General features: G+C 31.9%; 1 protein-coding gene across 6 annotated transcripts; it reads left to right on the top strand.

Annotated features, from left to right (window-relative positions):
• Window positions 1-26,446: 26,446 nt before the first annotated feature.
• Window positions 26,447-71,303, top strand: ITPRID2 (ITPR interacting domain containing 2). 6 transcript variants are annotated; one of them, XM_023499323.2, is made up of 18 exons: window positions 26,449-26,810; window positions 27,348-27,393; window positions 30,671-30,720; window positions 31,729-31,785; window positions 33,546-33,585; window positions 33,680-33,775; window positions 35,717-35,925; window positions 36,628-37,319; window positions 47,150-47,222; window positions 48,348-48,439; window positions 54,452-55,648; window positions 56,740-56,820; window positions 56,939-57,066; window positions 57,412-57,562; window positions 60,362-60,427; window positions 61,104-61,565; window positions 68,825-68,948; window positions 70,101-71,303. In XM_023499323.2, exons 1-17 carry the CDS (start codon window positions 26,597-26,599, stop codon window positions 68,927-68,929), a joined length of 3,759 nt encoding a protein of 1,252 aa, XP_023355091.1. In that variant the 5' UTR covers window positions 26,449-26,596; the 3' UTR covers window positions 68,930-68,948; window positions 70,101-71,303. The 6 variants fall into 6 exon arrangements, 4 of the variants coding, with proteins under 4 accessions (XP_023355091.1, XP_012400315.1, XP_012400316.1 ...); XM_012544861.3 differs by having other exon boundaries at window positions 33,677-33,775; window positions 56,951-57,066; XM_012544862.3 differs by having other exon boundaries at window positions 33,677-33,775; window positions 60,362-60,415.
• The last annotated feature ends 786 nt before the right edge of the window (window positions 71,304-72,089 follow it).

The following is a 72,089-nucleotide window of genomic DNA, read 5'->3' as shown; positions in this document are numbered from 1 at the left end:
GAAAAGATATAGCCAGTCATATGCTTCTCCTACAAATTATCATTAATTACTCCTGGAGTTGAAGAGAGAGGTAAAATCTCTCTTTTACCCTTTCCCTGAATAAAGCTCAACTCTGCTGTACTCCAATCTGAAAGTCCAAAGGCAAGAGACATAGAGTCAGACAGACAGCTAAATAGATACACCACACACACACAAACATACACACACACACACACACACACACACACACGAGTGAGAGAGAGAAAGAGAGAGAGAGAGAGAGGGGCAAGAGAGAGAGGAGACAAAAAAAACATAGACAAAGAGGTTCATCTTTGATGGAAAGATGGAAAGAGAAAAAGAGAAACAGAGATAGAGACAGACAGAAAGATAGGAGAAATCAGGACATTGTTGTAGATCACAGGAAAGGGTCAATTCTGATAAAGTATTTCCATTTTATTCTGTCTTCAGTCTTCTTGGAAGAAGCTTCAGACACTAGAAAACAAGTCTCTTGTGCCCATTCAACAAGAGGCCAGAAAGCAAGCCTACTCTGCATGGGGAATTCTTCTTCAAATAAGCTACACTGTAATCTCAATTTTTATTGGGAAGCATAAACCAAGTTGATCAAGGGTTCCTTCCCACATACTTTCATCTCCAGTTAAATATTTACTGTCCTACCAAAACATATGTCTTCTTTGGATTCTAGTGATCCCTAGCCCTCCTAGACCCTCTCAGGATAATGGGGAGGTCTAAGGGTTGCACTATTCCTCACCCTTATTATCTTGCATTGAGTCTCAGCAAAGTTTATACAGCAAAGTTCACAAATACTTCTTAGTCTCAAAATTAATACATTTTTGTGAAGGGCTAAATCTCCTCAAGAGTTCTAGACATTTAACTTGCACACCTCTTGTTAATTTTCCAAATTACTTTGTCAGACTTCAGAAACAAAGTGTTAATTTGAAATGGCATATGGAAATGGATTTAGAGGTTGAAAAGGACACTCGAATTTTCTAGTTGAGTCCTCTTATTTCATATACAGGGAATGTAGGCCCAGAAAAGGTTAGTATTTTACTTTAGGTCACACAGGTATTATACAGTAGAACTGAGATATGATGGCCATTACCCTAGCTATTCCAATAGCTTCCTAATTGGTCTCTACCTTTTCAGACTATCACTTTTTTAATCCATTTTTCACATAGCTGCCAAACTCATAATACTAAAACCTAAGTCTGACTTTGGTCAGAAGCAGTCATGGTTCCTATACTGACTTGTAGGATCAAATACAAAGTTCACTGTATATAAAACCTTTCACTCTCTGGCTTCACAAGCATTCTAGATGAATTTCATATTACTGCCTTTCATCCATTCTACATTACAGGCAGACTGCCGTATTCCCAGTATGTGGTCCTCTCTCTTATTCTTTTATATCTTTGCACATACTTTGTCTTCCATACTAAGAATAACTCCTCTTTCGTTTCAACTCTACTTTTGGGAATGCCTAGCTTCTCTAAAGACTCTCAGCTCAGGTATCTCTTTTTTCCCATAAAAATACTTTTTATTTTCAAAATACATGCAAAAATAGTTTCCAGCATTCACCCTTGCAAAACCTTGTATTCCAAATTTTTCTCCCTCCTTCCTCAACCTTCCCTCTCCTTTAGATAACAAGTAATTCAATACAAGTTAGACATACAATTCTTCAAAAAATATTTCTATCTTTATCAGACTGCACAAGAAAAGTCAAAAAACAAAAGGAAAAAATGAGAAAGAAAAAAAGCAAGCAAACAACAATAAAAAAGGTGAAAATATCATAATGTGATTTACTTTCAGTCCCCTTAGTCCTCTTTCTAGATGCAGATGACTATCACAAGTCTATTGGAATTGGCTTGAATCATCTCCTTATTGAAAAAAGCCAAGTCCATCAGAGTTGATCAGCATATAATCTTGTTGTTGTGTACTATGTTCTACTTACTTCACTTAGTATCAGTTAATACAAATCTCCCTAGGCCTTTCTGAAATCATTCAGGTATCATCTCTTACTCAAAGATTTATCTCTCTCATGCTCCCTTCAGTATTCTTCCTCCTTCCCAAATTACTTTGATTTGTATTGTATTTATCATATCTGTATTGTTGTTGTTGCTGTTATTAATGTTACTCATGATTTTTGGCCTAAAATTTGGCCTATTTTAAATATCTAAATGTTTTTTACATTCAAGATTAGATTATCAACTTCTTAAATTATAAACTCTTTCAAAGTTATTTTAGCAAAGGTAATCAAAGTGGTTTTTAAAATAAGAAAGTAGGAAACTATAGTATCTATTATGTAAAATCCAGAATATTTTTTCCTTAATTCAAATTTGTTAACAGATATTTGATTTAATTTAAAAAGTCATCACTTTAAAAAATTAAAGCAATTTATCCAAGTTTCTTTAATAATTAGTGATATTAGTTATAGCAAATCCCAGACACAAAAAATATAGTTTAGGCCAGTAAATCTGAAGCTAGAGAAAACTATTTTTATGAAGCCTAAATCTTTAAGCATAATTGTAAATTATTATAAATTGGCTCACCCTAAAAGTGAGTCTTTTCTCAGTTTTCATTTTTCTCTACCCACCTGCTGCAGCAGACACCATTTGTCCATTGTTTTCCTCCCTTTGCTTCCATGACACAATGCTCATGATTTTCTCTAATTATAGCTATTTTATTTACTAATTCAACTTCTTTATATTTTTAAATGTGGGTTTAGTCTCTTGTATAACTTCAAGTCTCTTATAGAGTCAAGCCTCTTTTGTAGCTATGTAGCCTCTCTTTCTGAGTTAATTAGGGATCCAGTTTGATATGGCAGGGGTTCTGGACTAAGGGCCAAGAAGCTAAAGTTCAGGTTTTCAATCTTCCGATTACCTCTGTGATCTTTTTCCCCTGTAAGGCAATTGGGGTTAAGTGATTTGCCCAGGGTCACACAGCTAGGAAGTATTAAGTGTCTGAAACCAGATTTGAACTAAGGTCCTCCTGACTTCAAGGCTGGTGGTCTATCCACTACACCAACTAGCTGCCTCCCAGTTCTTAATGGCACTTCTGATCTTTTGTTACTGTACTCAGAGTAGGCTGAAAAGTACTGAACTGACTAATAATTAGGAGAGATGATTCTAGCCCAGAATTTTCCACTAACTAACTGTGTGACCTTAGGCAAATTATTTAATCTCTTTAGTCCTCAGTTCATTCATCTATAAAATGAGTGTTGCAGTAAAATCATTTCTAAGGTCCCTTCCAGTTCTAACATTGTATGATACTATGAGAGCACTTTTGATGAGTGCATATGTTTTTAAATTTTATATCAATGCCTATGGAGAGGTTATTACTGAATCATGTCCAACAATAGTTAAAGCAAACAATACAGCAACTGAAAAGGTTCTTGCGTCACTTGATTTCATTTTATTTTTTAACACTATAAACAATATCTGGCAAGTAAAGAAAGACTTCTGAGTTGTGGTTGGCACGGTGATGTCTGGTCAACTGCACCATGTATTTAAACAAAGTAGGCACATTTTCATAGTGCAGAAGCCAATCTAAGTGCTTATCTTCAGTTACCCACATTCATAAGTACAAACTGGGTATTAGAACGTGACTGTGGGTTGAATATACAAGTTCAAAATGTATATACCACAAGTTCCTTATACATTTGCATACTTATGTTGTTTTGGCATAGATTCTGTCAACTAGAACTCACTGGTTCTTCTACTGTCCTGCCATTAACTCCCATGGCCTTTTCTCATTTTCATTTTTCTTCACCCACCTACTGCATTAGATACCATTTAACCATTGTTTTCTTCCCTTTTTTTCCATGACACAATCCTCATTTTTTCTCTAATTATAGCTATTTCTTTCACTAATTCAATTTCTTAATATTCCTAAATATGGGTTTAGCCTTTTGGATAGCCTCTATACAAGCCTCTTGTATAGCCATGTAGCCTCCCTTACCGAGTAAATTATGCTTGATATGGCAGGGATTCTGGGATTAAAAGGCAGGAAGCTTGAGTTCTGGTTTTCAATCTTCCAGTTCCCTCTGTGATCTTAAGTCTTTCCCCTTCATTGAACCCTAATTCTCTCATGTATAAAATGAAAAAGTTTGGACTAGATCTCAGAATTTTCTTTTAGCTCTGACTCTGATTTATGGTAACAATTCAGAGGCAAAAAGAAAGGTTTCTCATTATCTGTCTTTATGGGGCCATCATTGTACCAGGACCGTTGCTGTCTCAATTTGGGGATTTATCTATACTTATTGTTTAAATGCCTCTCAATTCAAAATCTCTGATTAGCTGTTGCACATTATTGCTTGATTGTTCTGTTATTAAACAAATAAAAATAAAAGACTAAATACTTCATTTCTCCCCAAACTACTTTCCCTCTAGGCTTTCCCTAATTTTTTCAACAATATCATACTTTCCTCAATCTTGTTCAAAATCTGAGTCATGTTTAACTCCTTACTCTTCTTTACCCATTACATGAAGTCATCAAGTTTTGCTGATGTTTCTTTGGTAAAATCTCTTTCCATTACTATTGCCAACAGCCTCATCTAGGCTATAATTGGATCTGGTTATAACAATAGTCTTCTAATTTCTCTCACTTCATACAGAAAATATTAAGTTAGTCTTAGATTAATTAGAATGTCTAAAGAAAGTTTAACAGAGTCAGGTGAATAGCTCCTGAGTGCAGTTTCAAATTTAGAATAAGGAAGAATTAGTAATATGTGTGAATGTATGCATATGCATGTATATACACATTTAAATATATATGTATATACACATATGTTTACAAGTACATAGTTGAGTAAATCTCTTTAACAGACACACACATATTCATACACAGACAGAGATCAGAGACAGAGACAGAGAGAAATAGAGAGAGACAGAGATAGAAAGACAGAGAGACAGAGAGACACACAAAAGAGAGATAATATTTTATATTTCTATTTGGAATCTCACTTTTCTTATTTCTTCCACTCAAATGGAACTGAAAAACTTTAATTCAATAAAAGGGTGAACATTAGCATGCCTAATGAGAATTTAGGCTCACAGAGTTTCAAAAGTGAGAGCTTTGAACTTGTGCTTTGAAAAATAATCTGAACCTACAGCAAGTTAAGAAAACACTTTTCTTTTATTACCTATTTTAGGGGAACCTGTAAAGTTTCCACAATTCACACCATTACACTGAGCGCATTGTAGCAATAGGAAATGAATTGGGTTTCAATCTTTTACCTTGATGCTATCATCACCTACATTGCCCTTTTGTCTGATCCTCTCTTTAAGATAACCACTTCTTCCATTCTTGCTTTTCTCAATGTTAAACCAAATTCATTCCACTTATCAAAGGTCAAATCCACTCATACTGAACTGTCTCTTGCCATTGGATTCAGATGGTTCTGGAGGAGAAAATGAGGCCAGTAACTTTGCACAGCCCTCCCCTACTTGAATCCAATTCATTTTCATATCATGGCATCAACTTCCTGAAACCATGGTTCTCTTCCAGAACAAAGGACAAAAAATATTAAGTGTTAGTTAATTCTGTTTTAGGTTCTTGCTCTTTTGTGTCATTATCTGCAGTGCTCTTCTATTTATCTTTTTTTTTCCCCAGTCCCTGAGTCCTGGTCTTCCTTCTCAAAAAAGTCATCCCAACCACAGGAAAAGAAGGAATAGGCCCAGCCCCTCCCTGAACCAGAATATTCTCTCAGAAAAAAAAAAAAAAAAGTATCTATCTAGTAAAATAGAGCAGACTCCACTACAACAAATCTCACTAAAACCAGAAGCCCTGTAAGTTAAAGGGTCATACGATAAAAACAACACAGTGGTTGAAAGGTTCTTGGTTTAAGAATAAGGATATTGGATTCTAGAATGAATTGGCTAAATGACCATGTAACTTGGAGCAAGACAACATCTCTCTGAGGCTCATTTTCCTCATAGTTGGTTTCCCTTTTCCCTTTCAACTACAAAATCCCATGATGATTAGAAATACAATGATAACTAAAGGTTAAATTAAAGACATTTGAAATAAAGTAGGTACCACTTAATGACTGATATGGAAGTCATTCGATTTATGAATTGTAAAATAATAACAGTTGACATTTCTAACTTCAAGTTTAAGTTTTGCAAAGCACTTTACAAACATTACCTACTTTGATTTTCATGGGCTGTTGTGAGGGTGATATTACAGTCATTATTTTATCACAGAAAAATGAAGCTCAAAGAGGTTTCAAATTATTTGCCTATGATTACACAAAAAATTCTGGGTGGGTCCTAAACTATTTCTCTTGATGTTTACCTGTTAAGTTCTCCTATTATATCACACTGCCTCCTGGAGAAGTAAAGGAAAGCAATATACAGTAAGGAGAACAAGGTAGTTATCCTTCAATATCCTAAATACTGAAAGCAACCACAAAAGACAGAGAATGGAAGGATACATTATATGCTCTTTTACTCACAAAAGGCCAATGCTCTTGATGCATAGGCTAATCTATTTGCTTATATTTTTTGAATATATACTTAAATATAAGCAGTACTCTGAGGTTGTGGAAATCAAGCACTATATTCTTTTGAAGGAAGAATAATCTAAATGTACAATTGAGAGAAACATTTCTTATTTTCCTTTTCCAGGAATTCTTTCCTAAGGAAACTTTGCTTGCACAGTTCTACTGTTGATAAGTTTCTTTGTTTCTCACATTTTGAATACTCCTCACTTTTCATAGGTACAAGTTTTAACTTTTCTAGTTTTTTTAACTTGAATATTTATATATCAGTAAAATTCCATCCACAAAAGTTACTCAAGTCATTGCACAAAAATAGTATGTGTTCATCGAAAGCAGGAATAAATAATCTTACTTGTATCATGTACCTCCAGTATAATATGTAAAAATATAATATATGGTGAAATCTAAATCATTACTTCCCAGAATATTTTTCTGAACACATGGGATTACAAAAGAAACAAATTACATTGAAATACACTTAACAAAATATTTTAAAGCAAAGTTTATGAACTATAGGTTAAGAATCCCTAACTAAAAGACTCCTTTGAAAAATATCAGGAGTCTGATGCTAAACATCTGTCAGTTGTTTTTAAAAATAAGTGAATGTATTATTTTATTAAACATATTTGTAAACAATATGGAACACCATCGGGTGCTAAACAAAACAGTTACAATGCAAATTATTTTTTTTCTTGTAGCTTATACCCCAGGACATTTTTGTATATTTAAAAAATGCTTCCCAATGGACATATAATTTGATTTTATGGAAAATATTTCAAGATGTGACAAATTTTTTTAATTGCATTTGTTCTAATCAAATCAACCCAATATGCTTTTATTAAGTACGTTCTGTATTAAAGACATTGAGCTAAGAATTTGGGATACAAAGATAAAATCTTACAGCCTTCATCCTCCAGGTATTTAACATTCTAATATAATTAATTAAGAATAGGGATATCCTGAGTATAGTGACAGTGAAAGTCAATACATGATAAAATCTTAAACTGATATATATATATATACTAGCAAGCAAGAAGAGAACCTCAAAATTGTGTTTGGAAAAAACCATTGTAACTCATTTACCTTGCTGGAAATGTTAAAGACAACAATTAAATGATCAAGTGTGATTTTCATAAATAACTATGCTGGAGTGAATTCAATGGTATTTAGGTCATGAAATCATTTGATCAGGATTATCTTGTTGAATATTTGATCATAATTCAGTTTAGTGATAACTGTTACTGGAATAGCAGGCTCCTCTTTTGACACACATTTATAAATGGCTTTAAATGCAAATTATACAATATGCATAGTGTCTAACCAGATATGCTTATTTGGCACATAAATTCTATCTCATAAAGAGATTTTGTGAGGATTTTAAAAGTAAAAATCTCTGCAGTAAGAGAGCACAATAAAAAGGAGTAATCATTTTCATGTAAAATTATTTGAATCTCTGGACAATATAAAATAAGTCAATAAAACTGTCAGATTTTTGCTACAGTTCTTTAAAACAGTCACCATTTGATTACTGGACCATGGTTTTTAACTTATGTTTATAAGCTTCTAAAGTGAAAATGCAGTATGAACTCTCTAACTAATGAATACTTCCCCATTTTTCTATACACAGTCTAATCTTAAATTTGAAATGCTTGAAATAACTGAGAATGCCAGTCTTGACTAGGCTTGCTTGTGCTGAATTTCTACCTTCAACAAATGACTTCTAGTCCTCAATATTTTTGGTTGTTTTAATTTTTTTTTTCTAAAATAATGTAGCAAACATTTTCAAAAGTAATTCTCTTGCTTATTCTTTCATATTTCAAAGCACAGAACACTTTTTTCTAGTTTTTTTTTTTTCTGGCTACTTATATCATAGTACTCTCTCATTTCTTCATTTTCCCACTCCCTGAACCTAATTTTTGAAGAGAATGATTTGAATTAGCTATTCATTTTATACAATTTTGAATCAATTGAACTGTAATAGAAATTTCTTAGATTTGCTAAAAAAAAATCAGGAAGGTGAAACTTTTTTTCAGTTTTGGAACCAAATCATGAAGAATGAAAAAAAGTGGAGAAAGCAAATAGTATTAGCTCTACCTTTTTATAACTACAATGAGAAATTAACAAGTTAAAGCCATACAAGACTATTATTTTGAAAACCTGTTGCACATAATTAATAGACATTTTAAAAATCTTTATTATATAAACACATGCCAAATAATATTTTCAGTAGACGTTATTTGAGAGAAACTCATGTTCCATGTAGAACAAGTCTGAAGGTAAGTTCTATTTTGGCATTTATATTATGTTTTAAATATTTTTATGTTTTGTAAAAAGCCTATACATAATGATAATTTTTGATTTAAAATGTTTTTTTTCCTCCAAAGGAAAATTTAAATTCTCTTTTGTTACTTTAGGCTCTATGGAAAATAAATATTGTGTAATATTTTATTTTTTTGTCTAAGAAAATTCATACACTGTACAGTGAAATAGAATGTGTATCACAAACATTAATAATAGTAAATGTTACTTAAAGTTACATAATTAACTTGTGTCTGTGTTGAAAACCAACAAAGATTCAAGGGTAATTTTTGAGAAGATAATAAAATGATGAGTGTAATCAGGGAAACATACAAGATAGAATTTACTTTTAAAATTAAAATAATACAATTAAATTTGGTTTTATCTGGTCTTCCTTAGTCCTCACCCAAAATTCTACCGAAGCCTGGACTAAGTTGAATTCACATCTGTTAACAGAATTTTCTTGCAGATGAGGATATTTATATAGACCTAGCTTCACTTGTAGCCATCTCTATTTCTTTTGGGATTTCCTCTACTAAATTTCTAATGTTGATTTTAACTTGATATTTGCAACCCAGTTGAAGTAGGTATCTGTTGGTTCCTTTAGAAACTTTAAGCAATTGAAGTACAAAGCTCTAAAAACTTGTGATGGAAGATTGTCTTTGTTTTTTCTTCTAGCTAATTCCTTCTGGCAACATAAATAAATTTTCTTCAAAGAAATGCATAATTAGGAAATTATACTCAAGGATTATCCAAATAATAAAAACAACTCATCCTTTTAGCAAGTAGAACATATGCTATAAATTAGCAACGTTGTGATATTGCTTAATTGTAAATGTTCCAGAAACCATCAAGTTGTAAACTATTAGAAACTTATTTACAATTCCTTGCTGTTATACTTCTGAAATAGGAAAAAAACAAATTCTTCTTGTTCTATTATTATCACAGATTTTGAGGAAATAGTGTTGGCTCCAGCTGTTTACAGCTACAACTCAACAAATAATAAGATGGTACATCTTATACAGCATGGTACACTGAATAGTGAGGTTAGTCTTTGGGTTAGAGAGTCTGACACTCAAAGTCTATGTGATACAGTGTATGACTTTGAGTAAGTCATAACACTCTCTCAGTGAGTCATAACATCTGTCTCAGTTCTTCTAAACAAGAGGATTGGATTCAAGGGTCTTTGAGATCCTTTCAGGCTCTAAATATATATTCTTCTGAAAATTGTTCTTTAGACTGAGAAGTTGAGAATTTGTATCATGAAAATAAGCAAAATAAGTCCTTGCTTTTTTTAATTCATAGTTTATAAAACTGCAAAATTATTAGCTGTCACAAAGCTTTCCTTCTGAATCTTTAAGATGCAATTCATCCAAATAAAATAATGGCATTCTTCTATCCTAAAAATCCACAGGATATTTTTTATAAGAACATATTGTTATCCTCAAGGAGACTTTTTCACAGGTTCCTTTTGATGATTATTAACTTCCTTTGCTTAATACTGAATTTTTCTTGTGGGCATTATCTCTACTGATTCATCTTTCCACTAAAGTTACATCCTATACTCACATCAAATTATATATAGTTATTTGTCATGCTTATTAGGTTCTATAAGGAACACAAAAGTAGTATAAAATAAATCCTTCCATCCAGTAGTTTATAATGTAGTTAGGTAGGATGCATTAATTTTAGATAGTGTCTTATGTCTATTGAGCGAGTCTGATATTCACAACTTGGAATGATTTATATTACAATGGTATGGGAAATTTCTTACATTTCCATAGTTGACCTTAGCTTTTATTACCTCACAATCGATAACCAGATTATTTTAATAGTCTGTTGATTTCCTTTCATCTTTTCCTCTCCAAATGATGATGATGATGATAATAATAATAATAATAATCCATCCTGTGTACTATTGCTATTATGTCATATTGAATAATGCTTGCTTATTTAGTGGCTTGGATTCAAGTCTTTATTCTGACTTTTATCACCTAACATTTCTCTTTTCTGAGTCTCAGGTTCTTAATTCCTAAAATGAGGAAGATGATAAAAGCTGCACTGCCAACCTTATAGGGCTGTTGTAGGGAAAATTATTTATAAATTTAAGTACCTTAGATGTGAGATGTCATGATATTACTCAATTGCTCAAAAACCTGTAGTTAACCCATTCTAATTTTCGTCAGTTTTAGTCTGGGAGCTTGAATAATAGAGGGAAGAAAGTAGTCTAAAGTCAGTCTTGTCTCTGTTTTGTCTTGGATAAGGCACTTAGCCAGTTCTCTATAATACCAATTAACATTTATATATCCTTTTAAGGTCTGCAAATTGCTCTACATCTATTATTTCATTAGCAGTTTCCTTAATATTCATTGTTTCCTTAACAGTAATCCCTTTGAGGGGGATGCTTTATTATTCCCACTTTTGCAGCTGTGGAAACTCAGACTGAGACTTACATGATTTGTCCATTTTAGAATGCAACAGTTGATATCTAAACTTTAGATGCTAAAGCAGCATTTGAACTCAGGTCTTTTTGATGTTAAGTCTAGCATTCTATGTATCTGCTATACATCCTTGCTGCCTCTAGGAATATTAAGACACAGAACAATTGCCACTCTGGTTAGAAGGAGTTTCCTCATTCAATTCCTCAAACCAATTAAAATCAAAAGTTTGGACAAAAGTTTTTTCAGCCTAATCATCAAGGCTTTTTATCAATTTGTTTTAACTTCTCTGTGACTCATCCCAAACATATCTTTTCATTGCAGCTAAACTGATTTACTTCATGTTCCTCAAATCTGTCTTATAACTCTATGCCTTTATTCATCTTCTTTTATGCTCTTCTGCAGTACTGGTTCCAAGACCCTCATGGCTCAAACTCCTGGTCCTATGGAGATTATTTCCTGGTCACATGGGGAGTCATCATGAAACCAAGGACAAACACTACAGAACAGAAATAAACATTGCGAGATTCATTACTCAGATCTGAGGTAAAAAAGAGGGAATAGAGAGGATTCTTAACATTTTCTTATCACTGCAGATAGTCCCAGAAAAGAACATAGATGAAAGATGGGTGGAAAAGATGGAGGAAAACTCAGTAAAATGCTCAGTCTTGTCAGTTTTAAAGCCACAGGCAGTCAGTTGAAGGTGACAAACCTATCCATGTAATAGAAGATGCATGAGGCTCCATACTAAATAAGATGGGCATGACTAAAGACCTGTCCAGGCTGGTTCCTAGAACTAGGCATATAAACATATATGCCTGTCTATGTATTTGTATATGTGTGTGTGTATATACATATATATAAAATATACACACACACATATATGTGTGCATTTGACTGATATATTTATATTGTGTGTATTATATGTTTGTCATGAACCAAAAGTAGAAAAAGAAGGATAAAAGTTTAATAGGAAAGTGATCAATGATCTACTTAAATTAAATCTTTTCAAACTCATTAGTATATTTAGTTTTTTTGTTTTTTTGTTTTAGAGAGCAGAAAATTTTTTCTAAAGGTCTTTGGGACCTTTATCACCATTATGTTTATTTGCTTGACACATTTGTCCTCAAACAGACAAATTGATGTGTATAGTAACACTGTGTGTGTGTGCATGTGTATACATGTCCTATCACCCTTCTTCTAAGAAATTTAAAGTTCTAAGATGTTACAGACAGTGTTGTATTATTTATACTCCTTTTAAGTACTTAGAAGGCTTAGGATAAATAGCTGTTGAATAAATAAATAGAACTGTACTACAAAATGAATAATTAGTGTATGCTTCTTTTAATTATATGTAAAAATATCATTATCTTTAAAAAGCTTAAAAATTCTAGTTAACATTTATATAATGTTTTTTATATAATCTGATTTGATCTTTATGACAAACCTGTGAAGTAGGTACTGTTATTATCCCTGTTTTACAATTGAGAAAACTGAGGCTCAGAGAAAGTAAATGATTTGCCTAAGGTTAGGTCACACAGTTAATAAATGCTTGAGACAGGATTTTATTTCAGTTCTTCCTCACTTCACAGTTAACACTTTATCTACCATGTTAAACTACCTTCATCAAGTTAACTTCTTTAGTGTTTAACATTTACCCTAACTTCAAAAATATATTTAATAATGACTTTTCATTTATATAGTGCTTTAAATATTTCATTTGTTTCTTCATAACCAATCTGTGATTTCAGTACTATTATCATTCTTATTTATTCTTAAATTGGTAAATTCACACCCATTTTTATGAAGAAATTCCCAGGTAAATTATGCCCATTTCTGTCTAGCTTCCATTCTTAACTCTTAGGACTTTCATCACTTTCCTTGTCTTGGATACACTTGCCCACAACAGTTTTAGCAACTTTTAGATTTGTTATCTTTCCCCATTGAATTTAAACTTCTGAAGGTCAGGAACTGTATTTTTCTTTTATATTTTCAGCACTTAATATAGTGCCTAGTACATAGTTAAGTATTTAATAAACTCCCTGAATGAGAGGTTCAAATGATATCACATAAAGAGTATATTTCTGAGAAACGTTGAAGGGAAAGAGTATTGAACTTGAAGTAACAGAATCTATGTTCAAATCCATCCTCTACTATTTTTCTACCTGTATGACCTTAGGCAAATTGTTTCTCTCTCAGGACCTTAGTTTCTACATTTGTAAAACCAGGAGGTTATTAAAAACACAAGGGAGGAAACATAAGAAAAGATGATTTTTTTTTTCTTAAAATGATAGGTAGCAGCTATCAAATCAAGAGTAAGTATTATCTGTAATGGGAATAAATGAAGTTTTTCAGGGGTGAAGCAAGGATGTCAATTATCACCATTATTTTAACATTATGCTAGAAATGCTAGCCAAAATAATGACAACAAATAGAAATGAAAAGAATTAGCATTGGCAACAAAAAAATTTATCATTATATGATTGTACTTAGTAAACCCTAGAGAAACTAAAATTCTAAGTGAAACAATCTACTATAGCGAAGTTGTAGGTTATAAAATAAATCCATACAAATCATCTCTATATTTCTATATATTAACAACAAAACACAGTAAAAAGATATAGAAAGAGGTTCCATAAAAAAACCCAAAAATCTGCAGACATTATGAATACTTGGTAATCCATTTCCAAGATATATTATCTTGGAACTATACAACCCCAATAAAAAAGCCCTCTTCATACAAAAGATAGACAGATCTAAAGAACTGAAGAACTATTGTTTGTGAGTAGGTTGAATAAATAAGATAAAAATTAAAATAATTAGTTTACTTATTCAGTGACATAACAAGCAAAAAAGTACTTCATAGAACTAGAAAAATAATAAAATTTACCTGGATCAACAAAAGGTCGACTGTAAAGTAAATCAATGAAAAGATGTAAAGAAAGGAGGGCTAATACTGTCTGATTTCAAACTATATTTTGGAAATAGTAATTATAAAAACAATTTGATGCTGGTTAAGAAGTAGAATGGTTGATCAATGGAATAGATAATGTACACAATATACAGAAAAGAGCTAATGTTTGATAAACTCAAATATCCCAGCTATTGAGGCAGGAATTGAATATTTGACAAAAACTTTTGGGAAATGTACTAAGATATGCTCAAAATGAGTCCATGTTTTAAATATTAATGTGATAGCATGAGCAAATTGGGAAGCATGGCAACATGTTTAATGTAAAAATATATTTTACATGATTTCATTTGTATAATGACTCATATTTCTTGCATTCTCAATAAAGAGGTAGAGAAGAATAAAGAGAATTTGGAATAGAAAGTGAAATAAAATTAAATTAAAATTAGGGTGTAGACCAGATAACCTATAAGGTTCTTCCCAATTTCAAATTTACGATCTATAATTTATATCCCATGCTTCTAAGACCAGTGGTCTGTGTAGTAGATCCAACTTTCAATACTAATATCAATTGAAAATTTTAATTTGTTGATTACCATCATTTTTCTTTGAAATTAGTTGCTTATATATGAATGTAAGGGTTTTCAATGAATTTTAGTTTTACCAACAACAGAGTCAAACTAAACTGTAACTCTTTGGATCAGTCAAAAGTATTTTTATAGTGGAAACTGAGTCAAAGTTATCTGATAGGGAAGACAAAAGATTCTCTTTTTTCCCAAAAATATCTTTTGGTGGTGAAATTTAAATATTATTTAATTAAAAGCATCAGCTATCTGTTTTACTGGTTTCTCTGAATTGAGGGAAACTTGCTATTTTGAGCCTTTGCTTGATTTGTCAATTTCCATTTACAAATGAATCAGAATCCAAAAGAATTAGTTCTAAAATAAGCCAAGTATAAATGTCTTAGCTAAGTATATTTTAATCACAAAGGTGTTTGTCAGATGTGAGGCTTGCCTACTCTTTTGAATATTCCATTAAAAACATGCCAAAGCAAATATCTGAAAAATATTATCCCAGAATTGTCATCACACAGGAACATGATATCATACTGCTATATTACTTGAAGTAATGCATAAATCTTGAACTAGTTTTTACTGATTTAGGTTTATAAGAATATAAAATATTATCTTTTTGGAAAATAGAACTTTTTAAATGGATATTTTGTAATAATAAAAAGAAAATATCAGGGATTAATGTATTTGACCTAGATAATATGTCAAAAAATATCATACATTTTCTGAATCTTTAAACTGAATCAAAATATAATTATTAAAAAAATATTAACTGAATGCTTTATATATATGTATGTATATATATATATATATATATATATATATATATACATGTATATGTATGTGTGTACACAAATACATTTCTAAGTAGGCATACTGACTTACTTTCTGTCCCTCCCATTGGTTGTCATCTCCCATCTCCATGTCTTTGTACTGCCTGCTCCCATGCCTGAAATACTCTCCCTGTTTGCTTCCAACTCCTAGAGTCCATGATTTTCTTCAAGTCCCATCCCCCCCAGCTTAAATGCTATCTAATAAGGGAGACCTTTCTTAGTCACTTCCCCTCTCCCCACATTACTAGAGTTTTCTACTCAAAAGTTATCTTGTATTTTTGTATTTAATTAATTTTTATATATAGAATATAACCTATAAATGGACAAGGGTTTGGTGCTGTGGAGTCCTATTGTTCTGCCTGGATTATGTATGTCAATATGAATCTATATAAATGTGTGTCCCAAGGAAGCAAAAACATCTCTTTCCCAACCTTCTTCAAAGGAGGCCCTGATTCCTGCTAGGTAGAGAAATAGAAGGTTTGAATCAAAGACTAGCCACTCTATTCTCCTCAGAGAGAAGAGATATCAGAATAGAATTATATCTACCTACTTCCTTAATTATTATTAGTCTAGGGAATATAATTTCTAGGTTCAAGTCATAGTTCCTGTTCCATATTTTTCTCACTCCCTTCCCCCCCCCCCACTCCACTAGACAAGAAGTAATCCAGTATAGGTTAAATGTGCAATTCTTCCAAACATATTTCCACATTTATCATGCTACACACACACACACACACACACACACACACACACACAATCAGATCAAAAAGGGGGGAAATGAGAAAGAAAAAATGCAAGTAAACAACAACACAGCTTTAAAAAAAAAAAAAGGTTGTGATCATATTCAGTCCCCATGCTCCTTTCTCTGGATGCAAATGGTTCTCTCCATCACTAGTGAATTGGAACTGGTCTGAATTATCTCATTGTTGAAAAGAGCCAAGTCCAGTTGCTCATCACAAAATCTTGTTGCTGTGTACAATGTTCTTTTCATTGTACTCACAGCAGATCATGTAAATCTCTCCAGGACTTTCTGAAATTATTCTGCTAATTGTTTCTTATAGAACAATTGCATTTATATACCATATACCATAACTAATTCAGTCATTCTCCAACTGATGGCCATCCATTCAGTTTACACTTCCTTGCTACTACAAAAGGGTTGCTACAAACATTTTTGCACATGTAAGTCCTTTTCCTTTTTTATGATTTCTTTGACATATAGACCCAGTAGAGAGTGTTGGATCAAAAGGTATGCAGTTTGATAGTCCTTTGAACAGAGTTCCAAATTATGCTCCAGAATGATTGGATCAGTTCACAATTCCACCAACAATGTATTAGGGTGGGATTAATTATTATTAGTGTGTAGAGTTTTCCCATATCACTTCCAGAATTTATCATTATCTTTTCCTATCATTTTGTCCATTCTAAAAGGTGTGAAGTGGCACCTCAGAATTGTCTCTGACGGTTATTTCTTTTTTTTTTTTATTAATAGCTTTTTATTTACAAGTTATATGCATGGGTAATTTTACAGCATTGACAATTGCCAGGTTATTTCTTAATAGAAAAAAAGAGGACCCAAGCTTTATTTCCAAGGTGCCAGGTACAAAATGAACAAATACACAGAGCAAAAAGGCAAAGAATTCATTTATCTAAGTTGATAGCAAAACAGAAATAAGAAAAAAGTATATATATGAGAATATATAGCAGATGATAACAAATTAAATGAGGTCCCTCTTTGGGAGTAAAATAACTCTGCCCAACCAAGAGAGAGTCCCAGAGTTCACTGAGGACCAAACATGCCATTATCTTTAATGTAATAGGCTTGGGACTAGGGACAGAATCAAAGTTCTATATGCTGGCTTCTTCCTAGTATTTCTGTCTCTTTAGCACCATAAAAAGAGATTGGACTGGTACATCTTCACTCTCACAGCTAAAAGCTAGGAGAGTCCAGTATCTTTGATCTTCTGTTTTCACTAATACTACTTCCCTTCAATATAACAATCATGAGGCTTTTCATAATTAATCTCCATAATGGGCCACATCCTTTCACTTACCTCTTTGAACCTATTTCCTCATCTGTAAAATGGAGATATCTTCCCTACCAGAGTTGTTTTGAGTATAAAATGTGATAATATAAATAAAGCATTTTGCAAACCTTAAAACCTTACATAAAAATAAATTCTTAATTGCCATTAAACGCCTAAAATATATTGGAGATTGCATTTATATTTTAATACACACTTCTATATCTTATATATAGTAGGGTTATTCATCCCTAAATTAAATATAAATATAATAAGCCTTAAAGAGAACTATTATTAAATAATAGTCTTAATAATTATATGTAATATTATTAGTAGTATTACTATTATTATCATGGAGTAGAATTTTTCTGCAACACTGCCCATTGATAGAAGCATCAATTAAATAAATGAATTTAAATAGAGACACCCTCCACCTACTCTTATAGTCTCCGGATTGGGGGAAGGAGGAGGAGGGTAGTGATAATTAGGAGAACTCAACTGAAGTGATATTAAATGCTTCTTTTAATATTGGAAAATTATCATGTGTTTTGAATTACCAACAAATTTGTTTAGTTTTGTTCTTAGTGCTATGTACTTGTCCATTTAGCTATTTTGTAAATAAAAAACACTGAGTTTGGGATATAGACTTGGTCCAAGAAAAATGGACATTTCAGTCAAAGTTTCCTATAATAAATTCACAAACTAAAGCAGTCCTCTCTATGAATTCCCTATAAGATTTCTTCAAAAACAATTCTCATTGGTAAAAATTTATCTTGCCAAGGCAAAATCAAATAAACCTTTAGTATTTGTTATAACTACAATGGTATTACTAATATTCATATTACAGTATGTTCATAAGCCAATAAACAAAGAAGTGCATGCGTTTTCAGAGCATTGCCTAATCTGATGCTTTAATACATTAAGGAACCATGTTCAATCCATTAATAAGCATTCATTTAAATACTTATTGTATCCAAAGTATAATGCTAATACTGAGAATACAGACAAAAAATAAATAGTATCACATATCAAGAAACTCACATCTGAAAGGGATTAATAATGAAGATAATAATAATAGCTAACCTTTTTATAGCACTTGCTATGTGCCTGTCATTGTGCTGAGCACTTTGCAAATTATCTCATTTGATCTTCCCAACAAACCTAAGAGTTAGGTATTATTATTACACCCATTTTACACATAAGAAAAGTGAGGCAATTGGGTTTAATGATTTGTCTATGGTCACAAAGCTAGTAAGTGTCTGAGGCTGGATTTGAATTAATTTGTATTTCTCCTATTGCTTGTGATTTGTAGTATTTTGTCTACAAATGATAGAAATATAATTTCTAGATTCAAGTCATAGCTCCTGTTCCATATTTTTCTCTTTTTTTCTGTTTATTTCTATATTAGCCATGTTGCTAATTGAAAGACAGTTTAAAAAGAAATTAAGTGAAAAAAGTATGCTTCAATCTATACTCAGAGTTCATCAGTCTCCCTCTCTGGATAGCATTTTTTTTTTTTATCTTGAATTCTTTATTGCTTCTAACTCTGCCACACCTCACAGATCTGTCTCCCCCTCTATTCCTATAATTTCTACTTTGTGCAAAGTTGTTTGAGAGGTGAGTAATGGCAATTACTGTACAGAGAATGTGCTACTTTTCCCAAAGATTTGGCAACTATTTTTATATGAGTGTTTACACACACACACACACACACACACACACACACACACACACACACACAAATTCTTAGATTTTTAATTTCACTGGTGTAGGAGCTCTTTTTACTGAAAACAGATCACAACTTACTAGAGAAATGATCTTCAAAATTTGTTTTGGCTGAAAAATCCACTCCCCCATAATCACTGAGTAATTGACTTGGTGATGCCAATAGTCAGATGATAGAGGTACAACCCATCACTACTACCATATTCAAGATCTTTCAAACTTGGTAACATCTGCCAAAAAAAAAGTCTGGTCTTTTGGCTCAAAAGTCCAGGGTTCTCTTTGTTGGAAAAATTATTTGTAAGTTTTTTTGTTTTATTTTGTTTTTTACTCTACAAAGCATTTGTAGCTTAGGTCCTCTCACTGCCTAGAGATGGAGAATTTTCATCTTACATCTATTTTAGATGATTATTGGGAATGGAACTAACAAGATGAGTTTCAGCTGAACTCTTTGTTCTAAATTTATCTTTAAATGTCAAATGGAGACTCTTTCTGACGGTCTTTTGCAGATGTTGTATTTTAGTTTGGATGTGACTGTAGCTGTGTCATGGGTCATTTCAGCCAAGGTCTCTGAGTAAGAACAACTTTCTTCTTTTTCTCCTCCTCCTCCCCCCCTCCCTTTTCCCCTTCCCATTCCTTTCTTCTCCCTTCTCCCTTTCCTCCCTTCTTCCATCTCTCTTCTTCCTTTTTTTCTGCAATATGTAAAAAGAAATAAATCAATCAACCAACCTACACATAAATAAATAAATAAAGGTTGCATTAATCAGTCACAGTTACCCAGCTATTAGCACATCAATGTCCTAATTAGCCCATGTTCAAAGCCCACTGATGTCTCAATCCTTTCAATATCTAAATTCCCCCAAGTCTACCAATTACATTGATGGACCTCTAGAGATTCTATCAGTGTGGCCCTTTCATATGTGTGTGTGTGTGTTTGTATAAATATAATGAAAAGGCTGAAAGTCCAGAAAATATATAAACATAATGAGGATCTAAGGTCAAATTAACACTTAACCCAGTGAACCAAAATTCGTGAATTGCATATAACTTGATACAAGTCAGTTTTCTGTCTGTTAAGAAGTTGAAGGAATTTCCTCATCAGAATTAAGCATGGTGATTTACCAGAGCCCTCTTCAAATTTATCCTGTAGTTAAGAACAAAGAGGAATAATATGAAATAAATTTGGTGTTTCCTTATTTAAGGGCCCACAGACTTTATTCCTTCAGAATAAAAAAAATAAATTACAGTTGGTTTTCTTTTCTTTTCTTTTCTTTTTTTTTTTTTTTTTTTTTATATGGCCAGCGTATAATGGGTATGAAATGGCTTCTTGTAAGGAAAAAAAAATTAGTCTATAAATTGGCCTTTTGTGGTGTTTATTGATCAAGTAACATTGGAATATGTGTTTGTATCATTACAATGGTTTTTCTTCTACTGTGTAGTGAACTAAGACTTCCTTAAATATGTACTAATGCAGGAAAATAAATATTTCTCTATGACAACAAATTTTATGACCTCTTTGGTCCAAGTCACTAACTCTTTTTCTGATAGTAAACTTAATTTCAAAACTATTTCAATTATAGCAAATTGTACAAAGCATCAGCTTAAAAAAAAAAAAAACTAAAAAAAAAATTTTTGGAGAGACTTTAGTCCAGGAGCTATTAAAAAAAAAAAAAAAAGAGTAAAATAGTAAAACAAAACAACCTGCAGACTGACCTTTAACTTGTTCTTTTCATTAAGATTATTCTATTAATATATTTGACTCTGAATTGTGTGATTAGTATTCATGTTTCATACCTTAACATCTGGGCCAAATGATTCCATCAGCTGGAATCTACTTGCTTTTGTCTCTTAACAATTTGCATTCGGGTTTTCATTTGTTTTCTGTTTTGTTTTGAAACTTAGTTTAAAAAAACCAAACACCCTTTTCAGGCTATGACAACAATTTTTGATTGTGATTAAATACTAAATCCTATTAAGTTGAATTACATTGTGTTTGTACTTTAAAGGCAGCATTAAAATAGTTAGGGATTAGTATCATACTTGATGAAAGAAGTCATGCAAGGAAAATGGATACTATTTTAATAATTTAAGAATAATGAATGTAAAGAAAAAAAATGAAGGCTCTGGGGCTTCTGTATGTGGGAAACAAGACTATTCTGTTCCGCTCTTAACTACAGCAGGAAATATCTGCTTATTTGTTATGACTCTAGTCCTTTCATACTCAGATTAGCTTTCAGACAAAGGCATTTTCATTCCCTCCACCTCCATAAATTGTTACCATAACTAGTGGAAAGGAATAGTTTGCAGGGTATTTGCATATTTAGTGTTTATTATTATTGGTGTTATTCAGTCCTTTCAGTCATGCTTGACTCTTTGAGACCACATTTGTAGTTTTCTTGACAAAGCATACTGGAATGGTTTGCCATTTTTTTTCTAGCTCATTTTACCGATGAGGAAACTGAGGCAACAAAGTCAAATGATTTGCTCAGGGTCACACAGCTAGTATGTGTCTGAGGCTAGTTTTGAACAAGTCTTCCCAACTCCAGGTCCAGAGCTCTATCAATTGTGCCATTATTTATCCCTAGTATTTGATGATAGTGCTAATATTCTACTGCTTTCTGATCTGACAACAGAAATCCCAGATGGATTCTTACTTGGCTATTATGTAGACTATCATGTTATACACCATTCTTCTTCAAAATGTAGCAACAACAAAATGTTCTGTAGGAACCTGTGGGAAGGGTAGCCTTAAAGATGTCAGAGGTCCTGAGGCATTGAGAACTACAGGTTTACTTATTAGATGCCATGAAGTCAGAGAAAATGTCCAGAGACTGTGCTTTCTTTTCAATTATTTTCAGGTTTTCCTAAAAGTACAAATAATATAGTCAGTTGGTCTATAAGAAATCCTAGATTTGCAATTAGAGCTACCTTTATACTGGGGAATTCTTTTGAATACAAAGAGTGACATTTGTTCTAAAGGGGAATGAATAGGAAAACAAAGCAAAAAGTAAAATCACTATTTTATATACATATCTACAATCTACTAAATACCTAAAGTTCTTCAAGCCATGGCATAAAGTCATTGCTTAGTCATTGTAAAAAAAAAAAAAGATTTTAAAAAATTTCCTGGTTATTATAGGTTTTGCTTTAAAAAAAAAATAGGCCATATTTTTACTATAAAATGTTATAAATATAAATATTAATTAAGAATTATTAACTCCCTTAGGCAACTTATCAATTTTCTACCCTAATATTAAATGAAAGTCTCTTGTTTTGAGTCTTAAAATTTTGGACCTCACCTATGTGCAATAGGTATCTTTCGAAGTTAGAGGTAATAAAGGAAAGGCTAAAAGCAAGAAATTGTTTACCAGAACCAAATCCAAAGTCTGGCAAGTTATACAGATCTCTCTCCTTTTTGTTCACCTTTAAATTTGCCAAGTCTTATTCACTTTGGCTTTACTTTAAAATGCATTACTGGTGAGTAATGAAAGGTTTGTATAGTGTTTTTCAATGACTCACTAAAAAATGTCTCCATTTAAACGATAAATTCACTTATTCAAAATATGGATATTTTTCTTTTTGTTTTATGGTGGAAAGTAAAGGAAGGATAGGAAGAAGATGTAAGAGAAATGCATTAGAAGAAATCAGTTTTTATTATCAATTTTTTTTTTATTCAGACTTGGGAATATATAATAAGTACCATTAATTAGATTGTGATCCCCTTGAGGAAAGAAACTATCTTTTGCCTTTTTTTGTACACATGTGCTTAACCAAACCTGGCACTTGACTTCTGCAGCCTTTAATTTTATTCATCTATCTGTATAATTAGGGAGTTGGATTAAATACCCTCCAAAGTCCTTTTCAACTCTAATCCTATGGTGATATGATTTCTTGAATAATCCAAAATATCTATCTGCTTTATGGGAGATCTCAAAGCTATCAATGAGAACCCAGTATAATACCTTATTACTTATTTGCTTAAATATGCGTTTTATTAATAAGTTATGTTTAGATATGATCTCTAATGTGCTTATATTACCTCAATTTTCTCTTTTAAGAGAATAACATTTGTTATATTTTTAATCACTACAAAGACAAAACCATTCTTATTATATAATTCGGCTTTATTTCATCGTGGGATAGGGTATATTTTGAGCCTGTTGCTCAAAAATACCACAATATTCAACCACATTGAAAAAAACAACATACTATCGATAAAAGTTCAATAGCACTTTAGGGAATTTAGCATAAGGAAGAAAACAGGAAAATGGTAATATGGTAATTGCTAAAAAATGAACAGTGAAAAATGACAGTTCAAGTTATTTAAAATCTGAAAATCAAAATGTTCTAGAGTTAAGACTAGTTTATCCAGAGCCATTCAAATGACAGGGATTGGTATAGCAGGAAATAGGATGAGCAAAAGCACAAGATGAAAATCAGTGAGTATGAATGATATTGAAAGAATAGTCAGAGATCTGTCTGTAGTGGTAGTGGAGGAATCTATTTTTGAAGGAGTGGGAAATATTTTTATATAGGTAGAATTGGATAGATCAGAGAATAAGATTTGGCAACAATGGAAGGAAAGATGATGCAGATAAGATTTAGAAGTTACTTCTATGATCTATACAAAAATATTTCCCACTCCTTCAAAAGTGTCATCTTCTTTCCTTGAAAAAATCTTAATCTTTACATCTTGGTGTAGAATAATTCAATAATTTAATTCAACAACTATTTGTCAATTTCCCATTGCTTGTAAAGCATTTTGCTAGATGATAGGGTTACAAAATCAAACTAAAAAACAGTCCCTACCCACAAGATTACATTTTACCAACAAAATATTTAAACATATAAATAAATTTTAAAAAATAATAATTTGAAGAGGGAGAACACTAATAGCTAAGGGCATCAGAAAAAGTCTTCTATAGTACCTGACACCTGGGATAAGCCTTTGTTGTGTTTTTAGTCATGTTTAACTCTTTATGATCTCACTTGGCAAAGGTACTGTAATTTGCCATTTTCTTCTTTAGCTTATTTTACAGATGAGGAACTGAAGCAAATAGGGTTAAATGACTTGTCTAGGGTCACATAGCTATTTTGTGTCTGAGGCCAAATTTTAACTCAGATCTTCCTAACTTCAGGCTCAGGGATGCAATATGCCATCTAGCTGTCCTGAACTAAGCCTCAGTAGAAGCTAAAGATTCTAAAAAGTGGCTGTCCTGAAATATATTCTAAGCATGTAGGAGATTTTGTGCAAAGATAGGAAAAGATCAAATGAGGAGTTCTGGGACTAGCAAGTAGGCCAATTGGCTAAAAAATATAATGTATAAAAGGGAGTAATATAATAATAAAAAGGAAATCATTCTCCAAAGGAGTTTGAAACTAGTTTTCAAAGGATTTTAAATAATAAGGTAAGTTTGAAGCTAGGATTTGTTTAGAATTACTTTGAGGTAGGAGAAATTGCAACTTATAAAATTAGGTTAGAAACTATTTACATAATTCATAGATGAGGTTTTAAGAACTTGTAATATCGTACATGTACAAAACCATACTTTTATACTGCACAAAGACATATTCTTTTAAATTTTCTTTAGAAGTGAGATTTCCTTTCACTTCAATAGAACTAAATTTGACTAATTTGTAATTAAATTTAAATACTCAAACTTGGAAATTTAGCATGTTCCCAATTGTATTTAAGGCCATTGTTACCATGAAAAAAAATTATTATCCCATTAAACAGTATATTTAAGGAAAACATTAATTTTAATTTAAAATAATACCAACAAATGTTATATTTTGTTCTTCAAAAATCAGCCAAACATAAAAAAGTTTGAAAACAGTATCAGCTTAGTTGTAACGTTTAGGAGAATGGAGTTGCTAAATATTAACATTGTATCTGCTTTTAGATCAATAGTTGACAATACTTTGGTAATATGTTTTGCTTATTCCAAGTAAAAGATGCTTAAGAATCTTTGAAGGGATCATAATTGCTGCTTAAGAATCTTTAAAGTGATCATAATTGCTGTACAGCTTCAAAACTCAGAGAATTTTTTCTGAATCCTCCTGACTCTTCATTAAACTCCATCTCCTTCTTTTCTTGTTCATTGGATAGACACACCAACCATAGCACAGAACGTGGTCAGGATAGTTGAGGGACAAAAAACCTAAACAAATCTCCACCCTTCTCTTCCCAAACATGGATTTGCAAACTTCCCAAACTTCAGATTTGCAAAATCTGACAATATCAGAATTATCACCTGTGACCCACTCTCTTTCTCAGTCTTCTCCACGTTTAAAACAAAATAGTGTAGGTACCATCGAAATGGTTAAAAAAAAAAAAAGGGGGGAGGGTGAGGACATTTTAAAGAACACTTAATTGTTGATAGAGTTTTCACATATATTCTTACCTTTGTAAAATGAATTGTTTTTGTCAGAGAGGGATGACAGGGTAGAAAACTGCTTGTTTCCCTGACCCCACCCTTCATTCCTTAATCTCAGTGGGATGTCCTGAATTCCAAGCGCAGTAACGAGGCAAAGCACCCTAGGTTTGGAATTAGAAAGCTTTGGCTCGATTCCTGGTTTTGTCACTGTCAGTGAGGTGACGTCTTAGACAAGTTAATTAAAAATCTCTGGGCCTCAGTTTCCTCATTTGTAAAAATAAAGAAGAGGTGCACCAGATCAGCTCTACGTTCAGGGCGGATTTATTGCCCGCTTTATAACCAATAAACGAAACATAAGTGGAAGGTCAGAGTGAGTGACATGGTGGAGGCGACGGCCAAAGTCAGAACTGACTACTCCTCTTCCCGCTCAGCACCACCCAAGCGCACGCGCGCGCGCTTTTATATGAGACCGGAAAGGGGCGTGAAGACGCCGGGGAGGGACGCGCTGACGCCAGGTCGGCGGCGGCCACAGCAGCATCGGCCGCAGTCACTGGGACCGCACGAGCCTCGGTCCCAACCGCCGCGTCAATCCCGGAGGGAGGGGGGGCGGGGGGGTGGTCCTTGGGGGGTGGGGCGGCGCAGCTGTTTTGAAGTTGAGCTCCGCGCCGTCGCTGGAGCAGCTGCCTCCGCCGACTTCATGTGAATCTTCTCCTGCTCGCCCCCTCCCTCCCCCCGTCCCTCCCTCCCTTCCCAGTCCCCTCCTCCTCCTCTTGCCTCCTCCTCCCTCTCCTTCTCCTCCCCCTCCCGGCCCCGCGCTGACAGCAGGGCCGGGGGCTCCCCCGCCGGGCTGTCTTTGCCAGGTTGAGGCGGAGGGGCGGGGGCCGCTCAGCCCGAGCCCCCCGGAGCCCCCGGCGCTCCCCGGGCCGGGATGGAGAAGCCTTCGGTGGTGGCGGCGTCCGCGTCGGAGGAGGAGGTGCTGGAGTGGCAAGTGGCGAGCCGAAAAAGGAAGGCCTGGGCCAAGTGCCGGGACTCCTGGCAGGCGTCGGAGACTGAGGAGCTCTCCACAGAAGCCACGCAGGAGGACGACGAGGAGGACGACCCGGACCTGACTGGAGAGAAGCTGCCTCCGGCTGCAGAAAGAGGTCAGGCCCGACTTTTTCTCTGTAGATCCAGTCTATTTATCTGTGAGTCTGTCTGTGTGTCCGTTCATCCATTTGTCAGTCTGTCTCCAGGGAGGGACTTTCATTTCTACTGAGCAGGGGGGCTGCTTGGGACTAACGATCCAACTCTTTGAATTCGGATACTACCCGCCCCCAACATCTTCCCCTCCTTGCCCCCACCCCCCCACCCCCCGCTTTGGGGCTGTGAGGCTATCCTGGATTGATAACGTTCATACTGAGTAAGGGGTGGGGGGAGGAGTAGGAAGCTTAAAAAAAAAGTTATTTTGTAACTTAAAAATGCTTCGGTTGCCCTCTGTTGACCAAGATGTATTCAAAGTAAACAAAACTCTAGTTAGAGATTTCTAGCCTCGGAGATGGAGAGCTGATTTTTTTTTTTTTTTTGATGCTTCATTTTGATGAGGAGCTAATCTTGTCTAAATAAACCAGTTTGGGACTTCCTCGTTGGATGGAAAGTATCTTAGTTTTAATGATCTGCCTCCCCAACTTTTTGTTTCATAGGAAATGTTCCCAATGAAAAGATCACTATATGGCTCAAAGATTGTCGGTAAGTCAAGTCATTTATAATAAGAAAGAATACCTTGGGGACTGTATATTTTTCGTTGTTCTCTTGATTCTCAGCTTTATTTAAGATATGACTAATTTTTATAAGCTAAAAAAACTTTACCGTTTTGCTTGTTAGTACTTTAGTAAGTTAAAGATAACATCGCAGAGAGTTTCTTGTGTTGATTTTTAAAGGAACTGTCACGTTATTTGAAGGAAGCTGTATTCACCAGATCTGTTTTTTAATCAGTGATGCAAATTTGTATATCTTATTTGACTTTATAATGGAATACATTATAGTTAAATTTCTCTGCCTCCACTATGTTTTGGAAACTCATTAGAAAAAGTTTCTTCTTGTAGTTTTATATTTGGACCATGGATTTATCCTTGTCACTGGCATTGAAAGAAAGTAGCACCTTGAAGGCATTTGGTGCTCTGCAGTAATTTAATCATACTCTTCTTCCAAGGTGAAAAATGTTTTGATAAGCTATATAATGTGAAGTACATTTGTTAATAAATTAGGCTTCTTTAAAGTATAGATTTGTTTTTTTTTGTTGTTGTTGTTTTGTTTTTTTTGCATTTCAGTCATTTTACAGGTTACTTACTATAAAAGTTTACGGAAAAAAAACTATTTTGAATCTTTATCTTCATAGCACCATTTAGGTCTTTTGTCAATGATCATTAATTAGTTCTTATTTTGAGAAACTCCTCTTCAATTTATTTTTCTTCCTTAAAAGAAAGTAAAATCCTGACATTTTTGATACCTTTTTTTTTTTTTAAATAAATACCTTAGAATCTCTTAAATACTTTTTAACTGTGGAGTTTGATTTTTTTAAAAGCAAGATTTTGTGGCTTACTCATAGAATCTAGAGTTAGAAGGCATTTCAAAAGATCATTTAATCCAATTTCTGTCAGTTGGGAAATTGTGCTTGGTTATGAAGTGATTTCATTTGTCTAACATCTGCTTAACTTGATATTGAAACTCTAATTTGTTTAAGGGTGTTAATGCTCAGTTGATATAGTATGTTTGGATTGAAGATTTGTGTTAAGTATATTCAGTGATTCTTGAGAAAAAGCCCATCAAATTCAATGAATCTAACTTTATTCATTTTTGATAATGACTGTAATTGTTTGAGATATTTTCTTGTATTTGTTTAATTTTTTTAAATATTCAGTCTACTGTTTTAATTGCAGATTTTTAAATTTTTTGAGAATCTCAAAAATACTTTTAAAAGATTTCATTGCTGGAACGTGTGTGTGTGTGTGTGTGTGTGTGTGTGTGTGTAGAAAATGTATTTCTTAAGTAAGAGCAAGAAAAGGAATTGTACCTTGTTAACTATGATTTACAGAGTTGAAGCATTTGTAGGTAGGATATGATTATGTAGGAAGTAAGAGTCAATATTTTTGGTTTTTAAATTGCAGCCTTTAAAATAGATGCAACAGAAAAGTGTTTCTAGTCTTAACCATTTAATCTTTTATGAAAATTCTTGGGCTAGTTAGTGTGTTAAGTATACCATTCATTTTAGACTGATTTTTAGTCCTTTTCTTCTTAGATCTCATTCTTGGCTTTCCCTGCAATCACACCTGTTGAGTACAAATGTAGTATTCTTTTTCATCTGTGAGAGCTATAAAAGACAAAAAATTTCTCCAACGTTGACCACACTGTCACAGATTTAGCTGCCTAGGAGGTCTTTAAACGGGATCTCTTTAGAGAGAATGAATTTTGAGATAGCTTCTCAGATTGAGTTTTTGGGTTTTTCCCCTGAATGAGTGGACTCAATGTAATCTTGCATTATGAAGCCAAATAACCTTGAATATGGTATTTTTATTTTATATGTTCTGTAAAAATCTTCTTTCAAGCTAATCTTTGTCATTTTTTGCTAAAGTGATCAAAAGAAACTTTTCATAAGCCCTATCATTATTTTAATTTAATTTTTATTTTTTTGTGGGAAGGGGAAGCAAGCGTTGTTCTGATTAAACATAAATTGGCTAAATTATCATCTAATGGAGAAAACTTTTTTTCCTTCAAGGATTTTTAGGGTACTACCTTAATATTCTTGCCATAGAAGCCAAAGAGGATTTTTGGAAGATCATCAATAATGCTATTTATTTACCCATTTATGGTTAGATGCATGTAACAGTATTGGTATCCATAGAAATAATTGCCCTAAATTTTAATTGCTCTAAACTAAAAGAGTGAGCATTGGGAAAATAACTGTTCAAACAAACCACATACAAGTAGATATTTTGACAAAGGAGAAAAATCTTGTTCCCAAACTTGTGTTGAGATATACTCTATAAGTAACTTTATTTTTGCAAATTCTTTACCCATGAAGTATTGAATTTATTTACTCTGTTATTCTGGTATATTTACAGTTCTGGGATTTGATTGTTATTTTGATAAGTTTTTTTTTTTCATCTTAAACTGATATTGTTATATTTATAGCAATTCTATAAATTATTCCAAAAGGACAATTTTCATTATAAAATAAAAGTTCTATTACAAAGCAATGCTATGTAATTCCATGCTATGATATAATGTTCCATAGTGATTTTAAGTGGGAAAATAATTTTCTTTTTCAAAAAAGATAATTTCAATTCTTCTGGATTTAACAAATGAAGACAACACGTGTTTTTATGAACAGAGATCTTATTAGCAGTGGTTACTTGTGTATAGATTTTAATGTTAACATCGAAGATTTTTGACCCATTTTAAAAAGTCTTTTAATTATCTGTTCCTATCTTATATTGAAGCCTGAACAGTTTTAACAAATTTTTGTTTTCCTTTTTTTTTTTTTAAGTAGTTATTCTTGAAGTTTTTAATAAATATGAAAAAATGTTTGGGGTTTTTTTGAGGAGAGGGAGTTATGAAATGTTAAACTTAGAAAAACAAATAAAATTTAAGAAAATTGCAACTTGTTTACAAGTAGTATCGGATTTTCTTTGTTTCTAACATAATTTTGATTTATTTGAACACTTTTTTTTATTTTGGGAAGACTAGCCTAACATTTTTCAAAGAATGTCAAGCTATATTAGTAATATAGTTCTTGTTTTTGATCTCTGACAGAGTCTAGCTAGTCTTAGTTAACTTTTTCACAGTAAATAATTTCTTAATTCTTTGAGTATTACTCATGTAATTAGTTTTCATTATTTGTATATGTTCTGGGAAGAGAGTGAAACTGTAGTTTTAAACTTGTTATTATATAACTTGTTAAGCAAGGATGTAAAAAGAAACAACATTTTAAAGAATTAAGACAGTTATGTATGTTATGTGGTTTCAGAACACCTTTGGGAGCGTCACTAGATGAACAGAGCAATATTACACTCAAGGGTAAGAGAATGTAACTTGCCACTATAGTTTTTAAAATGTGATTTCTGTTCTATTTTATTTTTGATTAAAAGCATATATTTAAGGCAAATGCAACTGTATAAAGTTTGCTGATGCAGATAAAAAATTTTCTCCATTGGCAGGCTAGATTCATAAAACTTAGCTATTTTAAACCATAAAAACAATTATTTCATTTAACTCACCTCTTTTGCATTTATACGTTTTAGTTTTCCAATATAAGTAGATATGGTAGGAATTTAGTAGTAATAAGAAGTGTTTGTGTTGAGTGAACTAGGTACCCCTTCAAATAATAATAATTAAATATTTCTTTGCTTATACTTGCCACACCTAAAAACTTAACCATTTGTTCAGAACTGAACTTTGAAGTTCAAAGTACAAGAATGTTCAAGTAGTTAGAGGATTAATAAAAAGCATTTATAATAACTGGCAATCTAGCTTGAGCTCCTGGTTTTTAATATGAAATAATAGGAAGAATTGCTGCTGTAAAATCTGGTTGTCAGTGAAACTTCTCAATTACATATCTAATTAAACCTCATTAATAAAAAAAAATAAATTTAAGTACCTCATTGATGGATTTGTGAAATTTTATGGATTTGTGAAAACTTAAAGTAGGCACAGATTGTTGTTTAAAATCTTTTTTTTTTCCTTTTTAAAACTATTATGTGATTTTCAATAGAGATAGCTGAGTAGTTTCAGGGCCTGAAATATTTTACTATATTTTACAAAATGTTTTGCTTGGTTAAATTTATTATATTAGGGGCAGCGAGGTGGAGCAGTGGATAGAGCACCATTCCTGAAGTCAGGAGGACCTGAGTTCAAATGTGGTCTCAGACACTTAACACTTCCTAATTATGTGACCCTGGCAAGTCACTTAACCTCAATTACTTCAGCAAATAAATAAATTTGTTATATTAACTGTAAATGTTCACCTTCTTGTTTGGAAAGGAAAATAATATTAAGTCTTTTGAATTCTCAAATGTTTATTTTAAGGTGTGCTTGTGAAAAATGGAGGAAGTTTTGAAGATGACCTGTCTTTGGGAGCTGAGGGTATGTTTGCAAGAATTAGATGATTTGAATGCAATATATATGCTTCTAAATCTAATATATTATCCTGGCTAAACTTTTTTGGCTAAACTTTTTTCCTTAATGGCAAGGAAATTAAATGTACTTTGAAAGTTAGCTATCCAATAAACTAAATTCAGTTATATTAAAAACTACTTGAATTTATCTGCTAATACCTTTCCTGTCTGCTAAGATGCTCTAGTCATAGCTAAGTTGAAACTGATTTTAATAGGAAGTATGCTAAAATCCTGCTGACTTTTGATACTTGTCATTATTACCTGACTTTGTGATTTATGCAGATTCCCTCCTCTGTCCCTCACAAGCCCTCATTTTATTTGGAACCAGGATAGAGGCACTTAGTATAGTTGGAATTCATTAGAAATTAGCAATGGAGAAACCAATCATTTACTTTAATAAAGTTCAAATGCTACAATTGTCAAATTGTTTCTTTGTGTTGAAAGCAAAATTTACTAGATTAAAAATTATTTTAGTGTTTTAGGAGTAAATACTTATTTTACTTGTTTGTTTTTAAGTAGTTTTATAGATTTCCCTTTGCATTTTTTAGATCAGATGATAGTTATCATTATTACTATGCAATGACTTTTGTGTTGCTTACTCAAGGTTAAAAACTATTAAATATTCATAGTTTTAGCTTGTTTTAAGATAATAAAACTATTGAACTCATCCATGTAAGTATCACCCTTAATTTTTGGTTGTTTTAAATTAATCCACATTAGCTGGTATCATTTGAATGGTAAAGAATAAGAACTGTATGATAATTTTGAAAGATGTTATTTGAGTAATTTTTATGTGATCTGAAGTACTAATTTTTTCCAGTGAACTTATTGCTTACCTCTCAGAAAATTGTATAAAAAAAATTTCCTTTACAAAAATGAATATCGTCATTGAGAATACTTTTGCCCCTGGTTTTATCAATTTCTCAGAATTGGATGTTTTCATCAGTATCCAAGTTGTATTTTTTTTTTAAGTTTTTCTTGTTACCTTCACTCAAACATTTCTTTCTTATAGACCAGAAGTGGAAAATGAATAGTTAGCTGAAATGCATATTGCTAAACATTATGCTTTATAACTAATCATATTTTACGTGTATGTAAAAATTTAAGAAACATGTAAAATTGCTATTTAATGAACATGTGGTGACTTGAATCATAATCATCATTTTTTTCCTTTTGAAATAAGAGAGCTTTAGATTAAAAAAGGAAATGTACTGTCAGAATCAGTAGAACAGTAGAACATATATGTGTTATATATGAAAAATTGGTTGCTTTAAGTAACTTTTTAACCTTTAAGAAAAGGTAATATTAGAAATATAGAAGTTTTAAGTGATACAAAGTAATGAGATCTAGACAATCTCTCCTACTCCTCACCCTTCCTTTAGGTATTGTTTATATCTTTTTATTGTCAACAGTTTCTCATTAGCCCATTAAGACCATTTTTAATATGTGCTATTATATAACCATTTTCATTTGCAATGATTATGTCTAGGAATTCAGTTTGTAGGGATTTTTCCTTCTTATTTCAAACACTAAAATGGACTATATAAGAACCATATGACTCATCTTATCTCTACATTATGTTTAATGGAATGCAGATTGTAAGCTAAGATGAGAATTTGGAATCTAAGGTACTAGTTATGATCTTGTGGCTAATTTATTTTTATATATACTGTTTCATAGTAATCATGACTAGTAAATATTTTCATGTACCTTTTTCTTTCTTTGCAGCTAACCAGCTGCATGAAGGTGATCCTCAAACTGAACCCTGGTATGTGTTTTCTTTGCTTTTTTGTTATTAAAACAATTTACTAATAAAAAGCTTTATGAAAAGTAAAGTTTTACATTGTTTATATTCACAGCAGTAATGTCTTGGCTAAGGAAAGACGACTTCAGTTTCATCAGAAGGGGAGAAGTATGAATTCTACTGGATCTGGAAAAAGTAGTGGAACAGTATCAAGGTAAGTCAAATATTTTTAAATTATTTGGAATTTAATTCTGTCATGGATATCCTCCCCTCTGAACTTTATGGAAAAAAATCCTGAAGAAAGTCTGAATGGTTCTCCTAGCATCAACAAATAAAATTCAAAATATTTAATTTTCTAGTGTTAGCAGACATTTGTTAATTTTGTTTTTAAAATAATTTAAAACAGCAAAATAATTAGTACCCTGTAGAACTGATTTGAATCAAGGTAAAAAAGGTTGGCTAACCTAGTTTACAGGACAAAGCACGGTTCTTGTGTTTTTTGTGTGTGTTTGTCATAAACTGTTTTAGCTGTCTAGTGAAAGCTGTGAGTCCTTTTTCAGAATAATAGTTTTATATAATTAAAGACAATGCTAAATTTCAGGAGGGATAGTATGGAATAGATTGTACTCATCTGAAGCTTCTAAAATACAGAATAAACTGAAGTTCTTGCTAACTACACACATTTCTCATGAACCAGTATGAATTAAAATAAAAACTATATGCTTTCTAAAAAGCTTCTAAACTAGAATTTCAACATATTCTCTGATAATAACTTCATTTCAAGCCTTTCTTTTCAAATTTGTTTTTTTTCTAACCAGTTCACAAAAACAAACCCTAGAATCTGAAATGGTTTTAGAAAGAAATGTATTGGATCGTTTGGGAGAGGGAAAGAGAAAGAGGGAGAAGTGCAGCAGGAAGAATGAGAGCTGGAAAGAGGAATAGCATCTCCTTCCCAGGTTCTGAAAGCTTTATATTATGTTGGATTTTGGCAAGTATTTAACCTTATAGTATATCACATTTATGCAATTAAGCAATTTTTGCTTTGGAGATAACTTAAAAGTTAAGTAGATTAAGATGAATATTAGAAAATAGAAACATTTCTAAAATTTAGGCAAAACCAATACACAAGCTTTGGTGGACTCTAACCTAGTTTTGGGTGTGGTAACCTAAAAGAAGAATGTGTTGGGTGGATCTAGGGCCTAGGGGAATCCAAAATACCTTGTACCCATCTTTAACATTCCTAGAGAGTTACTGGGGTCAGGCAGTATTCTAGATGAAGATCACATAAAGTTGGATTTAAAGAGTAAAGCAAATTTTCTGAACAACATAATAAACCATTTTTCCCACAGATCATCAAAGGTGTTATCTTGGATTACCAATGGGAGCATAGTGGAGAGATGATATGAGTTTCAGTGAAACCAGCTTTTTTATTATATCGTGTTGTCCATATCTCACTGATTCCATTGTCTGAGCTGAATTGCTTAAAGGATCTAGGCCCCTCCCTATCTTACTATATTTGTCCACTGCTATCTGTAATGTCTTTGTAGAATAGAAGAGATGACAAAACCTGAAGGACAGGAGAAAAAAAAAAAAAAAAAAAACACAAACCTCTATGTCTCTTGGCACCAGAGTTCTATAAGTTTCATAGAGTATTTTTATTTCCTTCCTCATGAAGAAATTTCTTCCATAACTTAGTTTTTTTCAAAATTCTTCCCTCCCCACCTGAGGGTACTGAGAGTAGGGAGGAGGAGAGAGAGATGAGTATTTTTCTTTAGTAGAAATCCACCAAAATGACAAAGTCAATAAGGTGAGTACTGATTCATTTAGTTTGTGTTGATTGGTTATTTTTAAGGATATGGAGTCAGCTTTTCAACTAATTTCCTTGAAGGTAAAGACCATTTGTTATATAGTATGCAATATCCAGGACAATACATAATTAAAAACTTATATCTATAATGGTTTATAAAGAGAAAAGCCACAAGAAGAAAAAAAACTTTTTATTTTATTATAAATTTTTATTTTTCAATCTTAAGAAAGCAGGAATAGATTGTATATTCATTTTGCACTTGTGAATCAAGTCAGTTGTTTGAGATTTTTGTCTTTCAGGTTGCTTTATTTTACTCTTCCTTTTCTGCTCTTTCCCCTCTTCCCCCAGTGTTTCAGAACTGCTGGAACTTTATGAAGAAGATCCTGAAGAAATTCTTTACAATCTTGGGTTTGGACGAGATGAACCAGATATTGCTTCAAAAATTCCATCAAGATTTTTTAATTCATCATCATTTGCCAGAGGGATAGATATTAAAGTATTTTTAAGTGCTCAAATGCAACGGATGGAAGTGGAAAACCCAAATTTTGCTTTAACAAGTAAGATGTTATATTTTGCTTTTTAATGGAACAAATTATGATTTAGCAATCACAGTAGATAGTTGTCTGATTTCCTATACATCCTCATTCTTCAGGAATGATACTATAAATATACTAGAATGAAGTGTTCCCCTTTATATTTAAAATCATAAATAATGGATTTGAGTAACTTTATTATCTCTAACAAAAAATGAATAGACTAACTTAGCTTTCTTACAACTTATTTACAAAATTCATTTTGTGCGTCTCTCAAAAGTACCTTACAACCTATGCTAATGTTATCAAGAATAATTTAACTGAAAGAAACTTTATATTTATAGTTCAAAGTTACCTGTCTTATTTTAGTTTTGGGAATCAGAGGTGGGAGAGGAGCCATTGTAATCATTAGGTGAAATTATAGTATAAAATTTCATTTTTTTTTTCTTAATCATTTAAACACATTTTCTTTATTTTCTGAATATTTAATAGGAAAATAAAAATCTGCAAGTATATTTCACAAACTTATACTTATTGCCATCTTATATTTATTTTGCTTTGTCTTGTCAAAAACTGATAAACTCTGGTGCTTTCTGTTGTTACTGTCTATTCATTCTTAAAGGTACAAATAGAAATTAAATGAAACAGATTAGAAAAAAAGAAAAGATTAAGAATTTTTTTTTTTTTATTTAATATAGCACAAATGTATTTTTTGTCTTCACTCAGGCCGTTTTCGTCAAATTGAAGTGCTTACCACTGTGGCCAATGCTTTTTCTTCTTTATATTCTCAAGTCTCTGGGACTCCATTGCAGAGAATTGGTAGTATGTCTTCAGTAATCTCTAATAAGGAAACAGACCCTCCCCCACCTTTAACTCGAAGTAACACTGCAAGTCGTTTAATGAAAACACTATCAAAACTGAATTTATGTGGGAATCAGTTAGCAGGAGAAAGTACCTCATCCCCAACTGCTGAAAAGGGAAAAATTTCGAATGTTCCATGGACTGAAGAAAATGGCACTAAAAGTGATCAAAAATCACCCAAAAACATAAAAAAGAAAGATAGTTCACCTTTATTGGCTACAGTGAAAGAAGAAGGATCTGCTAATTCAACAAATATGGGCAGTGTAAACATTGAAAGACTTTCTGATGAAATAAATAGTAATTTAAACCAGGAAATAGAAGATGATCAAAATAAAGAGTCCCAAAGTCATAAAACTAGACAAGGTGAAAAATCTGGCATTGTAGATTCTAATTTTAGTAGTGACTCCAATATGTCTACCAGTAGTGAAATAGAAAGCACCAATGAGCTGAAAAATATGCATACATCCACATCAGATAAAGAACCATGTGTACCAATACCAAACCCATCCATAAAGAACATAATGATATCTCAAAAGGACTCCTTTGAGATGGAAGAGGTAGGTAGACAAATATTGAAACTGTGTACAAATAATATGTAGTTTATAAAACTTTGTTGAATACTTTAATAATAATTTTTTACCCATATTAAAATAGTCTTTAAAATACAATATTCACCTCCTAAGATTTGATTATACTGTTTTCTTTACAATAATTTGATGGCATACTAAAACCAATATACAGACTACTATTTATTTATAGTGGTATATTTCTTTTCGTTTGTTGTCACAAAGTAACCTAGAAACTTTTAACATGAGTTGCAGATGTCTTATTTATCTTATAGATAAGGATCACTGCTACAAGATAAACACTCTAAACTTGGAACTCTGAAATCTTTCAATTCTTTTACAAATGATTTTTTAAAAATTGCAAGCGTCTTATTTATTCTATAGATTAAGATCACTGTTACATGAAAGGCAATCCTAACTGGGAACTCTGAGATCTTTCAGTGTAATATCTATTGCTGGGCCTGAGGGAGGAATGTGCAGTGACTTTATCAAGTGACTTAAGAAATTTGTAGTCCTAGTTTCTTCTGTGAGCTTTCAGTCCTGCATCACCAGTTTCAAATAAGACATTTTACCCTGAATGTCCGAATTAAACATTTCAGATTTTTTGACATCTAAAATTTATCATCTTTTACTCTTAAACCCCACTTTTTGCAAATATAAATATTTTTGTCCTAGGCATTATCATTCTTGGAATGTTTTTGCTTTATAATCTTGGTTATCCTTGATACTTCTTTATCCCTCAGTTCACATTTGTAATCAGGTGACAAAACTTGCTGGTTTCCACTGTCTCTTCCCAGCATCTCTTCCATCCAACTCTTTTATTTGTTTGTTTATTCTTTACTCAGCTACTTTTTATCACCTCTTGCTTAGATTGAAAGTCTAATTGGTACTCTGACTTATATCTCCTACCACTCCAGTTCATGCTACACAATGCTGCTAAAATTATTTTCCTAAAGTCCAATTTGGCCATGCAACTTAACCAATTCCAGTGGTTTCCTATCTCTGATAGGATAAAATTGATACTTCTCTATTTAATTTACTTTTTCTGCTTTATTACTTTTCCTCCGCTTTGTGAGCTACCCAAACTGTTCTTCTCTTTGATTCTTCCATAATGACATCTCATCTCCTTTTTCCATGCCCTTGCATTGGATATCCTACGTAATTGGAATGCATTCCCTTTTTACCTCTGTTTTTTAGAGTATCATTCTTCCTTTGCACCATTCTAAAGCCTTTCCTTATAATTCTTTTCTCCCTTTGTTCCCCAACTCCTCTAATTACCTCTCTCCCCTAAACTATCTTGTAATTTATTTATTATATATGTATTAAATAAATAAACATATATATATATATATATATATACACACACACACACACAGGCATATTTACGCTGTAAAATTATAGATTCTTGTCTAGAATGTAAACTCACTGTGAGTACAGATTATTTTTTTCTTTATGCTTTTATACCTAGTACCTTACAACAATATCTGGCTCATGGTAGGCACTTAATAAATGCTTGTTCATTTTATATTATGGGGATAAAGAAAGAACTATTTGTCAGTATTTCTGAAACAACTTTTCTTCAATTAAATTGGAAAAAAGTTTAAATTAGAAAGAAAATAAAACTGAATAATTATACTTTTGTTTGAATCTTAGTAAATGGGAGCATCCTTAGACTAAAATAAGGAGAGAATTCTAAGACAACCAATATTCCATATGGGAATTAATCAGTTTTTTTAATAGTTGTTAAGAAGTTTCCAAGAACAGCATATCTGAGAAAGACAACCATCAAAGGCGATGTTCAAACCAGATTGGCCAGGTCTCCAGTTCCCTTTTTCTATTTGTTGTACCATCGTGGTCTTCATGACCTTTCTTTAAGTATCAGGGAACCCTTACTTATATCTCAGTCAAATAATGGGAACCTTGCTCTGAAGTGGTGTGTTGATAATTGACTTTTTTCCCTTTCTTTTTTTTCTTTGAAAGCTGCAAAACCTACCTCTGTCCATAATTTTAGGGTTGGCTCCTAGATAAGGAGAAACAGTGTACCATCATAGAGCAATAGACTAAAAGCTAGGATTCCTGGGTTTTTAATATTGCTCTAGATACTAGCTGTATGATTTGGGGCATACCATTTAACCTTCCAGGGCCTGTGTCTTCACCTGTAACCTGGGAATTACTCATAATTATTTATGCTATCAGCTTTAGGAGATTTTTGTGATTAAGTGCTTTGCAGGCTATAAAAGAACTATATAAATGTATTTGTAGTCATTTTATATAAAATTGTCAAAAAGCCAAAAGACTTTAAATTACAAAGTTAAATGTTTTGCTAAGATTTGAAGGAATTAGAAAACTTCCCTTTCCCCAAAGTGTGTGTACATAAAATATGGATAATTAAAGAGGAGAATATCTCTATTATTCAAGTTCACTGAAATGTAGATTTAAAATTACTTTTGCCATATTTTCAAGGTCCACACCCTCTATCCACTCTCCTCCTCCCCCTTGGGATCCTTAAAGAAGGTCTATTAAACAATGGATAAAGACGGGAAACATGTTACTTTATTTCCTCTTCTCCCAGTTAGATTTGGGGCATACTGACAGAAATGAGAACAATTCTACTAAAGCAACTTTTAGATCTCAATGAAAATGCTTTGTAACTTTTTGCAGTCTCTTTCCTTTGAATTTTGAATTCTATTGGGAACTTACTTCCCTAGGAGACAGTCAGTTAGTATGAGTAAGAGTTCTTTCAAAAGTCTTTTTCAGTAAGCCAGTTCTCTTTACTAGATGAGCCGAACATCATTAAGTGCTAGTGGAGGGGAAAGAGGCTTTTGGTTGCAAGTAAGGCATTAAGTTCTAAAAGTAACATTGTATCGAGGGAGAGGAATACTCTCAAGGTTAGAGGTGAGAAACTTTGGCAGCAAGAAGTCTAGCTTTTGATACCTGGCCATTTTATTGAGAGCAAAGAGAGTTTATATATCTTTAATAGAAAAAGAGCCAAGAAGCTGGGAAGACTAATCCAGGTTTGTAAAACTGTAAAAAAAATTTTGTCATATATTAAAGAGCCAAATAGTATTTCTCGATTTGAGTGCCAGTTTGTTTACACTGAAGTATTTTGGAAACTGATAAAAATCATAGTAACTTTTTTTCAGATTTGCAAAATTAGGAATTTGTTTGGTTTTCCTTTTTATAATAACAAAATTATATATGGTTTCTTTAGTTCTCTTTAGACAACTTATTATGAATGTTACTACAGCAGTGTACTTTTCAAAGCTATAGACAGTAATGGAGTCTAAGTAACTGGAATGTAAATTGCAAATTACCTTATATCAGCAATGGCTATTTGACAAGTTGGAAATATATTTCCCTCCGAGTTGCCATTATGTAACAATAAGCTAACTGACTGTGCTTTTCTAGAGAGAAAATTTCATCTTCTCCTGCCTCTAGGAAAGAAATTTCTATCAGATATTTTCTTTATATCCAAGTGATTTGCCCAGGGTTGAAGAATTAGTATGTGAATGTACTGCTGATGGCTTAACTGTTGGCTATGTGTATGAATTCGTGACCTCATTTCTAAAATGTGTTTAGTATATATTTGTGTATTCAAAATGAAGTTGCTACTGTTTATAGATTAACTAATATTCTTTTTTTTTTTTTACTTTTCCTCTCCTAAATTTTAAAACTTTTTCTTGCCAAAATTAGTGTACTCAAACTTATTTTTAGATTAGTATTTAAATCTCACTATAAATTTTCTTAGGACAAAGAAAGATTGTTCTTAAAAAACAAGATGTTTTCTGCACCATGATAAAAACATGTTTGAATGTTTTGAGCTAAGTCCTCATCCTCCTGGGTTCTTATTCTTTGTAGGAATAAAGTACTTTTTTAAAGTTAAAATTTATAGGTGAATTATAGAATAATATTTTAGAGTTTGATGTGACCTTTCAGATCTTCCAATTCCATGTCTCAGTCTTCACATATGAATAAATATAAGTGAATCGGCTAATGTCATATTGCTAGTTGATGAAAGGGGCAGGACTAGAAGAATCCAAATCTCTTGTTCCCAATTCAATCAATATTCTTTGTGTGATCTAATCAGATTTTCTTTGGGATTTTTTAGATGCAAATCTAAATTGATTCAATTTATAAAAATGTATGCAGACTTGGTTTATTTTATTTATTTGTTGTTCTGAGGAGATATAATTGTAGTATACAGAGAAGAGAGTTACCTCAAAGCCAAAAAGATATGGATTCAAGTCCTGCCTATTCTTTTAGTGTAGGCATATCATTTAAATTCTCATTGCTTTGGAGCAACTCTATAAAAAACAGAATTAGAATTAGTAGGTGTGCAAACCTTTCCATGTCACTAAAGTCAGATGGGAATGTGTTCATTAAAGATTCCTGGTAGAAATCATATTTAAAATATCGATTACCCCATGGAACAAAATACATTAAATGCTGTCATTGTTCTGAATCTGTATTCCTGCACCTGCTGCAATAGTTATTAAAAATGTTTAATTTAGTAAGTAGAAAATAGTGATTAAAATTTTAGCTGCTCATCTAAGTAAAGTAAGAACTGTCAAGCTGTCTGGATAGAAAAGGAAAGGAGCAATTAAAACTTAAGAAAGTTGTTAATCATAGAGTGAACAAGAAGTAGTTTAATTATAATTTTGATTAATTTTTTTTCTTTAAAGAGATATACATTTGGCTAATTATAAAATAATAAATATAACACAAATGTGTGATCAAATGCATCATTTGGGAAATTGCAGTATTTTTTTTTTTAATGATTCCAAGCTGGTTCTGGTTAATACTAATATTTTTCTGATGACCACATGGAAAACAACTAAAGAACTGATTCTGCAGGTCATCCAAAAGGCACTGAAAAGATGCTTAAAGAGTATGAGTAACACATATAACATATTACAAATGAAAATTTTTCAGGAAAATAGCATTAAAAAAAAAAACAATATCTAGTATATATAACCAGAAAAGAAGGTGGACTGGTGTAATAATAATAATAATAATAATAACAACAACAACAACATAATCTTTGTGTTCCACCGGCATCCATGAAATGTTAAGTTATCTAGAAGATATCCTTTAGTAGTCTGAGTGTACTCTCTATAAAGGATTTATAAAACTCAGGAACAAATTAATACAAGGAAAATCATGGTTATGTTGTATTCTCAACCCTCATAGAGGGAAGAGACTCATTTATCAGATCATAACACTATAAAAATATGTTTAAAAATAGCAAAAGGAAATTTTTAAAATTGTCCAGATTCCTTCAGTCTTCCTAGAAATTCAGCTATGTTCCCGTCAAAATAATTTTATATTTTTATTCCTTCAATCTTCCTAGAAATTCAGCTATTTCCCCTTCAAAATCTTTGAAATTCCTTGCTTTTACCATAGATAAGTATAAGACTAGATTTCATATTAGAAATCATTTATAGCAGTGATATGTGATCTGAAAGTGATCTGAAGCAGCAGTGATCTTAGAAGTCTTCTAGTTTGGTTTGCTTGCTTTGCAGACAAGGACTCTTGGAAACTAGGAAATCATGTGAATTGCTTAAGGACAGATAACCAAGAAATGGCAGAGTTGAGACTTAACTTGGGTCTTCTAATTTTAGATTCAAGAAACTTTAAATTTATGTTTTGACATCAAGCAAGTCACTTTCATAGGATTATAGGATTATATCTAGAAGGAATCTACAGGTTGCCTAGTATCACCCCCTCATTTTAGAAATATGTAAATTGAGGCCCAGAGAAGCTAATTAACTTGGTTAAGGTCACTCTCATCTGATGGATGTGAGCAACAAGATTTTAATATAGATTCCAAATTGAAGCGCTCTTTCTACTGTGTATCACTTTTTTCTCTCACTTTTAAACTTTCTTTGCCTTAGTTTTCATATATAAAAAGTTTTTTTTTTTAGTTTTACATATAAAAATGTACATATATATATGTATATGTACATATATGTTGTATATATATTTCTTATATGTGTATATAAGAGTATGGAATCAAAGGGGACCTTAAAGGCCATTCACTCCAACCTCATTTTATATATAAGGAATCTGAGTGATTTTCTCAACTAACAAATTTATAGAGTGTTTTGATTTCCAGATTCCTTATAGTTCTATGGTTCTCTTAATTTATTTGGAGATTGAACATTAGAGCTAGAAATGGGGCATTTGATATTAGAAATTAATGTAATTTTTTTCAAATTATAATAAAAATCTAAACCTTTAAAAATGTAATGTGCAAACATTTCAATTAGCCTTTCATTAACTATAATTCTTGTTGATATTACTTTTCTCTGTGGTAGTATTACATTGAAACCTGATGTACTTTAGATCACCTTTTTGCTTAAATTCTCTACTGAGGTTCTTTGGTAGAATAAGAAGGTCCTATCCTTAGAAGGGCAACCAATCAAATTCTGCAGATAGTGAATAGTATTATATAAATGTTCCAGTGTGTTTGTAATCATTTTGTCAGTGAACAGAATCTGTATTAACTCTAAATTGTAAGGAAGAAAAAAAAATTTAATGTGTATTTTGTTTTATTGTTTTTTATTTCATTCCATTGTTTCTGATTCACTTTATAGGGTACATTGTTATGATATAAATACACAATAAATTTTTAAAGTTAATATATAGTATTATATATAAAAATTGAAAGTACGTTTTTTCTGAGATTTTAATGAGCTTTTGATAAAAATGTTATGACAAGTACTATATCCATGATTAAGATACTATTTACTTTATTAATTGAGAGGTCTTAATAAACCATGATGTAAAACAATTACAATCAGAAGAGCCACTTGTGCCACTGATAATTTTTTTTCCAAACACAAAAAGACTTCAGTTATATAGATCTACTCCATATCATTTTTTTACTTATGTGCAAGCACATATTGCATAAAATTATTTAAAATAATTTTTGCTCTTGTTTTAGTCAGATACTGTTTTAAATTTTATGATATTTTAAAATATGTAATTTAAAATAATAATTTTTTAATGCTTTTTAATCTTTTAGAAGAGGTGAATTTAATAGGCTATCTGTTTCAGAGATTGTCTACAGATAATGTTTACTTTATATTTGAAAAAATTGTTTAGGACAGATAACAAATAAAAGAGTAATAGCTTATATTATGTAGGACTTTAAGGTTTGCAAAATGCATTTATGTAAAATAATTTTATAGTTTAATAAGTTTGTATTGTAATGTTAAGTTGAAAACTGAGGTTCCTGAAACATTCTTCTTTTGATTATAATGCTGAGTTAAAATTACTTAAAGTGAACTTCTCAAAAAAAAAAAAAAGTATAAACTTGAATACAATCTAATAGTAGATCTTTTGTTGAGTATGAAAATAAAATGCATTTTGTTGGCTTTCAAATTAAACAAAGCTTTCCTTTTGAACTTTTTTCCTATGTGTTGTTTTGGGGGAAAAAAAAGTTATATAATACTACAAATTTTATAAATTTACAGAAGGAAAGAGTTCAAACTATTTTCCAGTTTTCTGTAATTAAAAACGTTATTTGGAGTTGACAGTTAAAGGCAATTAATATTCTCTAAATATTTTTGGTGACCATAAGTTGTTGAATGTTACAGTCTTAGTGGATATAATATCATGAATTTTAGATGTATTTAATAATATCTTTGCCTTTTACAACCCAATAGAGAAGAATTTATCAGTTTTTTTAGATAGGGCCAGTTGAGCAAGTTATCTTGTTTGACATAATGAGTTTTTAGGTAGTAGTGTTAAGATTCATATTTAAATATGGCATTCTATCTAATACGTACAGTATACTGGAATTAATCTCATCTTTAGAAGTATTCTATGGTTTAGAACTACAGGCTCAATATATATTGAGGCCCTCATCTACTGTTTGGAATATACACATGTTGTACATTTCTTGTTTTTTCAGGGTTGATATATATGTTATCAACATTGTTGAAATTTTGTTTTTTCTTTTCTTTTTTTCTTTTTCTTTTCTTTCTTTTTTTTTTTTTTTAGAGAAGCATTTGGGGTTAAGTGACTTGCCCAGGGTCACAAAGCTAGTGTTAAATGCCTGAGGCCATATTTGAACTCAGGTCCTTCTGACTCCAGGCCCAGTGCTCTATCCATCTAACTATTCTGTTTTATTTCAAGTTCAATTTTACAGGATAGAGCCATTGAAATTCCTCAAATAAAGAAATTAGTATTGAAATCGTTATGAAAATTAATACTCTATTTTAAAGATATTTGATTTTATAAATAAGAAAAAGATTTAAGTCTATTTTCCAAGTAGATTTGTAGTTTTTAAAACCTTACAGTAACAAAAATTTTAATTACATATATTCAAATGATGCATTTTTTACTTTCTTAATGATATCTTCCTTTTCTTGTATCTCAAAATATCAAAGTATAATATTAAATAACTATATGTATCTTTTAAGGTTTATATTGTTAAAAGTTTTCATAGTGTATTGTTGGAGAGAGAGCGTCAAATGTTATTTTCAAAAGAGAAGAAATTTAACCTTATTTTGTCACCTTTTTTACTTTAGCTACCTGCCTTATTGTTTTGACAAATTTTTTATCTTTTTGGCATTTGTTGAGTAATAGAAAATCCTTAGGCAAGAATTGAAGCAGTAGATGATTTTTACTTGGAGAGGGGTACCTGACAGTACTTGCATACATATGTACAAGATCATTGGTTTGATAGGATATCCATCTAATTATACTAGAAGAACTCTTTCTCTACAGGTTTCTTGTGTGAAGAAAGAGCTGGAACCAAATGACATTTGCTGATAATTTAAAGCATTTTATATTCTCCAGATGTTTAAGCTGACCCTAAATTGTAATGCCACAGAAATGGATTTAATGAGACTTTAAAAAGAACAATTCCTTTTTTTAATAAATATTTTCATCTGCTGCTAGAATATTCTAGTCTTTATGATGTATAATTTTTCAAATTTATGATAAATCAAGTCCCAATAAACTTGGAATGGACAGTAAGGGTAGAGTTACTGTTTTCCACACTTTACCTAGAACCCATATATGCCATGCTTCATTTTAAACTGGGTACTCCCAGAAAAGGAGATTAGGGGCAAAATAAGGATGCTGCTTCTGATAACATTTTTGCCTAGGCAACTAAGTGGCACACTGGATAGAGCACTAGGCTTGGAGTTAGAAAGAGCTAAGTTCAAAGCCCAGCTTCAGACGCTTATTGGCTTTATGACTCTGGGCAAAACATATAACTGTTATCTGCCTCAGTTTTCTCAGCAATTAAATAGAGATGATGATGATAACGTATTTCTGAGAATTGTTAGGCGATAATACTTGTTAAAACACTTAATGTGGTGATTGACAATTAGCAGATACTTAGTGTTTCTTCCCTTCCCTAGAGTTGCTTCTGCTTCATAGAAGTCTTCTTTTAAAGACTCTGTTATAGAATTCTGTATTCTATTTAATACTGATTTTTATTATCAAATACTCTTACATTTTCAGTTATTTTTATTTGATAACTTTGTGACACTAGAAACTATTTTGCTTTTAGTTACTAACTGGATAATTGTTTAATTATTAAATTGAATTGTCAGAGATTCAAGGAACTAGAAGGATGAACTTTGTTTTATCTCTTTTAAAATATAACAACTTTGACACTTTGATGAATGGGATTTGTGATTTCATTTTCACAGGTTTCTCTCTCAAGCACAAGATAATCAACCATAAATATTATTGGACTTATTTTTAGTTAAATTAATTTGGGTACTGTTGCTTTCAAGCATCTATTCTCATTATTTGCCTTAGAACATTCTGACACTTAATGATTTGTATCTCTTCCATAGGTTCAAAGTACAGAGGGAGAAACCCCACATGTTTCAGCCACTTGCCAGCTGGGTCTTACCAAATTAAAAAGAGGTAATCAGACATTATAGCTATTTGTTCATTGGGGCTTCCACCAGAGAAATGTCATCTGATTTGGAAGTAGAATTTTATCTATCAGCATCAGGAATACATATACAAAAAAATATAAGATGAAAATCAAGAACTAATGTGTACATGTTACATTATTGCTTAAAAGACATAATGAAATTCTTAAGCTCCTCTTTTATGTCATACTTATTTCTGTGTTCTGGTTAGATGTTAACATTTTACCACTATACAAAGTAGAGATCAGAATGGTAAGGCTATTCATTAATTACAATGTGCATTTTTGGAACTTGAAAATAAAGTAGTATTATGCACTTCTAATTTTATTTAAAAAAAAAAAAAAAAAGCAGGGCTCTGTTTTTAGAAAATATGGAGCCTTACCTAACAAACAGCCAGTAGTTAATTAACTTGGTTAAGATCTTTTAGAGCCACTGTTACAAAGTGATTGGTATTATAGCCTTTCTCCTTTCTCTATTTATAAATCATTAGCTCATTATAAAGTACCTTTGATTGGGTCCTATTGCATTTGCTTTTTAAAATGTAGCTAAAGCAAAATCGTCAGTTCATTTTAAACCTCAAAAGATATTGATACTTGGAGAAAAGGAAGTGGCTGAAATAAAGAGGTAGGAATCTCTTTTTTAAAAATCTTTATGCATAATTTACCAACCAATTTTCACTGTGTTAAGATTTATTCAGACCTTTCTACAAATCCAAGTACTGTTCATCTTTCTTTGCCTTTATTGATAAAAGTTTTTATGGTTCATCAAGAGCTTTAATATACTTATTATCTAAGGATGTTCTTTTTTGTATGTACTTTAGAATTACTTTTCATTTCAGTTCATTCTGCCTGAAGAATGTAAATCAACATAAAGCTCATTTTTAACATTAATGTTTAAAAATATTTGACTTACATCAAAAATTAAAAATTTAATATAATATGTGGACCCTAAGATTTAATATTCAGTAGAAAATCTAGATCAATTTTAACTTTTAAAAATGATATTTTATGTGCCTCAAAAGCAAACTTAATGTACAATGATATTAATATCAAAATCATTTCCATAAGAATGTCTGAATTTTAAAGATTTTCATAGACAATTTTGTTTTTGATAGATCAGCTATTGCGTAGTGCAAGTCAACATTCTGACAGCAGTGGTTTTGCTGAAGATTCTTCTACAGATTGCCTTTCACTTAATCACCTTCAGGTAAGATGTTTATAAATGCAGTGGTTATCATGTTACACTTCTTAGTTTTAAACAAAATATGCCACTATAATTTTTCTACTTACAGCCTGGTTCCATATCCAATAACTTTCCTTCTGTTATTAAGATAAATTTATCCACCCATCTACAAACTGACTCAATGTTTTCATTTTAAAACAATTCCTATTTTGCTTATTATTTAAACTTTCTGACTGAACTTTATAAGACCTTTCCATTTTGGAACTTCCAGAAAGCAAGATTATTTCAATAGTTTACCTGCTAAAATTCAGTTGTATATTTTGTACTATGTTTCATATCCTAATTGTGTTTTTGAGTATTGATAGTGGGTTTGTTGTTGTTTTTAATGAATCATCTCAGATCCTCAGCAACACACATTAGACACTATATTTTGGGTGCTAAATGTTGCACTATTTTCTGTGATAGGAGACTGGAAATGTTCATTAAAAAGGTTATCTTTTTTCATGAAACTTATGGCCTGTTTAGAAGTATGTAGTATGTATACGTTTAAAAGCTTAATCTTCAAAATAATTAGTGAAACAGTTAGTTTGGTGATAACACTAAAATAAACTTTGGGCATAATTAGGATCAGCAGGGAAGGGGAAATATTAAAGAATGGCCAGATTGGGATGGAATGTGTTAGGTAAACCTTCCTCAGTTGAGTTTTGAGCCATATATTTAGAGAGAGGGCTGTTGGCAGAGAGAAAATAAATAGAAAAATGGAATGAACAGAAACATAGATGGCATGTGTATAAAGGATGGAAAATAAGATTGTTTAATTGGAATTATAGAGAATCCTTGTTGCAAATTAATTAGAAATTATAATGACAAAAGATGACATGGGAAGATACAGAAAATATTGGAGCACTGAGAAACAAATAATTGAAATGCATTTTGTTACCTTAAACATTAGTTACTGTAGAATATTTACCTGGAAAAGCATAATTGAAAATGTTTGAGAAATGCTTTTAGAAATAGTTAAGTATAAGATGGATTGGAAAAGGAAGTTGATTCATATATAAGCAAAGGAAGAAGCCTGAATGCGTGCTGAATCTTAAAGACTAAGATGTAGGTAAAAGTTTGGATCAGGGTTTTACTATTGCTTTATATGACCTTAAGCAGTTTAGTTCTTTTTAGGATAGGGGTTCTTAACTTTTTTATTCCAGTGACATCTTCGGCTGTCTGAAACAGCTAATGTACATACCCCTTCTCAGAATGCAAGAATTGCAAAGGAAAACAATTATATAGAATATAGTTATCAAAGTATTTTTAATCAAATTCATGGCCAGTGTGTTATAAAACTTTGTATACTCTTTGACTCAGCAATAAGACTATTAAATCTGTATATCAAAGAAATAAACCAAAAACAATGGAAAAGAACAACCTCTGTATACAAAAATATCTATAACAGTTCTTTTTGTGGTGACAACTGAAAATTGAGGGCATGCTTGTCAATTGGGAAATGTTTGAACAAGTTGTGATGTATGATTTTGATGGAATGCTATTGTGCTATAAAAATTACAAGTATAGTTGTTTCAGAAAAACTTGGAAAGAATTACGTGAACTGATGCAAAGTGAAATAAGCAGAACCAGGAAAACATTGTGCACCAGTGACAACAAGGGTGTATAATGATCAACTGTGAATGACTAGGTTGTTCTTAAATTCAAAGATCTAAGACAATTTTGAAGGACGTAGATGAAAAATGCTATCCATTTCTACAGAAATGCAAATCAAAGCATACTATTCTTTATTTTTTTCCATTTTTTGGGGGGATTTTCTATGTTGTCTTTCACAGCATTACTAATTGGAAATGTGCAAGATTAAAAAAATTCAAGTTCAAGAAGGTCAAGAATATCAAGGCAATTGATGGAAGAAAAGTACAAATGAAAGTATCCTGGTCATAGCAGATCTAAAACTGCATTATAATGCAGCAATCATTTAAACCATTTAGTACTAGTTAAAATGGAGCAAATGTGGAATAGGTTAGGTACAAAAGACACAGTAGTAAATGACTATAGCAATCTATTGTTCAAGAAATTCAGAGACTACAAATTCTGGAATAAGAACTCACTATTTGACAAAAACTTATGGGAAAATTAGAAAACGGTGTGGCAGAAACTAGACAAAGACCAGCATCTCACATCCTGTATCAAAAGTTATGTCAAAATGCTATAAACAAATTAAGAGAACAAGGAATAGTTTACCTGTCAGATTTTTGGAGAAGGGAGGAATTTATGACCAAACAATCTATAGAGATACTTATGAAATGCAAAATAGATAATTTTTATTACATACAGTTAGAAAGTTTTTGCACCAAAAAAAAAAAAAAATGCAGCCAAGATTAGAAAGGAGGCAGAAATCTGAGGAAAAAAAATTTACAGCCAGTGTTTCTGATAAAGGCCTTATTTTTAAAACATATAGAGAACTGAGTCAAATTTCTAAGAACACAAGTCATTCCCTAATTGATAAATGGTGAAAGGATACGAACGGGCAATCCTCAGATCAAAATATCACAGGCATCTATAGTTATATTTTTAAAAATGCTCTAAATCACTGTTGATTAGAGAAATACAAATTAAAACAAACTTGAAGTACCACTTCATCTCTATCAGATTGGCTAGTATGACAGAAAAAGAATATAAATTTTGGAGGGGGAATGTGGAAAAACTGGAATACTGATGCACTATTGGTGGAGTTGAAATTGAGACCAACCATTCTGGAGAACAATTTGGAACTACTACCTAAAGGGCTGTAAAACTCTGCATACCCTTTGATCCAGTAATACCACTACTGAGTCTATATCCCAAAAAGATTTTTAAAAAGGAAACCAGGATATAGGATAAAGGACCCAGATATACAAAATTATTTATAGCAGTTCTTTTTATGGTGGCAAAAAAATTGGAAATTTAGGGATCTCCATTAATTGGGGAATGGCTGAAGAAATGGTGATACATGAATGTAATGGAATATTATTGTGCTGTAAGAAATGATGAACAGGCAAATTTCTGAAAAATCTGGAAAAAAAATTACATGTATTAATGCTGAGTGAAGTGAGCAGAACCAAAAGAACATTGTAACTGTGTGGATAATCAACTATATTATTCTTAGTTCTTCTCAGCTACGTGGTGATCTAAAGACAATTCCAAAATACTTGTGATGAGAAATGCCATCTACATTCAGAGAAAGAGCTATGGAGTCCAAATTCATTGAAGCATACTATTTTTACTGCATTATTTTTTTTTTCTTTCTTGTGATTTTCCCTTTTGTTCTGATTCTCCTTTTATAACATTAATAATATGGAAATGTATTTTGAAAAAAAGAAAAAAAAATCAAGTTCATGAGCCCTAAGTTAAGAATCCCTTTGGAACTCTCCCTAATTTCAACCTTCTACTCTTCAGAGATTCCCAGTCAAAAGTGATCCCCCTCTCATATCTACTACCTAGATTTCTTCTTAAATTTTGCCTTATTTTCCTTTGTATCATGTTACATCCTCCCACCCCCAAATAGTGAATTCTTTGAGAGTACAGGCTATATGTGATTTTCCTACCTTGTATCTCTCACTTTTAGTGCTGTACTTATATAGCTATGCTACAGAATAGCAGAAATTGGATAGATTTGAAATAGCTGATTTTTAATCCTTAATGTATCAGAATTGGCAATTATGTAGTCTCTGAATATGTATTTTTTTTTATTTAGAGTTCTTCATTTCCATATATTCCTTACCTTTAGCTTACTTTTCAATCCATTGTATAGTTATTTCTAACAATCTGTTTCATACATTATTTCAGTTGTGCTTTTCTAAGTAAAAACAAACAACAAAACTATAGTAACTAATGTTTAAAGTAACAAAACTCTGCTATTTCTTCATAACTCTCCAATGTTTTCTGTACTTTCCTATCTCATATTTTGTCACTACTCCAAATTAACTCACCACACAAATTCTCCACTAAGCAAATTTGTTATCCTTTATACTGATGCCCACCTCTGTGCTTCTGACCATTCCAGTTTTCCATCTACCTCCTGAAGTATTTTGATTATATATTTAACATATATCTTCATCTGCAAAATGCAGATAATTCATTTATCCATTACTTTTACTGGTTTTTTTAAGAGCTATTGTTAGGGTCAAATAAGATTATAAATGGAAAGCATTTCATAAATCGTAAAATGCTATATTAATGTCAACTTCTTATATTCAGTTAACAAGCTTTAGTAAACTGTTTTCTATGTACCAGGCACTGTGGTAGGCCCCAGGGATACAAATACAAAGAATGAAACAATCCAAAACTGCCCACATTCTAATGAGAAAGACAACATACAAATATACAAGGAGTCCCAAAACTCTTAGAGCAGTTTTAAGCTTTTAGCTTAAAACTGCATTAAAACTTTAGGAACACCAGGCATGTATGCATGTGTGTGTGTGTGTGTGTGTGTGTGTGTGTGTGTGTAATATAAGGACATGAAATATAAAGAAAAATACAATATGATTTGTTTTGAAAATTTTGAATTAAGAATCTATGTGGAAATGTTTGGTAGGCAGTATAGTGAGACTCAGAAGTAAGACTAGGTAGGATTACTTGTACAGATCTGTGAATCCTCTGCATAGAGTAATCTTGCATATGTACTGGAAAGTATCTTTTTGCTTTTTAAAAGTTTTCTTCATATGAGTCTCATCCCTAGTAATGAATTTTATTAATATCTTTAATATTGAATTTCTTTTTTTCCTTGTTTAAAGGTTGTATTTAGTCTTTTATTCAAACATACTAATTTTATTATATAATTTCTCAGAACATAGCGCTTTTGCATTATGATTTACTATTACTTCATTATATATTGTAAAATCTTTATAATTTTAAGTTTCAAACATTTTGTACCTATCAATTCTAATTTTAGGTTAATTTAGGATATATCCAATTTTGGGGAAAACTTATTTTATCTCTTTCAGTTGATTTGTTGTCCTCAAATGTTAAAATATATATAGACATGTAAAATATAAGTACATTGAAAAAGTAAAAGATTGTTATAATTTGTTGTAATTGTAAATTGTAATAATTGTTATAAAATTAGAAATATAAAATTTCTTAATATTGGTAACTTTATGTCATCTAGTATCATGATTTTTGTTTTTTTAAGCTACAATGAGTCACTCTTTTCAAAGTTATGACAAGAAACCAAAATGGAGAGAATTAATGAAAATATTTGAAACTAAGATTTGCTTTATTCTTCACTTTTGCAGATTTCACATTAGAAATGAAATCTTTGTAACTTGAGCAAGCATCTATGCTAATTTCTGTTCTTTCTGGGTCAAAGTAAATTTTTATGAAGTTAGTACAGAGTACGTTTTATCATCTTCATGTGTAAACTTAGCTACTTTTTAGTGACACTTTATGGAACCAAATTAAAAAAAATTTTTAAGGTAAAAACTATGGTGGATTGTAAAGCACAGCTAGTATTCATTTCTATAAGGACTTAAATTAGGAATCTATTCAGATTAAATCTGTACTGCAACTGCTGTTGTATCTTTTTTTTTCATGACTTCATGACATAATAGGGAATTTCTTCCAGGCATAAGTTAAATATGTTAAGCATTAAGGATATAAATAGAAGAGCCAGATAAGTTGCTGCTTTCACATTCTAATCGTAGGAGACAATACATATAGAAGGGTTCAGTTATGCTACAAATGGAAGGCACAGGGATCATTTTTTTCACTGTCAAATTGTGAATGTGGGATTTATTAAAACTATAGCTAGAAGTTACCTTGAAGAGCAAATGAACTTTTATGATGTGCAGATGAGGAAACTGAGGATTTAAGAATTAGAAGGACTTTTCATAGTTGACCTCAAATCTTCTGGTTTAAAATCCAGTGTTTTCGCTACTATATCACATTGCTTTAATTTTCTAATATATTAGTAGAGTTAATATAAAAAACTCCCTGTCTGTCCATGGTTGGTTTTATATTTGCTTAACATCTACTCTCCTTATATTCTTTTCACAGGTTCATGAACCTTTGCAAGCTATGGGAAGCAGTGCTGATAGCTGTGATAGTGAGACAACAGTTACATCACTTGGTGAAGACCTTATAACACCATCTGCAAAAGACCAGCCTTACTTTAATGACTCTGAGGAAGAATCTCTCATGCATCTCCGAGAAAGGAAAGAAAAGATTGAAACAACTGTTGAAGAGATAAAGTTAGATAATCAGAACCTCCTGATATGTGAGAATATACAGAGTAAAGGAAGTAAACAGATTGTCCCTAATCAAGGTGGTCATGTTATTGAAAGTGAAGATGATTTACCTCCAGGAGAGTCACTTACCTTACTGCGGGCAGCAAGTGCTGAAAGTGATGTAGATAAAAATAATGACTATGAATTTACCCAGTACACAACACACCACATTCTTAAATCACTGGCTTCTATTGAGGGCAAATATGATCATCTGAGCTCTGAAAAAAATATTGGCTCTCCTTCTTCAATTGATAGAGTTAATGTGGCTTTACAAAGGGCTCAAATGAAAGTCTGTAATCTTTCTGATCCCAGAGTAGGACGTAGCTTGATAAAATCCAAAGATTTGTTAAAACAAAGGTACCTATTTGCAAAGTCTGGGTATCCCCTAAGAAGATCTCAGTCTTTACCTACCACCTTATTGAGTCCTGTAACGGTTGTGTCTTCTGTAAATGTCCGATTATCTCCAGGAAAAGAGAGTAGGTGTAGTCCACCTTCTTTCACCTTTAAATATACACCTGAAGAGGAACAGGAATTAGAAAATGAGATAATTGAACAAGATAGCCACTCTCTAGTTAAATCTACTCTCTTCATTTCTCCATCTGTGAAAAAGGAAACTTCACAGTGTGAGATCAACAAGCTGATGGAGGAATCAAATCATAGTAGGACTTGTAATCATTTGTATATCCCAGCCCCAATCTCACAATCTACCTGTTCACTTCATTCTGTCCATTCTGACTGGCAAGAAAGGCCTCTATGTGAACACATGAGAACACTTAGTACTCACAGTGTTCCAAATATGTCAGGTGCCTCCTGTTGTGCCATAGGCCCTCCTTTGGTTTGCCCATATTCACACAGACTTAGTAACTATTCATATCGTTCATGTTCTGTGAATCCTCCTTCTGCCATTGAAATGCAGTTGCGGAGAGTACTACATGATATCAGAAATTCACTGCAGAATCTTTCTCAGGTAAAAAAAAAAGTTTATTTTAAGTTTGAATTCTTAAAAATTTGTTGTCTTAGATCTTATTTGTACTTGCATGATAGGATTTACATAATATTTTAAATACTACAAAACATACTTAGCTATCCAGTAAGTAATTATCCAGTAATGGATAATTCAACAAATACCTACTACATAATTACAACTGGATACTTACTGGATAATTACAACAAATACCTAGATACTACTTGGGGTAAAAAGACAAAAACAAGAGAGCCAGTGACTTAAGGCTCTTACTTTCTTTAGGGGAGAAATCAACATTTGCACAAATAAATGCAAAATAATTTCAGGGAAGGACACAAGTAACCACTTGGAGGAGCAGGAAAGACCTCTTGTTTGAGATACGATTTGAGCTGTGCTTTTGAGGGAACTATGAAATGACATGGGTAGTAGAAGATAGCGTGAACATAGATCCAAAACTTGTATATGAAAACCATAGATTTTTTTGGAATACAGAATAGATGAAGGCGAGTAAGGTGAAATCCAGACATATCTGGAGCCAGATTATGAAGGACTTTAAATATCAAAGAGAGGAGTTTGTATTTTATAATAGAAGCGGTAGGGAGCCATTGAGGTTTCATGAACAGAGGAATGACATAGTCAGATATGTGCTTTAGGAATATCAATTTAATACTTGTGTAGAACATGGATTATAAGGGAGAATTTGAGACTGGAGGAACAGTATAGTGTGGGATATTATTGTTAGTCCTTGAAAGGAGATTGAAAAAATGGATAGCTACTGTCTTAAGATGCCATTTGTTTTTCCTGACTATAATATGGGATAATGAATATTGTATTACCAAACTCAGAATTATTGAGTAAAGTGCTTTGCAGTTAGCTAAGTGGTTTGCAAATTGAAACCATGATAAGCATCCATAATTTTTTCTATAGTTTTGAGTTACATATTTGAAAATTTTAAATTACTATAACAAAGCAAAATTGGAATAAGATAATGTATTTCTCAAACTTTTGCCTTTATTCATAATCCCTTAGAGTTGTTTTGAAGTATTTGGAGATAAAGGTATTTAGATTTACATGAATTATTTTACTTTGTGTAGTATCCAGTGATGAGAGGGCATGATCTTGCTACTTCCACCCCATATGCTACTCAGAGATCATCTATTCTACCTCTTTATGAAGTAAGTTTATAACTTTACATTATTCTGAATTTGTAAAAATATTGTATTATAGTGTATTTTATATAGTTTGGAAGTGAAATGTAAATCAAAATATTATAGCAAAACAGTTTTATTTCAGAATACTTTTCAGGAACTACAAGTAATGAGGCGAAGTCTGAATTTATTCAGAACACAAATGATGGATTTGGAACTGGCGATGTTACGTCAACAAACTATGGTTTACCAGCATATGACTGAAGAAGAGAGGTAAAAAGACTATATTGTCTTTTTTTATTCACTTAATTTTTTGTTGTAAAAATGATTGCCAAAATGATTTAAGCTGTTTGCTTATTTTGCTTAAGCAAGCTATATTTCATTTCCTGGGTGAAAAGAAACTAAACATCTCTGTTTTTTATGTTAGATGTTTTTTTTTGTTTGTTTCATTTTGTTGTAAGTGAGAAAGTGAAGAAAGCATTTAGTTTTTTCCAACTATGATTCTTTGTGGAACTTAGAATTTTTAGATCCACTGTAAGTGGTTGCTAGTTACCACTTTATTGTTATAATGCTGAAACCTACTTTTCATTCATACTTTTCCATGTGTAAAAATGTTAGATATGAAGTTGATCAGCTTCAGAGTTTGAGGAATTCGGTCAGAATGGAACTTCAGGAGCTAGAACTACAGCTGGAAGAACGTTTACTTGGTCTGGAAGAGCAGCTTCGTACTTTGCATGTCACTTCTCCTTATCGTTCTCCAACACTCATGGTGTGTATTACAAAGTGATTATATATCTTCAAATGAGTTTTCTTTTTGTTTTATAGGAGAGACTTAATTGAAATAATTTCCGATAGTGAAGAAACTTGTATTCTTGAATCATAATTTGCTTAATAGAGTGTAGGAAGTAAGTTATCAAAGTTTAGTTGTTTAAAAGCTTCATTTGTTCTATTTAAAAAAAAATTTAACATTCTTTTCTTATTAAAATTTTGAGTTCCTAATTCTCCTCCTCCTTCCCACCACTCTCCCATCCACTGAGAAGGCAAGCAGTGTATCAGTTATGCATGTGAAGTCATACAAAACATTTCCATATTAGCCATTTTGCCCAAAAAAAAAAAAAAAGACAAAAAAATAGTATTTCAGTTTGCACTCAAGAATTCATCAGTTCTCTCTCTGGAGTTGGATAACACCTTTTTCATTGTGAGTCCTTTGGAATTATCTTGGATTATTGTATTGATCATAGTAGCCAAGTCTTTCCACAGTTGATAACTCTTACAGTTGTGCACAATGTTCTCCCAGAGCTTCTCACTTCAATTTGCATTAGTTCATATTTTCTGAAACCACCCTCCTCATTATTTCTTACAGCACAGTAAAGCCCTAACACAATCATATGCCACAACTTGTTCAGGCATTCCCTAATTGATAGGCATCCTTTTAGTTTCCAAATATTAGCCACCACAAAAAGATAGACTATAAATATATATTTATATATAAAGCACAGTTTTATTGCCATTTGAGTGTGGTTATAAATTGTTCTTCAACATGTTTGGATCAGTTCACAGTTCCAACAGTTTATTAGTGTGCCTATTTTTCCAAACTCTTCCTCTCCCACATGTGTCATTTCTGATGGGTGTGAGAGGTACTACCCTCAGAGATGTTTTAAATTGCATTCCTCTAATCAGTTGTGACTTCGAGCATTTTTTCATGACTATGGACACTTCTAATTTCTTCTGAAAACTACCTGTTCATATCCATTCATTATTTATCAATTGAGGTATAGCTCTTATTTTTATACTTTTAACTCAGTTTCCCATATACATTTGAAAAATGAGACCTTATCAAAGAAATTTAATGTAAAAGTTTTTGATATGACTGTGGTACATTTTAGCAAAATGTAGTTTCCCTGATTATCTCATTTAATTAGGTCTTTTTTTTTTTTTTTTTTTTTTTTTTTTTTTTTTTTTTTTTTTTTGCTTTTGCTTTGGCTGAGATCATGACTCCACTCCTGCCTTTTTTATTTAAGTTGAAACATAATAAATTCTGCTCTAGGCCTTTATTTAACTTGTATGTCTTTATTTTTCAAGTGTATCTCTTGTAAACAACATATTGTTGGATTCTAGTTTCTAAACCATTCTGCTATCTTCTTCCAATTTATAGATGAACTCATGGCATTTACATTCACAGTGTGATATCAATACTAAATATATTCCCCTGTATTCTATATTTTTCTGTTCATCTTTTTCTTTTTATTGTGTCCCTCTGCAAAAGTCTATTTTGTTTCTGATCACTGCCTCTTTGAATCTTCCTTTTTTCATCCCCCATTTTTCTTGTCCCATTTCCCTTTTAGTTTCCTATTGGCTAAGATAAATTTCATTTATCAAGTGAGATTGTGTGATCTGGGGAGAATTATGGTCACTGTTCTGGTCTTTACTCAGGAAGGGGTCCTGCTCTCCTGCAACCACAAGTGTTGGTTTCTTCTCTCTTGCCTTGGCACTTAGAACAGGGCCCTTGCTGCCTTCTGACTGACCCACAAGTATTCCTTTCTGCCCTGGAACTGGGACCTAGAACTGCTTGTGGGCAATAGAGTTGCCAGTCACCAGCTGCACCTAGTATCAGCAAAGGATCTCCCTGTAATCTCTTTCTGACTAGTCTGATCCTCTTATCATTTCCTGGCTTAGAATTCTCAAAACTGCTAACTGCTGCTGTCTCTACTGCCTCCAGGGTCCACTGCTACTGATGCTGCTGCTGCCTCCACTGCTTTGTATATTCTGAGCTGGCCCATTCCCTGTTGTTGCAGACCTCTCCTGTCAACATCCTAAGTTGTCTTAGGCTGGAAAAATGTCTCACCGTCACCTGTCAGTGAAAAGTCAAGGTTTAAATTTAGAAAAATGACAAGAAAATTTTATCATTTTATCTAAGTTACCTTTCATAAAACATTGACTCTCTATTTTTACAGATAATCAATTTGTTTTCCTTTATTTTGCCTATGTGCCAGATTCTAAACAATTGAAGTTTTAGGCTAAACACTTGCAAGAGAGGAATGCAGAAAAAAAGAGTCATAAAAGAAATGGACTTTATTTTCTTACTGTTGCTATTTCTGTCCATATTTCTGAATATCTCTATGAAATTTGAATCTTTACATAGGTTCCCTCTTTCCAACAACCATAATGTACTTCTGTGTGTTGTGCCAAAGTAAATGATTATTATGACTATATTATATTAATTAGCAATGTATTAAAACTGAATAGAGCAGAAAAATACTGGATTAGAACTGTTAATATTGCCTAACATCCATAATTTTTTTTTGGTTCTCTTTTGAGTTGTCTTAAAGTAATATCAGCATTACTTAAGAAATTACGTACATATCTATGATAAAATAGAATCAAATTGGTTATGTTATAGTTTCACTTGAATAATAGGTATTAAATAAAAGTCACTCCTATTCTAACCTCCATGAAACTGAAAGTGACTTCTGTTACATATATGGGCTTCTCCAGATAGTATTTAACTAGTTCCTTTTAGTGGTGTATAGGATATGTGCATTTAATTTTTTTTCTTTGACTCTTCTAGGGAATGTATGGAAGTAGAAGTGCTGATAATTTGTCATGCCCTTCTCCATTGAATGTAATGGAACCAGTAAGACTTTCTACTTTTAAATTATGGGGGAAGGGAATGATATAAGATAATGGCATTTCATAAACATAGGTGTTTCCTAGTGTAGATGTACTATATTAGGGAAGTTGAGAAAATTGCCTGGAATATAAATTTTACATTTCTGAAAGTCCTGTATAGCTTTGGTTCTTTAGAAGGTTGTTTAGTTAACAATAGTGATTTCTCTTTGTGACTCAAAGAATAAAATAAATTATCAAAAGCATCTAACATACCTTTTAAAGAATTTGTGTTCTCAGGTCGGTACTTTATCTTTTAACAGTAATAAAATTCAGAAAGATTTTGAGGCCTTGAATTATATTCTACTTTTCCTTTTGAAGTTCTTTAAAGTACTTGAAATCATTTTGTGAAGATTTTTAAATAATCAGTTTTCAGCAGTAAGCTTTCAGGATGCCTTAATTATAAAGTTACAATAAAACTTTGCATTTCATTATTCACTTTTAATATTTTTGTCATATTTTGCAAAATAAATTTGTTTTGTTCATATAAGAAAGACAATATTTATGATGACTAAATTAATGAAGTGCTATCTGTATATATCATATATCATAGCACTTGCTGAGAACTTGTTTCTTTAGGTTGGCATCATTGTTTTCCTTTCTCTTAAGGAGAGAATACAGTAACTCATTCTTTGATTTTCTAGGTCACTGAACTGATGCAAGAGCAGTCATATTTGAAGTCTGAATTGGGGCTAGGGCTTGGAGAATTGGGTTTTGAAATTCCTCCTGCAGAAAGTTCAGAATCTGTTTTCTCCCAAGCCACATCAGATTCTTCCTCTGTGTGTTCTGGTCCCTCTCGTGCAAATCGGAAAACTGGAGTAATCTCTACTGATTCAGCTAACAAGGCCAAGACTCATTTGCCAAGCAAGAAGGTATTTCGAGCTTCTGTGGCCTTAACACCAACTGCTCCTTCTAGAATGGGCTCAGTGCAGACCCCTCCAGCTCCTGAAAATTCTGAGGAAATTGGAGTAGCTGAGGAAGCTACAGAGTCTGTGGAACCTAAATCTGAAATGGAACAAAAACTTGAAAATGTGCCAGTGCTACCAGCTTCTGAGGAAAGTCAAAAAAATGTAGAGCATGATGAATTACAGCAAGTCATACGAGAGGTAAGTAAAGAATATTTTAATTGCTTTAAATGGGCAAATTGTAAGGGTTAGAGATTTTGTTTAGACCTGACTGATTTAAGAAATACTCATGACTCCCTGAGACTTTCAGAAGATCTTTTAGCACTGTTTTATAGTAAATAAGAGATCCTTCAATCATCCGAGTGACTTCCTTTTGCCTCTTGGATAAAGTAAACTCCTCTCACTTTTAAAGCCTTCCTACCTTCCAGCCTACTTTTTAAGACTTATACATTATTCTCTTTTCTTCATCCTTTGGGCTAACCAAATTGCTTTTCCCCCTATTTCTTATACAATTCTTATTTGCAGTTTCTATGCCTTTGCATTCATTTTCCTTTGCCTATATATGATGTATTGCCACTTTCCTTACACTTCTTAGAATTCTTTATATCCTTAAAGACTCATCTTAAATATTACTTTCTGTAGGAAACTTTTCCATATTTCCCAGCTCCTGTGTTGTATCCCTAAAAAGAATGTAACCTCCTTGAGGCAAGGACTATTTAATATTTTGTCTTTTACCCGCAGTACCTAATACAGTGCTTAGCATGTATTTGGAACTTAACAAATGCCTGTTTGTTGATTTGAATCTGTTAAACCAAATCTATAATAGGGGAAAAGTTCATGAACATTGAAAGTACAATATAGTATGGTTCCAGAGATAAACTTCCAGCACAATGTAGAAATTGCTCACGATAAAAGAAGGGTTAAACAAGGCATTATAAAAAGAAATTTTAAAAAGAACAAACATCTATTGGATAAAATGGAAGAAGGCAGGATGTTTCACATGCAAAAAGTAGAAAAAAAGAGGTTTTACCCAGATAATCTGAATAATGATGTATTTTAAGGGATATAGGAATTGGAATAGAAGATTAAGGAATGTTGGCAGTAGAGAATAACAGGATACTGTTATTATTGGAATACATCAAGTTAATAAAGGACAAGACTCAATTTTACTGAAGTGTGATGGGAAAGGTAATGTAAACACAGACAGAAACAGTTCAGTGATAAGTTCATATGAAGTACCTCTATAAACCTTATACCCTATGGCATTCAGAGTAATCTAGTGTTCTCTTTTTAGGCAGTACTGACCTCCTCTGAAAGGGGGGGGAAAACATCTGATTTCTGAGATAATAAAATCCATTTTGATAGCAATCAGGTATATATCCTAAGTCAGGAAATAATCAGGCTAAGTAGAATTTTTTTTTGGTGAAGATTGTGTCATGTTATGATGGATTTGAAGGGAAAAAACCCCATTACTTACACAGTTATGGATCATTCAATTCCAATAATCTTCCCGTGAGGAAAATTTGCTATTATGGGCCAGAACTCTGAACTTGAAACAAAGGAAACAAAGGATTCTTACAATTTGCCTTTTTCATATCACAAAGAAATTACAGTAAACCTAAGCTAAAAAAAAATCCTGCTATTTAAAATTATATTGACCAAGTTGTTGTTGGGGAAAAAAAAAAAACTTAAAAGCAATAAACCAAAACATCAATATTCCTGAGGCAAGGAAGAACTCTCTAGAACAATGCAACCACTTGTTCAGTATTTGACATTTAACAATGTTGAATTAATTTCTGTGGAAACATATTCAGCTATTCTGGTAAGTAACTTTGTATTTTTTAATAGAAGTAAACAGTTATAGGCCATTGTTCATGTACATTATAATCTATCTAAACATATCCTAAGGCAGTCTAGCTTCTTATTTCACAACATAAGGTCACATAAACTACAGAAAAGGAAAAAAAAAAAAGCAGGTAAAGGTCTAGTGACTGAACAAGGCTATCAAGAAAGCTGTGTTTTGTTACTAACACTGAATTCTAGTAAAGTAATGCCTTTAACATCAACATTTTTTTCCCTCCCAAAATTTGGTCCATAGCTTATAGTGATTCAATTCACTTTAAACACTTATTGAATAGCTCTACGAAAGACATTGGGAATACAAAGATAAAATGAAAAGCAATCCTTACTCTCAAAGAACTTTTATTTTTAACAGGGATTAGAGGGAGAGATATTTAACAGATATACAGATCAGTTGTTTTTATTTATTTATTTTTTGTCATGGCTAAAGATCTGTGATTTCATTATTATGTTGAACTTCGTGTTGAAACTTTTCATCAATGAAGAGTAATATGATACCTGTAATTAGTTTTTTAGAGATTTTTCTAGGACACCGAAATGTTAAGTGATTTGCTGTAGTCATCTCATATAGAAAGAAATTGATGAACCTATGGTATTTCTGACTCCAAGATTTACTTTTTATCACTACCCCCACTCCCACATATCTTTTTTTTTTTTCTTTCCAAAGTTTCAGAAGAAAAAGTAACTAAAAAAGGATCAGGAACCTTTTTCTGTTCTTACTTTGTGTGAAACATTCTGTCTTCTTCTATTTTATCCCAATAGCTGTGTTTGTTTTTTCCTCTTTTTTTTTTTTAATTTAATGCCTTGTTTAACCCTTTTATTTTGAAAAAACACTCTTATATCCTCTCTATCTTTTCCTTCGTTCTTTTGCTCTAATTGAAATAAGGCTCTCCAATACCTCCAGTTCATTGGGTAAAACAATGAGATCATATCCTTGCTTATCAGTTTTTCTAGATCATTTATTTTCTATCCTTTATGCAATTTGAGATAAAATCAGTACCAATCTTTTTTTTTTTAAACTTATTTTTGACTATTTAAGATCTACTGACTTTAGCATTTTGATTTAGTCTTTCTCCTTAACATGTATTCTGGTCTTTTTTTTCACACCACTCTTATGTCCCCTATATTTACTAGATTTGTTAGTTTCTTAAGAACAGGGACCATATGTTGTTTAATATAGTGGTATACTTTATAACATACCCTATACACAACAGGTACTCAATTTCTTGAATTTGAGTAAAGATAAACCACTTATTAAGAAAATTGCATTTTCAGGGTCAGTCCATTATAGCAGTATCATTTCTGATTAAACACTTAGTTTATTTCATGTTTTTTCATTGAAATAGCCCAAATCCTTTTTTTTTTTTTTTTTTTTTTTTTTTTTTGAGGAGGAAAAGGAAAGGAAAAGGGGAATATTCAGACCATTGGTAATGGGAATTCAGAGTGAGTAATAACCTCTCTCAACCAGTGCAAATCAGCCACTGTTTTGCAGTGTATGCTCTTAGAGAATTGCCTTGAAGGACTGAGAAAACAGTGACTTGCTCAGTTACACAGTCAGTATGTGCTTCAGAGGAAGGACTCCAGTTATATATACTTGGTGTCTTTCCCATTAGAGCAGCAAGAAACATTTTTGTTTTTTCTTTCAATTTTCAGTGTTGAAAGTTACAATGTCTGGCATGATTGATTAATTCCTGACTTTGAGATCTTCTATTTATTAGTGTGCTACTCTATTTCTCTTTACAAACTGTCTCAATTATATACCCTTATAACATTACCTTCAAATAATATCAAATAAGTTTTGGCATTGTCATGCAAGACAAAATTAAAGCTTTGGAAGAGATTAGCATAGTTTCTCTATGCTTTACACTCAATTTGGATCTTTAAAAAGTTTTCCCCTTTTTTTTTTCATTCTCTTATTTGTCTCACTGAATTCTTTAAGAATCTATTTCACTACTCATTTTCCTTTTAATTCATTTATCAAGAATTTTAAACTATTCTGTAGGGTGTTATAATTATACTTTCTCATTTCTGGGAGTGTAGTTGTTATTGCAGTATTATTCCTTTCCTTTGAAGGTTTCTTCTTTTTTAAGCAAGAAGCATTTGTTTATTATAATAGAGCTTTGTAAATGGAATCCCTTTTAGTACAAGGATGGTATAGAATTTACTGTAAGTGCTCAGGAAATGCTTGTTGATTGACTAGTAAAATGTTCATTAATATTGAAAAATAGTAAAGATTATAAATGACTTGGCATTGAGATGGTGATAGAGATAATTTTCATAGAAATTTTACTCCCATTTTCTTTGTTTTGTATCTTGTGGCTAAGTAAAGAATTCTATTCTTTACTATAGTTATATCTAACACCATTCATTAAAAACATTTATTCTGAAATGTTCTTATTCTTGTTACAAGATCCTCATTACTACTTAAAGTTTAAGAATAAGAAAGGGAATAAAAATTGCAAAGTTTCAATGTAAATTGATTATTTCTTTAATAAACATCAATAATTAGTAGGTTTTTCTGAATTTCTGTAATGTAGCTATTTGACATGATAGAGATAAATGAAATATCATTTCTTGATATTTTTCAATTAAAATGTGTTCAGGATATATTTAGGAATGTTTTAGGAAATGGATGGGGCTAACAGGAAAACATAGAAAGTAGAATTTTTAAAAGCTAGTGAAGAATATTTTAAGTAATGACTTGGGAAGGCATTATCAGTTTATTTTAAGAAGTGCCCATTTAAAACTTTATAATAGGTTTATTTGGAGGTAATGCTATATAATTGCAAAGAAAGGGTTGGCTAAGTATACCCAGTGTCTGAACATCTGAAGAAGGAAACACTGATGAAACTGTTGTTTTTCTTAGGTGTACTCTACCAAGAATAAAAATAGCATCTCTGTGGTACCTTGAAGGGAAAAAAAAGAAATTGTGGATAAAATATAATAAAATGAATTTCCTAAAATTTATCTCTGGTATTTTTAGATTTTATTATTAGAGTATGCAAGGAATTTTTCCAATGAATTATGCTAAAGAACAATTTCCCTTTTAAGTATTTTATTTTCATTAGGAACAAATATTACATTTATGTCATTTTACTATTAATAGTAGCTATTTATCAATTATTTGTTATTTTATGTATATAGCTATGAACATTATAAGCCACAAAGGGACACAAGCTACCTTAAGAAAAATATGAAAGTAGATTAATTTATTCTGTTAATTTATTTTTCATAGTCCTTGATGTATCCTGACAAAAGCTATTGACATTCACCTAAAGAAAAATAAAGATATTATTATGTTGTATCCTTTTCTTTCTATAAACTAATTGATTTTGTAGAATAATCTAGTGCTTTTTTTATATTCTAATCACTTGGTTGATTTGATTATTATCATCACATTTAGTTCAGTTGAATTAGCATGTATGAAATGCCTACTATAATTTCTACAAATCAATTCCTGTTCTTAAGGATCTTAAATTCTTCCAAGTGAAAAAACATGTATATAAGTAAATACAAAATTATTTCAGTGAGGGAAGCAGCACCAACCAGGTGGATCAGCAAAGATCTCTCTTAAGAAGTGGCTGGCGGTGAGCCTTGAGAGATAAGAATTCTAAGAAGCAAAGGTCAGGAGAAAGTATTCTAGCTATGGGAGACAATTATGTAGGAGCACAGAGATAGAAGATAGAATGTAGATAGGCCAGTTTGACCTAGAAAAATAAGCTGGAGCCAGATTGAGAAGAGCATTAAATGCCAAACAGAGGAGTTCATATTTTAAGTTAAAGTAATGGAAAGCCATTGAAACTTTTTGAGCAAGGTAACTTTTTGACCCTTTCCTTTAGGAACATCAATTTGGCAGTTATGTGGAGCATGAATTGGAGGGGAAAAGAAACTAATGGCAGAAAAAATAGTCCATACATTAGTATTAAATGTAATTAGTGTTCAAACTTGCAGTTTTAATAGAGAGAAATGGGTGGATGAGGTAGATTATTTTACTTTTTTGAGCCTCAGATTCCTTATTTAGAAAAGGAAGGATTGAACTAGATGACATTTAAGGCCCTTTCCAAATATACATGTATGATCCTTTGTTGTGGGGATAGAATGGACAAGCCTTCAAATGAGATGAGAAAAAGTGAAGAATAAAAGATAACAGGATTTTGAACCTGAGCAACTGGAAGGATGGAATTGTCCTGGGTCGAGAAATAGAATATTTTGGAAAAGGAGTCAATTTGGAGGAAAAGATAATTAGGCGTCTTTTGTTCATATCTAAATTTAAGATGCTTGTGGAATATTTATGTGGAAATATGTCTGCAGCTTGAAGAGGGAATGGGATTGGCTTTGTAGATTTGAAAGACCACATGGGACTGATGAACTCATCAGAAGAGAGTATAGGGAAGGGGATAGAACTCAGGGCTACTCCTGCTGACAAGAGGTGATAGATGGTTGAGGACAGTATGTGAATGATAATTCAGCAGAAGAGAATTACTAGGATTTGTGGATACACTTAGCACAGTGCCTACAGCACTAGGCTCTGTGTTAAATATTTATTCCCTTCTTTTTACTTTAAGAAGATAATCAGACCTCTAAAAGGCAGGATTCAGAAGAGAGAAAGTGGTGATAAGAAATGTTAATGTTGCTTCAGAGGTTGGGATAAGTGAAAATTGAAAAAAGTCCATGGGATATTTTATATTTAAGAGATCACTAATAAACTTGAAAAGTTTTATTCCCAATAGTGGAAGCCATCTGAAGTGAACTGAAAAATGTTTAGAAGATAAGGCAGATGCAATGAATACAGATAGATCTTTTCCTGGGCATTTGTTTGTGAAAGGGAGAAGGAATAATATGATGATAGCTTAAGGGATTGCAGAGTCAAAAGTTTTTTTTTTTTTTTTTTTTGGGGGGGGGAAGGGATGGGTAAGGTAAAGTTATTAAAGAGACATGGTCTCAAAGGAACTAGAATAAAGGGCACAAAATAGGAGGACTGAACTTTGAAAGAAAAATTGTAAAGAGAATGGGAAAGCAGAGTGTAGAGGGAATTCATGAAGAATTGCCTCTATTTTCTCAGTAAGATATTAAGTAGAGATCCTTTGCTTAAGAGAAAGTTTGGAGTAGGCTTTGGGAGAATACCATAGATTAGTTTCTAGTATAAGTTACCTTTTAAAACCCGGGTGAGAGTCAAATTTCAATTTTAATTTCCAAGAGCTTTTAAATATTTACTTGATCTTTTGAATATATAATTTTTTTTAAAGTGACTAAAAGAACCTTACTCAAAAAATTAGAAATTTTTGATCTTTTGTTTATCTATTCTTACTTTTTAACAGTTTCAAATGAAATTTCATGGTAAGAGAATCTGTTTTCTTTACTAATACATACTAGATAAAATATTTCCATAATACAAAACTTGTATTTGCGACCTTATTCAATGTTTGTATTTTATGTTGGTTCCTGATATGTACTGTGAATGAAAAGAGATCCTACATGTGCTTTTTACATTGTTTAATAAACTGTAACAGTTAAGTGAATGTTATAGTTCCTAGTCTTTAAAGGTAATTTAAAATTGAACTGTCTTTAATCATTCCCACATGCTTTCTTTATCATTTTAGATTAAAGAATCTATTGCTGGGGAAATCAGACGTGAAATTGTCAGTGGACTTTTAGCAGCAGTATCTTCCTCAAGTAGGACTGCTAGTTCTAGACAAAATAAATAGCCATGAATGGATATTATAGGTAAGTTTTCTAAATTTCCTACATAGAAACCTCAATTCAAATTAAAGCAATAGCAAGCAGTTATTTTCTTAGTAATTGAGATATTTGTAGGAAATTTTTATTCCTTTTTATCTAACAATAACAGGTAACAAATTATCTGGAAGCTTTTGCAAATTAACCCTAATAACAAACTAAAAGAGACTGACCAAATTCTTTTATTGTACATAATTTTGTCATGTTGACTTATTCCTTGAAATGAATGGCCTTTACATTTTAGGCTCTAATGGAATGGTGTGATAATTGTGCTACAATAGAATTTGACTTCTGAAGCTTATTTGGAGAATCAAACATTACTTTTTTAATGTCTTTTTTCAATTACAGTTTCCTTAGGACCCTGTCTTCTGCATTTATATCCAGATATATCTGAATTTATCAAAAACAATTTATTCTAAAGCATATATGGACATTTAATAGTTTATTGATAAAAACATTTTTTTTTTTCCATTGTACTGTTGACAGTGTAGAAAAATATGACGCTAGCAAATTTGGCTCCTTCATCCCACTTCACTTTCCCCCCCAAACAGGCACATATCCTATTGGAATACAATTTGATAGAGGCCGAGTTAGGATTTTTGAAAAGAGTAGTGGGCTTGGAATCAGCAAGACCTGTTTTCAAATCCCACCTCTCACATTTGCTCACCCTCTGATCCTGGATAAATCTTTTGATCACTGTATGCCTCAGGCAATTTACTAGGATTTAGTTACTATGTCATAGAAATTGTGGGCAATTTGAAACTTATGAGGGACAGTTCTCACACATTTTTCATACAGTCACTGATAACATCTATGAAAAAAAGTCTTTCTAATGACAGTTTAAAAAGAATAGTAACTTATAGAAAATCAGAAGGATTACTATTTTGACAAAAATAAATATGCTGCTGTCCTATATTTAGATGATGTTTTAGATCATAATGTTTTTAGAAACCATATCACAATAATAAAGTGATTATAACTAATTAATTATTCATAGGTATTAAAATCTTTGGGCTCAGAGCAATAATATTAGAAAAGAATAATTTTCCCAGTGGTTAATGATTTTTTTAAATAATAGTATTTGAGAAAAATAGTAATAATCTCTCTTCCCCTTCTTCCTCTCCCCCATTCCTCCCAAAGGTTGATGTGGACCAGATTAACTATGAACTTTTAGAATTATGATGGTGTACACTGGTGGAGGTGTCAAGTTATCTTTTACTTGTACTTCAAGAGACACTATTGCTGCTGAGATGGGCTACTGTATACAATGTACAATGTTATTCTTCTATGCATATCTTTTATTTTTTTAACCATCCATAGAAATTTAGGCACTTTGTAGAAATACGGCTTTTCTAAACTATCAAGACTCTGGCAATTTAAAAAAAAAAAAACCTAATATTTATTTGTATGTCTATTTTCCATTTGTTTCCTGTGTAGAATTATATTTTCAAACTTGAAGACTTCCAGACTTAGCAGACTTATAAATAACATATTTCTTTTGTCTAGCTTCTTAAAACACTGACCTCTGTGAGGTATTTACTGTGCAATAACTGATTCATTTTGAGAGCTTGAAACAACCAATGATTTTTTTCCACTGCTGTTACTTATTGCCACTCCCAAGAAAAGAAGATATTCTTTTGTAAAAATTGCTATGAAATCTTGGGGAAGTTACCAGTAACAGTATGTTTAGAATTAATGAAATAACCTAAAACTACTTAAAGTTCTTACACTGTAAGCCTTATCTCTGCACAAAACAATTAAACCTAATTTTATTATGCTTACATGTATTCTTTTTTAAAATGTGCCTTATTTTCAACACTATGCATTTTTTTTTTTTTTGCATTGGCCATGGTATTGTATTATGTTAAGAAAAGTTTCCTTTTGTTTGAAACAAAATAAATCAATGTTGTTAAAATAATGAATCTGGTGACATGAAATAGAAATGGATGGAGAAAAAATTATTTTGTGGAAAAATGAAAGTAATTAAGTTTTTTTTATTTTTTTATTTTCTGCCCCACAAATGATTTTATTTCAGTCTTTAACCACCAAAAACATGTTCCAGTGGGGGGAATAATGAAATAAAAAGGGGCGGGGCTACTGTTTGGTTTGGTATGTGGTCAAATAGATGTGTAAAGTAGCATGTGAACATTTGTTGGAATTCTCCTGTGTTTATAACTTCCAACTTCTATTAATTTTTTTGTTTAAATTCTTAATTAAAAAAATAGCCAAGATGATAATATTCTTTTTAAAAATATATCTAAAAGGTTTATAAATGTTTGGATTATCACACAGGCTGATTTCTTTAAAAAAAAATTAAAACAATAAAATATTTATTTTACCTAATTTTTTGTTATTTGTTCTCCTAAAATTATAACTATGAATTTAGGTTAGTTGTGAGAGATAATTTCCTGATTATATATAATCTACTCTTCTGCAAAGCAGAATATTTTTTTAAATCAAAGTTTAGGAAGATCCTCACCTTAGAGGGAACACCACACATTGATTTTTTAGGGTTCATCCAACTCATCTATCTCTGATAATAACTGTCTAAGCTAAATAATTCTTCTCTTAGAAGCCTGTTGGGATAGCTAGGCGATGCAGTGGATAGAGCACCAGCTCTGAGGTCAGGAGGATCTTAGTTCAAATCTGGTGTCAGACACTTAACACTTCCTGGCTGTGTGACCCTTGATAAGTCACTTAACCCCAATTATCTCAGCAAAAAAAAAAAAAAAAAAAAATGCAGCCTATTATCACAGTTAGAAAGAAATACTCAGGATTTATTTTTTTTTTTTTAGGTTGTTCAACTTCTCAATTTTTGATTCTAGAATATTCCAAAAATGTACTACACACACACACACACACACACACACACACACACACACACACATATTTGTTTTACGGATGTTTCTTTTCACATAGTTTTTTCTCAGCCTATCCTCTCATAATAAAGAAAATTGACAATTGACAAAAATAACTCAAAGAGTATGAGCCATTCTGCACCCAGGGCTTTATAATATAAATTTAAGTAGCTTACTAACAGCCATAGAACTTTGAAAGAGCTTAAATGCTTACTTTTAATTTACCATTTCTCCCTAACCTACACACAGATAAAAATGTATGGATCAGTTT

The sequence above is a fragment of the Sarcophilus harrisii genome, chromosome 3, assembly GCF_902635505.1.
Source record: "Sarcophilus harrisii chromosome 3, mSarHar1.11, whole genome shotgun sequence".
Taxonomy (NCBI): Eukaryota; Metazoa; Chordata; class Mammalia; order Dasyuromorphia; family Dasyuridae; genus Sarcophilus; species Sarcophilus harrisii.
The sequence above is the reverse complement of the archived record's forward strand: the minus strand, read 5'-3'. Positions and strand labels throughout refer to the sequence as shown.

Bases quoted from the DNA above. Each gene is read 5' to 3' on its own strand.
- ITPRID2 (XM_003764021.4), top strand. From the start codon at position 26,597: ATGGAGAAGCCTTCGGTGGTGGCGGCGTCCGCGTCGGAGGAGGAGGTG. The intron at 47,223-48,347 runs GTAATCAGACAT...TGTTTTTGATAG, and splicing joins TCTTACCAAATTAAAAAGAG to ATCAGCTATTGCGTAGTGCA. The intron at 56,821-56,938 runs GTAAGTTTATAA...GTTTTATTTCAG, and splicing joins CTATTCTACCTCTTTATGAA to AATACTTTTCAGGAACTACA.